The 72,089-nt window shown below is 33.3% G+C and overlaps 1 protein-coding gene across 2 annotated transcripts; it reads right to left on the reverse strand.

The window, feature by feature from the left end:
- Positions 1-22,924: 22,924 nt before the first annotated feature.
- LOC139891423 (cyclin-dependent kinase F-4-like) lies at positions 22,925-30,071 on the reverse strand. 2 transcript variants are annotated; one of them, XM_071874394.1, is made up of 17 exons: positions 29,831-30,065; positions 28,806-29,202; positions 28,207-28,705; positions 28,040-28,118; positions 25,855-25,923; positions 25,530-25,758; positions 25,329-25,431; positions 25,170-25,222; positions 25,010-25,076; positions 24,800-24,908; positions 24,639-24,704; positions 24,471-24,539; positions 24,307-24,373; positions 24,099-24,224; positions 23,653-23,684; positions 23,479-23,560; positions 22,925-23,266 (listed from the first exon to the last, which is right to left on the reverse strand). In XM_071874394.1, the coding sequence occupies exons 3-17, from the start codon at positions 28,212-28,214 to the stop codon at positions 23,106-23,108; spliced, it is 1,320 nt and encodes a 439-aa protein (XP_071730495.1). In that variant the 5' UTR covers positions 28,215-28,705; positions 28,806-29,202; positions 29,831-30,065; the 3' UTR covers positions 22,925-23,105. The 2 variants fall into 2 exon arrangements, with proteins under 2 accessions (XP_071730495.1, XP_071730494.1); XM_071874393.1 differs by having other exon boundaries at positions 25,530-25,923; positions 29,831-30,071.
- Between the last annotated feature and the right edge of the window lie 42,018 nt (positions 30,072-72,089).

The raw sequence follows: 72,089 nt of genomic DNA on the forward strand, positions 1-72,089 counted from the left end.
GATCTTCCTGGTCTTCCACCTCCTCGATAAGTTGAATTTCAAATTGATTTAACTCCTGGTGCTGCTCCTATTGCTAAAGCGCCGTATCATTTAGCACCCTCCGAGATGAAGGAATTATCCAACCAGCTCCAAGAACTATTGGATAAAGGTTTCATTCGTCCAAGCTCGTCCCCATGGGGAGCTCCTATTCTATTTGTTAAAAAGAAGGATGGTACGTTAAGGATGTGCATTGATTACCGTGAACTTAACAAGCTTACTATCAAGAACCGTTATCCATTGCCACGTATTGATGATCTATTCGACCAACTTCAAGGGTCAATTGTTTATTCAAAGATTGATTTGAGGCCCGGATATCACCAACTTAGAGTCAAGGAATCCGATATTCCTAAGACTGCTTTTCGCACTCGTTATGGGCACTATGAATTATGTGTCATGCCTTTTGGTTTAACCAATGCTCCTGCCGTGTTCATGGATCTTATGAACCGTGTTTGCAAAACCTATCTCGATAAATTCGTCATTGTATTCATTGATGACGTCTTGATCTATTCCAAGAGTGAGAAAGAACATGAGAAACATTTGCGTATGATTCTTGAACTCTTACGAAAAGAACAACTTTATGCTAAATTCTCTAAGTGCGAATTTTGGCTCAAAACCGTACAATTCCTTGGACATGTTGTTGATAGAAGAGGAATACATGTTGATCCTGCTAAAATCACTGCTATGCAGAACTGGGAGATACCAAAGACTGCGAAGCATATTTGCCGATTTTTGGGACTTGCCGGTTACTATCGGAGATTTATAAAAGATTTTTCACTTCTTGCTAAACCTCTTACGAAGCTAACTCAAAAAGGAAAAAAATTTGAGTGGTCCGAAGAACAGGAATCTGCTTTCAAGATTCTGAAAGAGAAGTTGACCACAGCCCCGATTCTATCTTTACCTGAAGGTACTGACGATTTTGTTGTTTACTGCGATGCCTCAAAGAAAGGCTTTGGTTGTGTTTTAATGCAACGTGAAAAGGTTATTGCCTACGCATCTAGACAGTTGAAGAAACACGAGGAGAACTATACCACACATGACCTTGAGTTAGGTTCCGTGGTATTTGCATTAAAGATATGGAGACATTATCTATATGGTACCCAGTTTACGGTGTACACTGACCATAAAAGTCTTCGACACATCTTTGATCAAAAACAGCTGAATATGAGGCAAAGCCAATGGCTCGAGTTATTGAACGATTATGACTGTAAGATGGAATATCATCCTGGCAAGGCAAACGTAGTTGCTGATGCCCTTAGTCGAAAAGACGATGTTAAATGTGTTCGTGCCTTAAACCTGAAAATCAAATCAAATCTTATATCACGAATCTGTGAAGCTCAACTGGAAGCTATTAAACCAACACTTATCGAAGGTGAAGGACCTATTGGTTTCGAGAACCAACTCCAAGTGAAAGCTAATGGTACACGGTACTTTGGCAACAGAATTTGGGTTCCTCGCTTCGGTAATCTCCGTGAACTAGTCTTGGATGAAGCGCATAAGACTAGGTATTCTATTCATCCGGGTTCCAGTAAGATGTACCACGATGTAAAGGAATTCTACTGGTGGCCTAATATGAAAGCCGACATTGCTACTTATGTTAGTAAGTGTCTCACTTGTTTGAAAGTCAAGGCTGAACATCAAAAGCCTTCTGGTCTGTTGACACAACCCGATATTCCGCAGTGGAAGTGGGAATGTATCGCTATGGACTTTATTACTAAATTGCCCAAGACTTCTAGTGGCAATGATACTATATGGGTCATAGTAGATCATCTTACTAAATCTGCTCATTTCTTACCGATTAAGGAGACCGACAAGGTGGAGAGATTGTCACAACTGTATATCAAAGAAATTGTCTCTCGTCATGGTGTTCCTATATCAATCATATCCGATCGCGACAGTAGATTCACTTCCAGATTCTGGAAATCTTTACAAACTGCTCTTGGAACTCAACTCGACATGAGTACTGCTTATCATCCGCAAACCGATGGTTAAAGTGAACGAACCATTCAAACATTGGAAGATATGCTTCGCGCTTGTGTTATCGACTTCGGCAAAGGCTGGGATAGACATTTGCCTTTGGTTGAATTCTCTTACAATAATAGTTACCACTCAAGTATTAAGGCTGCACCTTTTGAGGCCTTATACGGACGAAAATGTAGATCCCCACTGTGCTGGGATGAATTAGAGGACAGACAGTTAACTGGTCCTGAAATCATACACGAGACAACCGAAAAGATAGTTCAGATTAAGAAACGAATAGAAACTGCCCACAGCCGATAGAAGAGCTATGCTAATAAAGGTCGGAAAGATTTGGAATTCCAAGTTGGTGATAAAGTCATGTTGAAAGTATCCCCTTGGAAAGGCGTCGTTCGTTTTGGTAAACGAAGCAAACTAAGTCCGCGTTTTGTTGGACCCTTCAAGATTACTGAAAGGATCGGACCCGTGGCTTATCGATTAGAATTACCTGCTGAACTTAGCAGCGTACACGACGTATTTCATGTCTCGAATCTTAAAAAGTGTCTCGCTGATGACACTCTCGTTATTCCTTTAGATGACATTCGCATTGATGATAAAATGCACTTCATAGAGGAACCCGTAGAAGTCATGGGTCGATCTGCTAAACGCTTAAAACAAAGCACCATACCTATTGTTAAGATCCGTTGGAATCACGACGTGGCCCCGAGTATACCTGGGAACGTGAAGACCAAATGAAACAGAAATATCCCCATCTCTTCTCAACCGCTGATGCATCCGAGAAGTCTACCTAAAACTTCAGGACGAAGTTTTTATTAACGGAGAGATACTGTAACAACCCTCACTTTTCGACTTCTAAATTACTGAATTAACCCTAGGGTTATATGTCTGACTATATGTATTAAGGGTTGTTATATACAATTAAATATTGACCGAATAGTAATTTTTTAGTCAACAATGTACGCTTAAATAAATAATATATTATTAATTTATATAATTTGACATAATTTAACTAAGTATATAAACTTTGTATCACTTTTATTATTTAGTTAATGTATTATATATTTAACTATATAATAAATTCAATTATATATAAATGTAATAATATTTACAAACTTACTAAAACTATAGTTTAATAATTAAAATCATAATTATTATTAAAAATACAAAATACCGAATTATTTATTATTTTTATGCAAAATTTGTATTTATTAATTAAATAAAAAAAATAAAAATAAAATAAAATATTATTGACAAATATTCTTGGAAAAGCATTAAATCAATTTGTTTATTTATATAAAAAAAATCCTTAAAATAAATGAAAATAAATAAATAAATTACTTTTTAATTAAAAATTGTAATGGAAAAACTACTTTTATTATTTTATTTTGTGCATTATCCCATGACCTAACATTTAATAATTTTTAATTTTAAAATCCCATTAAGAATTAAAATATTTCTTTTTCTTTTAATTATTTTATTCTTTTTACCTAATTTTTTCAAGTATAAATACCCCTCATTTCTCATTCAAACTCACACCAAAATTTCTCTCATTCTCTCTTTGAAGAATTACTACTAGTAAGTATTCTTTTCTTACTTTTTATTTTTTTTACTTTTTACTTTTTACTTAGGTTATTATTTTTACTGAAACATGTAAATAATGTTATAAATTATATGCAATTAAAAATAAAATAAATAACATGTATACACTATTACTATTACTAGCACCTATAACCTACTACTTATATTGTAACATAAAAACATTTTGGGATATGTATTAGAGATGTATAGATCTTCGAACTTTCTTGACGAATGGTTTCTATGAGATTCTAGGCAGAGGGTTTGGATTTCTGATTTAAAGGGTCCAATAGCTCAAGCCCCTAGATCTAAATTAGCCATTCGAAGGAAAAGGGGTGATTGGAAGCTTATCTAATACGGCAAGTATCCTAAAATGGAAAACACTGATAAAAGTAGAAACTCTCTAGTCATAGAAACTTAGTAAAATAAGAAACTTTATAAAAATAATAACTTACTAGGAATAGAAACTTAGTAAAACAAACTATACTTAAACACATACTTAAACTTAAACATGGGCAAAACACTTAACTACTCTTAAATGTCAATAGGTTGACTTTCCTGCTCACTCGTTCAACTCTTTATTCCGAGGAATAACTCTCTCTCTACTTACTAAGGTGAATTCATAGCCCCTCTTTATTGCTAGGAAACTTACTTACTTTTACTTGGGGTGAGACACATGCTGTTTTTACTTTTTACACTTTAGACACAAGTACCAAACTGTTAAACTATGCTATACCCGGCTATGTCCGACTAAGTCCCTACAGTGATATTTTTAATTGCTGCGGCATGCTTAATTATTGGGGGTAGGCCTATCGGGAGTAACGTCCCCGATACATTTGACCAAGTCATTGTATTACTTAATAATGAAATTAAACCGACAAGGACAGACACAACTTGTCATGGGGCAAAACTTGAACGTTTAGTCTAAATATCACGCATTGGCATAACTTTTTGATCCTGTGGGAGATCAACTTTACAAACTAAATCTTGTGGTCTAAAACAACGACAAACTTTTTGTTAAACCTATGAACTTCACTCAACCTTTTTGGTTGACACTTTAGCATGTTTTGTCTCAGGTGCTGTTTGATTCAAGCTCTTATACTTACCGCTTATGTGATGCTACTTGGACATAGGATCAAGAGATATCGCATTTATTACTTCTGCATGTGAAAATTTACGATATTGTTATTCCTGTCATTGTAACGACATTTCATTTTCCGCTGCGTACTCATTAAAGTTAAATTCATCATTTAGTATTGTTCTCGTTTATTATAATATGTTGGTATGTTTTGATATTAGTGACGTTCCTTCCAGACCCTATTGGGAGGACGTTACACTTTTGATGTTTTTGTCTCTTGTGCTATCCTTAGCACATTGTTTAAGAAATCGTTTTTAGAGAAATTGTGTGGAAATTCGAGGTTGATCGCGTGTCCTGACCTCATGTAGTGCTATTGGAATGGAACTATGAATTAGTGAAATATAATGGCGTCAGGCTAACGTGATTATATTACGTTAATTCATAAAGAAGTCCCAATATTGTGACATGAGGAATAGAAAGCGAGTCAAAGAAAAATTTTACACTACTCATTCAGAAGTTCTGATGTATTACATGGATAGGGAAAATATTCATTATCTTATTTGTTGATATACGAGAAGCTCGTTTTAACCAGATTATGTATCTCATGCTCTATCCTTCATAACTCGCTTGTTAGCAACAGCTTCGCTCGGGAACAGTTTTGGCCCAAGTACTTGTGTCCTGATAATAGTTAAAACAACATTTAACTCATTGGTTTTCATGACCTCGTAAAATTTGTTGGTCAAATGTCGCACGACGATTCAAGTCCTTTACTCGATCATCCACGATCTTACTTCAACTTGTAACCTCTGAAATACAGATACTCTGTTTATCATCGGGAGTTTTACACATTTGTCTAATTGGGAGGTTCTAACGGGATTATGGGCGAATAGAAGTAATGAAATATTTTGTCATGTATACAATTTATAAAATCATATATGTACGTATGGATTCAAATAAATAAATTTACCCTTACCTATTTTGGCTTGTATATATACTAAATCATACCTTCAAAATTATTTTAAAACCACTCATTTAAACAGCTATTTGACTAAGTCAATTTGCTTTATATAAAATGGTACACATTGTATATGCTTCTAAATTACTAAGAACTTTGTTCCGTTTATGTTGTCACGTCAAACGTTTAGAGCTTTTTCAAAACTCCTTTGATCGATTTTATCAAATTTTCGTGTTACTCTACTGAGTGTTTGGATCACAGTTCTTCTCATCCTCCATTTAAGGATGAAACTTACCATTAAGTTCATTGATAGAAACTCTTACACCACTTTGGATGCCGGTTTTTTAAAAATTGTTAGAAAGTATTTGCGCTCATAAAATTTTCCCTCTTATGGTTGGACATGGCCGAAACGCGGACCGATAAATCAATTTTCTGGGGTACACTCGGTGGTCACCTTATTTTAGAAAAGGCACTAGGTGGGTTTCTACCCCAACTGTTGTTATAGTGGATATCATGGATATATATTACACCAGACCATTTGAGGAGTTTCTACTCTCAATATTCGCTATTAACCGCAACACCCTCATAAACATCAATCCTAGGATTCAATACTTTGAGGTGCATGAAATTATTTTTGGAGATACATCTCACCTGGAGTCAGCCATTCTTTATAACCCATGATTCGCGTTCTTTTCATCCGCACATAAATTTAAGAATATGGATGAGTCCTAGATTTCCCCGCTCATTGTACAAGGAAGTTCACTCTCGTTGAAAGATCACACCTTTCGTACATCTTCCTTTCGAAAATGTAATGAAAACTTACTTTGAAGTCTATGATCCTCGTTATCTCCTTTGAGAGAATTGCCTTAAATATTTATGCCACCGATGTAACTACTCCATATATTTCTTCCTTCATTGTTGCAACTATATTTCATTCGTCCCAGTTCGTCCCCTTGGGGAGCTCCTATTTTGTTTGTTAAGAAGAAAGGTGGTTCGTTCCGATGGTTTAATGATTATCGCGAGTTGAACAAGTTTACAGTTAAGAACCGTTACCCTCTTCCGAGAATTGATGATCTGTTCGATCAACTTCAAGGTTCGTCTGTTTATTCTAAGATCGATCTTCGTTCTGGTTATCACCAATTGCGCGTTAAAGAAACTGATGTTCCGAAAACCGCATTTAGCACCCGTTATGGTCACTACGAATTCCTTGTTATGTCGTTCGGATTGACAAATGCACCTGCTGTGTTCATGGACCTCATGAACCGTGTGTGTAGACCCTATCTGGACAAATTCGTTATTGTTTTCATCGACGACATCCTTATTTACTCTAAGAGTGATGAAGAGCACGAAGAACATTTGAAGTTAGTGCTTGATCTGTTGAGGAAAGAAGAGTTGTACGCTAAATTCTCTAAGTGCGCTTTTTGGTTACGAGAGGTTCAATTCCTTGGACATATTGTTAGTAAACAGGGAATACAAGTTGATCCTGCAAAGATTGAGGCGATTGAAAAGTGGGAAATTCCAAAAACTCCTACTTAGATTCGTCAGTTTCTAAGGTTGGCAGGTTACTATAGAAGGTTCATTCAAGATTTCTCTTGTATAGCGAAACCTCTGACTGCTTTAACGCACAAGGGGAAAAAGTATGAGTGGAAGGATGAACCAGAGACTGCTTTTCAAACTCTGAGGAAGAAGTTGACTACCACTCCGATATTGTCGCTAGCTAAGGGTAATGATGATTTTGTCGTCTATCGTGATGCATCGCGTCAGGGCTTTGGTTGTGTTTTGATGCAACGAAAGAAAGTTATTGCGTACGCGTCACGCCAGTTGAAGATTCACGAGCAGAATTATATGACCCATGATTTAGAGTTAGGAGCTGTTGTGTTTGCGCTTAAGATTTGGAGACATTATCTTTATGGGGTCAAAAGTACAGTGTACACTGATCACAAAAGTCTTCAACATGTTCTTGATTAAAAACAGCTAATTAGAGACAGCAAAGATGGATTGAGTTATTGAACGATTATGATTGTGAACTCCTTTAACCATTACGGGGAAAGGCCAATGTTGTGGCCGTTGCGTTAAGTCGAAAAGAGAGAATTGAACCTCGCAGGTTTAGAGCCTCAAACATGACCATTCGAATAAACCTCGCCAGGCAGATTCTTGCAGCTCAGCAAGAAGCCTTGAAGGAGGAGAATTTCGTAACGGGAAGGTCAGAGGCTTAAGTAAACAGGTTGAGGTATGAACCGATGGCACTCGGTATTTTTGCGGGACGTCTTTGGGTTTTGAAGTTTGGTGATCTGCGACAACTTGTTTTAGACGAGGCTCATAAGTCGAGGCACTCTATTCATCCTGGTTCAGGAAAGATGTATCATGACCTTAAGGAGCTGTATTGGTAGCCTAATTTGAAAGGTGATGTGGCTACATATGTAGCTAAGTGTTCGACCTGTGCTAAGGTTAAAGCTGAACATCAGAAACCGTCTGGACTTTTGGTACAACCTGAGATTCCCGAGTGGAAGTGGGAAGGTATTACGATAGACTTTATTGCGAAGTTACCGAGAGTTGTGGGTGGTTATGATACCATTTGGGTGATTGTTGACCGACTCACTAAGTCATCTCATTTCTTGCCAATTAAGGAAATAGATTCGAAGGAGAAGCTTACTCGTTTGTATTTAAAGGAGATTGTTTCTAGACATGGTGTTCCCGTATCTATTATTTCGGACCGAGACAGTCGATTTACATCGAGGTTTTGGTAGTCCTTACAAGATGCTTTGGGAACTAAGTTAGATATGAACACTGCTTATCATCCACAATCAGATGGTCAGAGTGAAAGGACCATTCAAACGTTGGAAGACATGTTACGAGCATGCATCATTGATTTTGGTAATGGTTAGAATAAGTACTTGCCACTAGCTGAATTTTCTTATAATAACAGCTATCATGCAAGTATTAAGCCACACCTTTTGAAGCGCTGTATGGTAGAAAGTGTAGGCCTCCTGTCTGCTGGAATGAGATTGGGGATGCTTAACTCACAGGTCCAGGAATTATTCATGAGACTACCGAGAAGATCGTACAAATTAAGGAAAGTTTGAGAACAGCCAGAAGTCGGCAAAAGAGCTATGCCAATAAGAGAAGGAACGATATTGAATTTCAGGTTGGTGATCGTGTTATGTTGAAGGTATCACCTTGGAAAGGTTTGATACGGTTTGGTAAAAGGGGAAAGTTGAATCCTCGTTTTGTAGGACCTTTTGAGATTATTGAGAGAGTTGGACCCGTGGCTTATCATTTGAAATTGCCACAAGAACTCAGTGCTGTTCACGACATTTTTCATGTATCGAATTTGAAGAAGTGTTTGGCCGAGGCCGATGAAACTATTTCGCTGGAGGAACTTCATGTTGATAAGCAACTACATTTTATTGAGGAACCTGTTGAAATCATGGATCGAGAGGTTAAAACTCTTAAGAAGAGTAGAATTCCTATTGTCCGAGTTAGATGGAACGCCAGACCCGGTCTCGAGTTCACTTGGGAGCGTGAAGATCAGATAAAGTAGAAGTACCCGCATTTGTTCCCAGATGCTGAGTCAACCCCTGCACCTGCTTAAATTTCGGGACGAAATTTCCGTAACGGGAAGGTACTGTAACGACCCTACTTTTTCCGTTATCTTTTTCCGTTAATTATTTAACGAACGTTAATTGTTATTCGTGCCACGTCATTTCTATGACCTATATTATTATTTTTGTAATAATATATTAATTATTATGTGTTAAATGAATATTTGTATTCATATTTTAAATTGTACGTTTCTACGTGTCGTGGATTTCTATCCAGCGAATCTTATCGGTTTTCAAACCAACGGTCAGACTTTTGGGATTTTTAAATCCAAATTATTTTAAATATGATATTTTTATATCATATGGTTATATATAGTGTTTATATATTTTATTTGTCGCGTATATGTTATCTCTCCGAATATTTAATCGCGTAGCGGTGTTTTCGCGTTTCTGGCTTCGTTCGGGCATTCGGGCTAAAAGCTTTTAGTCTTATATCAAATGGCCCACTAAGGGGGCCCACCCTACTGTTTTTGGCCTAAAATGTCAAAGGGGAGGGGTTGGTTTTGCCATTCCTTGTAACTTGTGATTATTTTGATCAAAATCACAAAATTCATCCCATTTCTAACCTAGCAACCATTTTATTTTTTTTTTTCTTCTCCTCCTTGCTTCCTTGGCCATCACCTACCTTCACCAACACCATCATTATCTTCAACAATTTACACTTGGAGATTTAGGGCTTTCATTGTTTCCGGATTCACCGCATCGTGCTCTACATGTTCATACCATTTGATTCTTGATTAGGGTATAAACCCTAACCCTAGCTTTTCAAAATTTTCATTTATTTTACTGATTTTATATGTTATATTAGTAGTATGATGATTATATGTTATCGTATTGTTGATTGTATGCGTAGAAGTGCTCGTTAATTCATGTTTTCGGTTTGATTGTTTTGGGACAGCGGTTTGATTGTTGTTTTTTGTATATATAACTGATATAAAAGTGAAATTAAAGTATTTATATGAGTTTCTATCATCAAGACATTAATTATAGACTCCGGATTCATGTCATTTCGATTCTCGGAGCTCTAGATATGATTAAAATGGTGTTTTATTGAAATTAAATTGTGAAAACGAATTGGTACAGGTATGGTCCGACTTTTTTTATCATCTTTTGAGTCTTTAGGGTGTACTAGTGTGTTAGGATTGATTATGGGATGAACTTTCATGTTCGGGTCATCGAAATCCGAGCCACGGATCACCCGTTATGACTAAAACACGTTTTTGAGCGGATTAAAGATCCAAACTGATTAAGGGCTGTAAGTCACGACTTTGTGACTGTTCTTGGGATTTTATTAAGCATATTAAGGTGTCGGGTGAGTTGGTTAGGCGAAGATATATATAAGGCTAGCCGAAAACTGATTCCCGGGGCTCAAGTTATGACCCGACGAACTTTTAATTAAAACTTATGGTTATTAATTATGACTTATGATATAAATAATGAATTTCATTATTAATAAATTACTTATGATATAAAAATTAATCAATTTAATTTAAGACTTATGATATATATTTATTATATCATTTATTAATTAATTATGATTTAATTAAACAGTTAATTAAACTTGTGATTAATAATACTTTTATTATTAATGAAAAATACTTATGGTAAGTATTGAACTTATATTATGAGATTATTATAATAAGACTTATAATAAGGATTAATTAATTATTTAATTATTATAAGGCTTAGTTATTATTTAATTATAATTTAATTATTAAATACTGATGATTTAATAATTATAATTAGAAACTTATGATATGATTAATAATTCATTACTAATTAATAATACTTATGATATAATTTAAGTTTTATTATTAATTAATAATACTTATATTTTGACTAATATTTAATTAATTAATTAAATACTTATGTTATATTAAATATATCATTTAAACTTATGTTAACTTTAATAATTGATTTTAATTTAATTAAACTTATGTTATGACATAATTATACATATTTAACTTTAATTTACATTATAACTTATATTATTATTATAACTTATACTTTTAAAATTAATGTTGACTATGTTTGATCGAGGTTGACTTTTGAGTTGACTTTCGGTTGACTTTAACTTTCAGTTGACTTTTGTTGACTTTCTAAATAAGGAAACTTTCCTAACTTAAAACATTCTAAAAATAGAAACTTTCTAAATTTGGAAACTTTCCAAAAATAGAAACTTTCCTAAAATAGAAACTTTCCAAAAATAGAAACTTTCCAAAGATAGAAACTTTCCAAAAATGGAAACCTGCTAAAAATAGAAACTTTCTAAAAATAGAAAGTGTGTGTATGTACGTTGTTTCGATCAAACCGATGCATGTTGAGTATTGTTCTATGTCTACTTACAACATGTACAATAACTATCATACTAAGACTTGACCTAAGTTAGTTATTTATATTGACCTGCTTTATTTATAGGTCGGCGTTGTGATCATTCCTGATCACTTTACTTCGTTTGCTATTCGCATATTTGTGTGGTTACTTCGTTTGCTATTAAGGTGAGTTATAGTCTCATTTTCTATCTTTTGGGATGAGAATACATGCAATTTATTTTATATTGTGGACACATGTGGAAGTTGATTTAAATTATTTATTGTGAGTTGAACAAAAATATTCCCTAATCTGGTAACTGTAATCACTGGTTTCTACTGGTGAACGCGAATTCTATGGATAGATCTATCGGGTTTGATAACCCCATTTCGAGCTAATCGCGCTAGCAATTTATAATCGGAATGTTTAGTACTTCGTATTTAGTTGAAGATACACTTGTTCGGTGTATATTATTTATTGTGTTTGGCAAGGATAAATAAATGGTTAAGTGGTTACCAGGTGGCTCATGGAAAATGGAATAATGTTTTTATATGTTTTCTAGCATATAATTTTGTGGTCCAAAAAGGAGTTTTTATGTTTTCAAACATAAATTTTTATGGTTTAAATTAAATACTATTTGCAATATTAAACCTATAATTCACTCAACATTTTTGTTGACAGTTACTCGCATGTTTTATTCTCAGGTTCATGATTGATTGCTTTCGCTGTGCTTAGAGAGTCTGCATATTTATGATGGCAGCTTTTGTTAAACATTAACTTGCATTCTATTTTGATACATTTAATAGTGGATGTTGTTGACTTGTTTTGGTCAACTTTTGGTTAAGTAATAATGTATGGTTCTTCTAAACTTACACATTTTGGTAGGTTTCCTTTATAGGAAATCATTTTTAAATAAAGAATGCAAGGTTATTTATCAAATTCATATAGAGTTATGATCAAGCTGTGGGACCAAGATAACGATGGTCATCAAGTGTACTTTGACGGGTCGTTTCAACGACCTTTCGGACCAACTTACTACTTGCGTACTTTCATTATCGACTTTACCGCTCCTATCACTGTGAGTTATAGCTTCTCTTTTTACTTATACTATTTTTGAGACTGAGAATACATGCGCTTTTTATGTTTTACTTACTTGACACGAGTACTTAAACTTTACATATGTGTGGGTTATATAACGGCATAAAGATTCCCCTTAGCACGGTAACGTTTAATCATTGGTTTTTGAACCGGTGAACGCGAATATTAGATATGGATCCATAGGATTTGACATCCCCACTCGGGCTAGTCGCGCTAGCATTTAACGGGTGTTTAATACTTCGAGGACATACGCACTCGTTAGGTGTACTTTTAGGGGGTGATATTTATATTTACGTTAAGTCTAGTTACCATGTGCCCACGGTTATACATATACTTTTCATACTGTTTTGAAACATTGAAATCTCGTGGTCAATCTTATATTACTGTTACAATTTAAACTATACCTCACCAACATTATTGTTGACGTTTTTAAGCATGTTTTCTCAGGTGCTTAGAGGTATCTTGCTTCCACTGTTTAAACTTGCTGTCTTGGTGTTTAGACTTGCTGTTAAGGACCTGCTGTGCTAGAATTCCGCTGCATAATCTAAGAGATGTCTCAATCATGGAACTTTTCTTTTGCATTCGTAGTTTATGTTATTTTCAAATAATGACTTTGTAAATGACCTTTGTGTCACGTTATCTTTTGTAAACGCAATGTCTTTTATGAATGCAAAACTGGTTTTCAAACAGCATGTAGTACTTGACCGTGTAAAGATCCTGTTGTTGACGAATCGTACACGATGGTTTTGTACTGGGAGTCACATGAATTCAAATTAATGGGATATAAATTTGAGAAAAGATAAAATTGGAATAACTTAAGAGTGGATAAAACTTATCTAATTTACTAAAAAGGTGATAACATTATAAGATAACATCATAATATTATAAACTAGCATCTTAATTTAACTAAGTATAATTTATTATATAATACTTTACTAATTAGTAATATATTAAAAACAAATATAAACATTAAGTATTATAACACATATGATATATAATAGTAATCGTGTTGTATTCCTATACACACATAATAAGTGAAAACTATAATCGTACCGATAACGTATGGCTTATACAAGCTTCACCGCTACTTGCGATCACGGGATGATGTCTCAGCTACTTATGGGAATACGGTTTTAGATTAAACAAAAGGTTATAGACTAAGTCTAGCTGAAAGTTCCTGACCCCCGCATCTGGTCATCTTTTGACTTACTTGATAGCACCGATTATGAACACTTACTCGTTAGATTGGACAAACTAATGACCAAGCTTATATCTCTAGGTTAAGATCCCGGTCGTTTACTCCCGTTCATTCTTCTCTTTCGTGGAAACTTCATCTACTGTTAAGGTGAACTTCATAGCCCCGCTTTTTACTATTTCATAACTGTTTTACAACATTTGGGGTGAGACACATGCTTGCTTTTAAATTGTTTTACGCTTTAGACACAAGTACTCAAACTATAATTGTGCTGCCATGCTATGTTTCATGCTAAATCCCTGCCATGATATCGTTAGTTGCTACGTATAAATGCAAACTTAATTATTGTGAGTAGGCCTATTGAGAGCAACGTCTCTATCCAGGTGACCGTTGGTCAATGGATACATGATAATGATTTAACGACACGAAGCGGATAAAGTGTTATGGGGTAAATTTGTTTAGTCTCGATATCATATACTTCAGCACTAATTTCAACTGATATGCCTATATCAAAACGTTATAAACGAAATCTTGTGGTCTAAAACCTTGGTTACTATTGATAAACATATGAACTTCACCAACCTTTTAGTTGCCACTTTTAAGCATGTTTTATCTCAAGTACTTAGATATTTTGCTTCCGTTGTAGAACTTTGCTGTCAAGCCATGCACCGGGACCAGAGTTAACATCCGCGTCAATGGCGATTTTGGCGGGGTGTTATAAAGTGGAATTTTAAAGACTCGGTTGCTGAACTAAAGAATGAACCTGAGGGGCTGTTTTGAAACTTAGGTTATTATAAATAGTTTTTATTTAATTAATTTATTCATATCTGTATATGTTTTTCTCCTTCGGTTGTTCTCTCTAACCCTATTAGGGTTTCATCTTGTATTGATTCAATTACTGCTACTGTGAGTATAAACAAGTTCAAATCTGTTGAACTTGTTAGTGAGTGACTGTGTGAACTATTATTTAGTTACAATCTTTGATTGTAATTAGGGTTTTTTGATTTATTGTAATTTTTCAACTTCATGTGATTGAAAGATTTGCTTCCGGTGATTGGAAGGTTATTTCTCTGTGTATTTGTTCAATAATATAGTTTTGTTGAAAGAAATATGTTGTGAAAAATGTTCCAGGTTTGAGGCTATTGTACTTTGTGGTTTGATGTCTTGGTGTCAGAATGGTTGAATTGGGTCAAAATGATCTGGTTTTGGGCTGCATGGGTTAGATGTGCCGCATCTGACTAAAGGGATGTGATATATGTGATTGTTTTAATGCGCTTCTGGTTGTTGGATGCATCGTGTGTGTAGAATGTGCCACATCTATTTAAGATGTGCCGTATGCGTGTCTTTTTTTTTTTTCAAAAAAGCGAGCGGTTTTCGGTTGTTAGTTGTGAGGTTGTTTCATGAGCAGCCGTTTCCTTTCTTATTAGCAAAATTTAGCAGAGTTGTGGCAATGCAATGTACGTTTTGAGTGGTGTTTTTTTAGTTGTAAGCAAATAGTAATATAGTGATCCAATAATAAGTTGATGTCAATTTTAAGCATTTGAAAATATGTTACAGTTTTGCAAGATTTATGGCCCGAAATTTAGGGCATGACATTCGCTAACTGATATGGAGTATCAGTTACCATGCAACCGTAAATAGGTAGATAAGCATAACAGTCTTGTGAATCTTGCTACTCCGTAGACAATAACAAGATTGTTAACTTTATCAACTTTTGGTGTGAATTGTTAGTACACCACGAGTCCCTAAGCATTACAATATCAGTCCTAATTCTAACGAGAAGTAATGAATACTAAGACCACTCCCTATGGTTTCATTATCCGTCATTACCCGCTCATTACCCGTAGTTACCCATAATGAAGCATAGGCACGGCTTAGTTACCTGCGTTAGTTACCCGCACTCACCATGGATTCAATGGAAGTGTTTAGGTTAGTTATAGGAATTGTGAGTCCCAGTGACTTTTTATTGTTAGACTTGATGTTTTATTGCTTGTACGTTGTATATTAAGAGGAGTATTGTTTTAGCCATGATAAGGAGTGTTTAGTTATGAGTTAGTTATAGAATATTAGTGTTCATGTGGCGCTAATGTGAAAGGTTAAGAGGATGAATAGTTTAGTTACGATAAGGAGTGGCCTAACTAAAATGATCCTTTGTGCTCTCTTTCGTGGGGACAAAACAAATGGCCATGACATTATAATCTCAACCAATGAGATTCAGGTATGAAAAACTTTAGCCAATCAAATTACAACCTTCTTGTTTCATGAAAACATACATACATACAAACACAATCTTTTGTTTACTTACAAGCAGGAGGCAAAAATACACTTGACACAAAAACAATAATAATACCAAAACCTGTAACTTGAAAGCACCTTTGGTTCTTTTCTTCTTTTATCATCAAATTATTTGGCATCCAATGACACTAAAAAGACATTTTTTATAATTCTCTAAAACACACACCAAGAAACTTGTTGGTTTTATTTTTTGATAGAAAAGAATTGATATGGTTACTTTGTGAAGGATGTTATCCCACATATGTGGGAGGAGAAAGTTGGAGGTAGGTGACTTGGTTATAAAAGGAGGGCTAAGTCTTCATTTCAATTTGCACCAATCAATACACTTTAAGTATTGGATTATTTCTTTCTTACCTTTGTTTGAGAATTGTATTAGTTAAATATTTTGGAGAGTGTAGTTGGCTTAAGAGAGTCGTCTATATCATTGTAACAATTTGTGATATAGTGTATTTCTCTCTTTGGGGGCCGGTGGTTTTTCTCCTGTTTTGGAGTTTCCACGTTAAATCTTGTGTTGTGTATTGTTCTTATTTCTCTACTATTATTGTTGGGCTGGGTGGTGGGAATTAGTGAGACCGTAATTTCTCAACAACTGGTATCAGAGCGTCAGGTTTGACGGGGGTCTCGGTTATAGGAGTCGGAGTATGCTCTGTGGTTGCCACGGGAGTGGATCGTCCACATCAGAAACGAGTTCTATTGATTATATAGGGTATCTGGTTAGACAATATTTTTTCTGATTCGGAGTAAGTGGTGTCTAGAATTTGTAGTGGACCGGGTGTTGGATTTTCCAATTTAACGAATCCTGTGCGCCACTCCACTACATCCGTCGGCCAGTCGAAGCGTGAGCAAAATAAGAGAAAGTGTTGTTTATAGGATACGAATATGATGTCGAAGTTCAGTCCAACGAGGTTTGATGTTGAGAAATTTGATGGGAGGATCAATTTTGGCTTATGACAGGTTCAAGTCAAGGATGTGTTGATTCAGTCTGGTTTACACAAGGCTTTGAAGGGTAAACCCACCCTTGTTCCTAGCAATGATTTTAGCAGTAAGTTCGATGAAGAAGAATGGGATGATATGGATTTGAGGGCAGTAAGTGCGATTCGTTTGTGTCTTGCAAAGAAAGTGCTTGCAAATGTGCACGGGTTGTCAACGGCAAAAGAGCTTTGGGTTAAACTAGAGCAGTTATACCAGGGCAAGGGCATCTCAAATCGGTTGTGTCTTAAAGAAAAATTTCATACTTTGCGTATGGATGGGGGTTCAAAGATTTCAGATCATCTGAGCATTTTGAATGGTATTATTTCAGAACTTGAAGCTATTGGAGTTAAAGTGGATGATGAAGATAAAGCTTTGAGGTTGATATTATCTTTGTCATCGTCTTATGAACACATGAAACCTATTTTGATGTATGGGAAGAAAACTCTGAAGTTTGAAGATGTTACTAGCAAGCTTCTATCCGAAGAGAAAAGACTGGAAGGTAACGGGGTCTCGTCATCAGGAGATACGATAGTGTTGTGTTCGGATAGGCGAAAGAGAAACTCTGTGAAGAATCTGGTATGCTGGAGGTACGGGAAGACTGGGCATGTAAGGGTTAATTGTCCAGGTGGAGCTAATTCGGTAAATGGCTCTAAAGGCGCTAGTGATGTCTCCGTTGTTACGGAGAGTGACGAATTCCTCTGAAGTCACACCATCCTCATGGTGTGTCCGCGCCACCGTGGAAAGGGATGTTCGTTAGCGGTTCCACAATTACACATGGGCATTGGTTTGGCGTTGATGCAGGTTGTGTGGTGGAAACTGATGTTGTAGCTGATGGGACTTTCGGGAAAGCCAAACAGGGAAGTTGCACCATAAAGTTTCAGCTGGTTGTTCAACAATATGTGCCGAGGTGAAATGCTTGGAATGTGATATTCTAAGTGCTATACTCTTAATGGTGGAGTATGATAATTCTTGTTAAGAGTTATGATCGTCTGTGATGACAATGATTGTCGATTTAGACAATGTTCGGTAAAGATGCAAGTTTTGTCTCTTGGGAGATAATGTCATCGGCATGAAGATGAGGATCTTGAAGTTGTCGTCGAAGAAGCATCTATATCGGCTATCCTTCTAATGTTAAAGTATTGTTATCTTTTTCTATCAAAAAGGTGGAGATTTGTTGATTTTATTTTTTGATAGAAAAAAATTGACATGGTTACTTTGTGAAGGATGTTATCCCACATAGGTGGGAGGAGAAAGTTGGAGGTAGGTGACTTGGTTATAAAAGGAGGGCTAAGTCTTCATTCCACTTTGCACCAATCAATACACTTTAAGTATTTAATTATTTCTTTCTTACCTTTGTTTGAGAGTTGTATTAGTTAAATATTTTAGAGAGTTAGTTGGCTTAAGAGAGTCGTCTATATCATTGTAACAATTTGTGATATAGTGTATTTCTCTCTTTGGGGGCCGGTGGTTTTTCTCCTGTTTTTAAGTTTTCACGTTTTATCTTGTGTTGTGTATTGTTTTTATTTCTCTACTATTATTGTTGGGCTGGGTGGTAGGAATTAATGAGACCGTAATTTTCCAACAAGAAACACTAGCAAAAATTAGCAAAAATTAGCAAAAATTTCATATATTATGGATACAACTCAGCAAAGTTGTTGGTTGCAATCAATTCAATTTCTTTATCAGCAAAGTTGTTGGTTGCAATCAATTCAATTTCTTTATTGAATTGACTGCATCAACAATTGATGATGCTATATCCATACCATTTGATTTTTTTTTTTTTTTTTTTTTTTTGATAATGTTAACATTGAAGATTTAGAATTTGAATCATTAGAGGTTGATGAAATTGCCACTAAGTTCTAGTATTAAAATAAAAATTTTGCATTATTTGTACTAATGGGTTGTATTAAAGTAATTTTAGTGATGCATTATAAGTTTTTCTTTCTTTTGTATAAAGGAATATAAGAAAAATCATTGAAACTGTATTTGATATGATTGGGCTTCTGATTGCAACCAGAATTGGTGACATACAATGCTCCCGAATTGGTACATGCTTGTTTTTCACATCATGCTGCCTTTTCTTGCGTAAATCTTTTGGGAATCCATGTTAAAGGATTTAACTAGTATGAACACATTGAGAATGACAGAAATAACGTTTGCTATATTTTCTCTCTTGTTTCTTGATAGGATGGAGTTGATGTTTTCATAGATATTTGTTGAGATGTGAATTGACATTTGAGATTTAAGTTGGAGTTAGATGTTTTCGTAGATACTACGAAGTATATTACGTTGCTGAATTTGTTGTTTTTCACTGTATTTGTATACTTAATTAATTTCTATGCCTAAAATTTAATCTTGTGAGTTCGATTATAGAAATTATGTTTTTGTGTTTGATTAGTAGAAAAACAAGATAATAGAATTTAGTTTCTTCTATTTAAATAGAATTTCATTCCATTAATTATTAGTTTGAAAAGAATTAATCGGATTGAAGATATAGATTCATCATTCGCTGGAATTGAAATATCCGTAAGATCGGGGTCACAATTTGTATCCGTTAAACAAATTGATTGTTGAAATTCCCAACGTGATATTTCTTGATTCTAATGAGTGTATTTGAGTTTATTTGCAATGAATTTTGCACATATCAAAACCATTATCAAAGAACAATACCAACCTCAAATAGAATATATGAAGAACATCTTGTTGCATCACATGTGCGAGTTCTTGATTTATCATTTTTAAAATTTGCATCAACAAACTTTGTAGAAAGAGAAATACAAAAGCAACCTCTTGATACTACGATATGTAGACATCTTAATGTCGTTTAGTGAGAAGGATTGTATGGAAGGAAGTCACACCTCCTATTTGTAGCGAAGAAGTGTTATTAGAAGAATGTTAGTGAGTAATGTATATTTGTATGTTATGTTAATAGGTTGCTAGAGGAGTTGTTTAATTATATGCCTCAAAAGTCTTTAAAATTGCACCCTATGTCCCTCTTAAAAGTTACACAACTGGTCCCTAAAAATTGCACTTTAATCCTCGATCTTTTTTTAACAGCAAACTTTATGAAGGCCTCTAGCAAGAAACTAGAGGCAAAATGGAAATAACAATATTACAATGGCCTTGATGGTCAATCATTCCATAAAATTCCATCCTTGCTTCTACTAACTAACCAATCATAAGAAAAATTTCTAATTGAATCAAATATTTCATGTTTCTTCACCCGATGATCCGAAAAGATAACTCCACTTCTAAAACTCCAAACTACCCAAAACATTGATGCAACAATCATATATAACTGTATTTTGGAGCCCCCATTAGCGTTCACTGGTCGAGCCATGATAGCTAGGCCGACCATGATGTGAAACTAATGAAATCGATTCCTGTCCAAATTTTTAAATTTCCTCCATATTTCTCTAGCCAAAACGCATGAAAATAAAACATGATTTATATCGTCCAAACCATGATTGCAAATTGAACACCCAACATCCCAATATCTACACCCCCGATTGACGAGGTTGAACCTTGTCGGAAGCCTATCGACAGGCACTCGCCAAATGAAAATAGTTACTTTTCTCAAAAGAATATTGACCCATCTTGTTCACGGTTATAACGAAGGTAAAATGACATTGTCGATTGCTTTTCTTGTTTCCGCAATAGAATAAGTTCCATTTGAACAAATAATCCACAGTCTTGCATCAGCTTAATTTGAAAGCCTAACATGAGATAGCCTTTGATTTAGATCGGAGAACAGGGACTCACTTCGACCTCTCACATTTCGAAGCCACTACTACAACCAAGCACCATCATTTCACCTATCCGCTATGACACAAACTGGGTTTAATTCGAAGTAAAATAACCTATTAAATTGGGTGCATAATGGCCATCACCTATCCAAACATCTTTCCGTAGACGAATATTCTGCCCGTTTTCCACCTTGTAACGAATAGGATGTTTTGGAACCATACCTTTTTCTTGCGCAGTTTTAAACATTATCAACATAGTGGACCACACTCGTTGATTATGATTATTGAAATCATACATGCCACCAGAACTACCATATATTGACTCAATCACATTAACCTAAATACCCCTATGATGAGAAATAAACCTCCATATCCATTTTAAAATTAATGCATAGTTGAAGCCTTTAAGGCTCCCAATTCCCAATCCACCATTCGAGGACGATTTAAGCCCGGCATCGACCATTTCGTGAATGTGCTTCACGCATATGATGTCTCAACAAATGCATAAAAGACTGCAACATTCTTTAATTGAGCTGAAATGTTGGCAACCTTCAAGACCACTCCCACAAAACCTATTGCATTCTTGACGTTATCATACGAAGCATAAAGTGCTGGAATATCACGGACTTCAACCCAAGAATACCTCACGACTGAACTTGCCTTGTGTAGTTCTTCGCATCCGAACAAATAACCACACACGCAAACGTAATCAACATACACGAATTCAACACGAGAGCATGACATTCAAACAAAAACTTTTAACCTACCTTTATATAGTGGTTGAGAGTCGACCAACAAGATGCCGGTCCTTAGTCTCATTAACCATACGATTAACTACCGAGTTACAAGCAGCTTGAAACGCAATTCCCTACGGGCAAAAACCGAGCCCACTTCTGCGAAAGTGGCCAACCAACGAAGATAGGGAATCCGATATCTTTTGACCCATTCAAAGAACGAACCGCATCCAAAGCATTGGAATGCGATTTAAAGGTGACAAAAGCAAAGCGACAAAAGTGCCACGATTGAATTTTCTTGATCAGTCAACACTTCCCAAACAACTCCCCAATCGAGTCACGGGAGTTATTTATTAAGAATATATATAAATTAGCATATATGCTGGTAAATTGGTTCAAGGCGAAAAGTGAAATTGGTTCAAGGCGCCGAAATGAGAAAATTCGGAGTGTTCATAAAAGATATTTGAGTTCGTCTATTCGGGTTTATGAATTGTACCTTTATTTTGGTTTCGTCGCTCTTTGAATTTGTTTGTTTGTATTTGTAAGTGGGTTAGGTTTTGAATCAGTTTAGGTTAAATGAAGTTCGGTATACATAGTTCTTTTGTGTAGCCGCTATCTAGGCACGAGCGTCATCAGTGTTTCTTTCTTGTATCTCTCATTGAATTCATTTTCTGTTTGAAAATGTTTTTCGTTTCTTATAAAAGTTTTCGTTATTTTTGCTAAAAAAAAAAAAAAAAAAAAAATAATGTGCTGGTAAATTACAACTTGTGGCTTAGCTATATTCACCTTCTAGTGACATTTTAATAATAAACTTACAGAAAGAATGTTGAAGGCTTTATGTTGTGTAAGGGTGAATTATTTTTTTTTTTTTTTTTTTTTTTTTTTTTTGCCAAAAAAAATAAAAAGCAAACTAGTATTGAAACGAGAACGCTTTCCAAAAGGAAACGTTCTCCACCGAAACATACAGTACAAAAGCTTAGAGGATCGAAACTAAATAATGTGAAAACAAAAGAATCACTATCAACCACCGAGCCTCAAACTAAACAAAGACTAGACGGAGACTAAGCCGTGTAAAGAAAAAAACGATAACCTAGCCACATCTAAACAAATACCTAAAGCTTACAACTAAAAACAAACAATATTACGGCTCGAAACTAGTAAGGGTGAATTAAGTAGTAGGGAGGCAATGGCTGCCTTAAGGGAGGGAAAAGATCAAGAAGGTTTGGGTTTGAAAAACCATCAGACTCCTTTATGGTTATGTATTTATGAAATATTGTTGAGGGAAAGGAAATTTATAGTTCAAAGTGGGTGAATAAAATAACTTGAAAAGTCACAAAGATGCAGGCAATACTACTAAAATGGCAAATAACATTATTATTATGCTATCCATTAGTCACAAGCAACAGTTTTCCTAAAACAGACATTAAAGTTGACTTTTTCACACATGAAATGAAAAAGTATTTGAACAGCAAATACTCGAAACGGTGTTACGTATATGTTTAGAATACACAAGAGGAGGTATAATAATGATTTCATCCTGCCACCGTACTGCTATAGCCTTGAGACCTTCCAACAAACAGGTCTGACCTTCCAACACCGTACTGCTTGGGTGCACCTCTTCCACTAATGGACATATTTCCAAACTTTTCAGCTGTTTCACTCATGCCTCTTCCCTTACACATATACACACCTCCTGGTACATCAACAAATGTTTTTCAGCATTAGTGATCATTGATGGTCATACATACGCGATTATGAACAAGACGCACCGAATTCAACAAAAAATTAGGAAATTCATTTTATAAGGTTTAGAATAAATTATTAGAGTTTTTATGGCATTAGATAACTATAAGAAATATTGACCATATGTTTGTCACGGTACAAGCCAAATGAATGTAATCTTACTTGAATTGTTTTTAATTGGAGGTTGAGGTTGGTATTTTGGTTGTCTCACGGAGTTCTTAAGCACCTTTTCATTCACTCCGTCCTGAAAAACAACATAAGAAGATTAAAGATTAGAGAAATATAAGCATAAGGCCAATGAATGTAGTTCAAGAATTAATTATTAATCCCACACACCTGTCGATTCATTTCCAACCTGCGTTGCACACCTGTAACAAAATAAAAAGCAGAATATGAGAATAAACAAAGACAAACTATGCCCATTAAAATCTGAGGATATATAACAAGTAGAGATGACGACAGCAAAATTACGGGGCAATTTGATTGGAACACTTCGTACGCAGAAAAAAAAAAAAAAACAAAATTAGTCAAATAAAATTACGGCTACCTTCATAAAATTCTAAGTTATTACAGTAAAATTCTTTAATACTATTATAGGATGCTTTAAGCATTATAAATACACTCTAAACAATTTCAGTATAATTGCCCATTCCCTATTTTACTACTGTATAATTTTTATTAACCCGTGTGACCCATTAGAGTTAAACACAACCCAGATCAACATTCATAAGTTGATCATAAGTCATAACATGCATCAGTCACGCTTATCGTTGACACATTACCTGAGCTTATAGATGCATGCTTGTTGGCAGATAAACTAATATTGCTTGTTGGCTTCGAGTTTGGCAATGACCCGGGATGTTTCTTGACACACTTGGGCTCCACAACCCTTCTCCCACTTAATGCAGCTGCAAACACTTGAGCATTTAATACAAAGTTGAAATTTCAACAGAACACTAAATGACAAAAGTGTCAAAAAAATAAACAAACCCGATGGAGGAGACGTCCTAGGAATGAGAGATTTAGGGCGAAGTGATGGCGGAACATAGTAACAGCTCTGTCAATTTTATTAAACAACAAATTCAGTGATCTTTAATTATTACATTTTAAACATAATAATTCTAGAAAATGTTGCGTAATTTGGGGATTTCTACCTGAAAGAAAGGATGCTGAAGAACTTCTAAAGCTGTTGGCCTCTTACATGGATCCCAAGAACATAGTGACTACATAGAACAACAATTCAATTAACATTTTTTTTCAGATAACAACAGTTGTGCAATTATTTGAAAAATTATCATTTGCGTGTAGAAATTCGGGCTTACAGTAATCAGATTAACTGCCTCCTTGCTTGCAGATGGTACCAATGCAGATAGATTTACGCCAGCAAGCTGCAAAAAGAAATTACAAGACACATATATTTAAAAATTCCAGTTAAAAAATGAATTGTTTAGGTTTACATGATTGCAAGGTAGAAGAAACCAACCTTTGGAAACTGATAATTGATATTACTTGCAAGCTCAAGACCCTCAGCCCATGAGTCTTTTGTTGGACTACCTATCACACTGCAAATTTTATAAATTTCATCCGCCTCACTACAAATACAAATAAAGAAACAAAAATATTAGCATAAAATATGTTGGTCAAAATAGTTGTGTTCATAATGTAATACAGTGATGGAATAATTGATACACACCTTGAACCTGGAAACAGTGGTCGTAGACTAAACAATTCAGACATGATTGCTCCCATTGCCCACATATCTGTCATTAAAAAAAGGATTTATATAAATCAATTTCCAAATAATGTTGTTCTATACATCTTTAAAAACTAACATACATGATTCACACACTCACCAACTGCAGAACCATACGTTGGTGACTGGAGAAGAACCTCAGGGGCACGATACCTACAAAAATCACATTTCAGTTACAGGCATAAGGTGTGTTAGCCGATAATGAAGACATTTTTAAGTACTATATTTGTATAAACTACATTATACAAAGACCACTTACCAGCGTGTTGAAACATACTCAGTGTACGGTGGTTGGGAAACAATCTCACGAGCAAGACCAAAATCAGCTAACTTTATTACATCTTTGGTTACAAGAAAGTTCTCTGCCACATAATATACAAGAATTCAGAAAAATGAACATACATTATATAACCGAGCGCATGTCCATTAGAATTTTAAGTTGCACATGTAAGATAATCACCTGGCTTAAGGTCACGATGAAAGTAACCGCGCTGATGCATATATGCAAGACCTTGAAACACTTGAAAGCACCAGTTTCTAATTTCAGTTTCCAAGAAAAGCTTCAGTCTATCTTTCATTAGTTGGTAAAGACTGCATTCCATGTACTCGAACACAAAGTATAAGATATCATTTTCTCTAATGACTTCCTTCAGCTTCACAATATTTGGATGATTCATCTTACAAAGAGACTGCCAAGAAAAACAAATATAATATAAATAATATAATGAATTAAAAAAAAAAAGAATCTTTAATAAGCGAGTGAGTGAGAGAAAAGGTGATGTTACCTTGACTTCTCTTAAATTTATGCATTCTTCCCATGAATAATATTTCTTCTTAATTTTCTTAATCGCGACCTGCAAAGACAATAATTCACCTTTGAGGAACACATTCCCTGGTACATCTGACTTGTCTTATATGTTTAATGACTGATAATGCTAAAAACGAACACATATTTCATAGCATTATTCCTCAAGAAAGACAAGATTTTAGTTGCAATTGTTCTATTTACAAGTGATATTCGTTTAAATATTAAAAGGTGAAGACAAAAGACAGATTCGACAAATTGAAGACACAAAGGTCCAAAAAGCTAAAAAGTACAAGATACAATCAAAAAGGTTCAAATTAATGATGAGAAACGTCTAAAAATGACAAGAGTATAAGACGCAAAACGCAAAGTACACGATATAAAATAGTACGCAAGGACGTTCGAAAATCCGGAACCAGGACATGAGTCAACTCTCAACGCACGTAACGGACCAAAAATTATAAGTCTACTATGCACAAGAATATAATATAATATATAAATAATTATATTAATTATTTATATTTTATATTTTTATATATATTATGTCGGCAAAGCTAAGATCCAAATTGGAGTGAGCTGGAAATTCAAACTCCGCGACTCGCGGAGTTTGAAGGGGAAATTGACCGCGACTCGCGGAGCACTCAAATCCAAATCTGCCTATAAAAGGCAACGCATTTTGATCATTTTAAATATCAATCCATCTCTCTATCTATATCATACGATATATATATATATATATATATATATATATATATATATATATATATATATATATATATATATATATATATATATATATAATTTTAATTTTAATTTTAATTTTAATTCTAATAATAAGGGTATGTTAGAGCATATTGTAAGGGTGTAAGTCGAAATTCTGTCCGTGTAACGCTACGCTATTTTTAATCATTGTAAGTTATGTTCAGCCTTTTTAATTTAATGTCTCGTAGCTAAGTTATTATTATGCTTATTTAAAACGAAGTAATCATGATGTTGGGCTAAAAATACTAAAATTGGGTTTTGTACCATAATTAGGGTTTGGACAAAAGAACGACACTTGTGGAAATTAGACTATGGGCTATTAATGGGCTTTATATTTGTTTAACTAAATGATAGTTTGTTAATTTTAATATAAAGATTTACAATTGGACGTACCTATAAATAACCATATACACTCAATCGGACACGATGGGCGGGATATTTATATGTACGAATAATCGTTCATTTAACCGGACACGGGAATGGATTAATAGTCTATGGACTTATTAAAACAAGGGTGAAATTATGTACAAGGACACTTGGCATAATTGATAACAAAATATTAAAACTTTGGATTACACGCAGTCGATATCCTGGTGTAATTATTAAACAAAGTATTAAGACCTTGTTACAGTTTAAGTCCCCAATTAGTTGGAATATTTGACTTCGGGTATAAGGATAATTTGACGAGGACACTCGCACTTTATATTTATGACTGATGGACTGTTATGGACAAAAACTAGACGGACATATTAAATAATCCAGGACAAAGGACAATTAACCCATGGGCATAAAACTAAAATCAACACGTCAAACATCATGATTATGGAAGTTTAAATAAGCATAATTCATTTATTTTCATATTTAATTGCACTTTTAATTATCACATTTTTATTTATTGTCATTGTATTTAATTGCACTTTCAATTATCGCACTTTTTAATTATCGTAATTTTATTTCATCGCACTTTTATTTATCGCAATTTCATTATCGTTATTTACTTTACGCTTTAAATTAAGTCTTTTTATTTATTTAATATTTTACATTAGGTTTTAACTGCGACTAAAGTTTTAAAATCGACAAACCGGTCATTAAACGGTAAAAACTCCCCTTTTTAATAATAATATTACTTATATATATTTGTATTTTTTATAAATTAAAACTAATATAGCGTTTAGCTTTGTTTAAAAGATTTCCCTGTGGAACGAACCGGACTTACTAAAAACTACACTACTGTACGATTAGGTACACTGCCTATAAGTGTTGTAGCAAGGTTTAGGTATATCCATTCTATAAATAAATAAATATCTTGTGTAAAATTGTATCGTATTTAATAGTATTTCGTTGTAAAATTTAATAGTATTTTATACCCCTTAGCTTTAACATCAATGACATCAAAAGCTTACCACTTCACCATTCTCCTTATTTAATGCTCGCCAGACAACCCCAAAGCTTCCATTGCCAATTTCTTTAATTACCGTGTACCTAAAAAGACATAATTAATGGCTTGATTATGATCTCATATCATTTATATACTAAATCAGACATAAAAATGAAAAACAAGTCAACTCACCTTTCCATTTTTGTAATTGAAACCGTCTGTAACACACCTTATTTACGACGAAAAGACACACACATCAAAAAGAAAACGGACTAGATGTATAAAAACCTAAAGGAACTCTATAATATAAACTATCACTCAGGATGTTTTAGCTAGACCCAAACTCAAACTTCTTGATTGCCTGGGCAGAATAGAAGTATGCTTTTGATGCCCAGACATTTTATATGCATTATAAGCAAAGAGAACTGAGAATTGTAGGACATTTTGATGCTTATACGAGCGAAAAAACTGCATCCAGATAGAAAGCCTCCAGATACCAACTCAGACCAAGGATAATATCTCCTTTACTCTATGGATCGCGTTGCAAAATCTTCAGACAATATAATTTTTTATTTATTTTTTGTATATCTAACTGGTACCCATAAGAAAAGGGCAAGTTTTTGCTTAAAAAAAAATCATCTAATAATTAACGGTGTACGCAACATTCATCCTTAAAGTGCAAAGTTCATCCCTGCATTAAGAGAGCATAACTAAGTGTTAGAACTCTATGAGATAGTGCAAACGTATACAACGATAACTAAAAAAACATACAAGAAAATATAGAAACTCACCTGCGCAGATGGTCTTGAAAAATTGTATAGTGACTATTGTTTTGGCAAGGCATTGGTGTTATCGGTAAAAAACATCAGTAAAAACAAGATGGACACTTCTTAGTTACACAAGTATAATCCACCACAGATCTTGCTTATGCAGTAAATCAACTTGTTAATGTTCACTAAACGATCCAACACCTATCTCATAAAAACTTGCATTCCACCTACTTGATTACTTGTATAGAGGATACTCACTATGTGCAGTTAAAGTTATGAAAAGAAAAAAGAAGGAAACATCCGGGGATGAGAAAATGCCAATCGAGTACTTTTTGGAAGGCAAGAAACGGAGTCTCGAAACAATCTGACCAAGGGCACGCTTGCTCCATGTTTTAGAAGGATTCAAAACCTTTACAATCTGACAATAGATTATATTAGTTTAGCCAAAATTTACGATAACATACAGAAGCTTTATAACCTAACTAGGCGAGGACCAACAGGATGCAAACTAATAATTCATAAATGTGCACCTACATCATCTATTTAATTAGAAAATAGCATCAAAATTCTAATATACTTAACTACAAAATCATCATCATCATTCTATATATCAAACCTAAATGACAAAATCCTGATTTCTGTAATTATTTTAGAAAATATATCCATAAATAATCAGCACTTGATTACAAGATATAAATTACCATATATGTAAGTCAATCTCTCAATCATAAATTCATAATCATATCTCCAGTTACAAATGAATCCATATCGTCATAGATACAATATATTCAGTCAATCTCAATAACCCCTCAAAAACCTAATTATAAACCCAAATAAAAGAAGATTCAACGATATCTCAGCTGCAGAACACAATACACAAATTCCATACCAAATACATACAAATCACAAATTGAATAAACAATAGAAACCCTAGCAAACCAGACCTACACAATCGAATCACTGTCTGTAATCAATGGAAACAAATTCGATCGTATCCGATTGAAATCATGATGTTAAAAAAAAAAAGGTATTTAATCGAATGATACCTGTAGGGTAAACGGTATAACCTAAATCCAGAGCTGATGAAATTGGAGAAAGATGAGAAGAAACCTCTCACCTACAGATTAATTAACCTGTTGTTGTGTGAAATTGACGATTGTTTTGATTGTTTGATGATGAAAAAACCTAATTATAGTCGTCAAAGGTGGACAGCCATGTGAATATATATAGATACACGTGGTTGTACGTATATGTGACGTGGAGATGATTGGATGGGTACACGACCGAATTGTGATAAGACCTAATTTATTTATTTTCGTTTGGTTTTTGGTGGACGGCGCACACAATACATACAATATGCAGATTGTAAAACCTCATTTGTAGCCTGATTAATGCATTTTAAAGACAGTATTCATAGATTATTTTTCCGGAAAAATAAAAAAAAAACTTCAATAAAAAGAAACACTTTGTCCAATAAATGAAAACTTAACGAAATGAAAAATGGAATCAAAGAGAAAGGCAAAGCGAGGCCTGAAAACAACGAAAAAAAACTACACCATCCACCTTGAACGCTAAACAAAACAAAACAAAACTCAACAAACACCTATACAAAAACAAAGCTAGAACTAGACAACATACGGCAAAGAATGAAAAGAAAGCCGACAACAACTACTAAATAGTGTTCTCACCATCACCCACACAAAAAGAGAGAGAACTCGACAAAACTGAAATTATTTGACGTGACAGACTCGAAAACTAAAATTATTTGACGTAACTAAAACAAAAGTTGAAATTATTTGACGTGGCAACAAGTCTAACTAAAATTATTTGACGTGACAAAGAAGATAATAAAATTATGTGACGGACTAAGAAGCTAAAACTATTTGACGTCACTGAAGCAAAAGTTGAAATATTTACCATAACTAAAGCAAAAACTAAAACTATGACCGTTATATAAGAAGATTTTGTAGTTAATGGTTTATATAACATTCAAAGTTAATATCGATTCATACGTTTGTAAGTAAATTACAAGATATGTCAAGTGTGTCAGATTTTTCTATCGATCAAGTATAATATTTCATAATGTTGTTCTAAATCACATTATGTTATCATATTCACACTAAATAGCTTCTTAATTTCAATTGTTTAATAGCTGTGAAGAGTTGACTGAATTAGTGAAAATGAAGGCACATTCTCATTTTAAAGTTACGACATCAAAAAATCTAAAACAAAAAATGATTATTTAGTCAAGATTATATTTATGTGTGTGTGACGATGTATCCATAAGTGAATCGGCCCTCTAAAATGTACACAATCTATAGAAATTTGACTGTAAACTTGAAATGGTAGCACATTATTAAAAAAAAAATGATGTTTGGTTGATAGAGATGATAGATCTAGTAAGTAAGCATCAATGTATAATATATATGATATGTTATGCATATATATTGCAATTGACTAACGATGACTTTTGTTTAACGCAAATTTGTCAAGTAATTATATGCAACCTCGTGAAATCCTTGCGAAATTGAATGAGCATAATCTATAAAATGTTTCTTTAAACATAATTGCGTATGATGGAAAAGCAAAACTCTGCACAATCAGTCAAGCAAATATGACTTCTATACACGTGGTAATGTGTTTTTTAAAGGTAAAGGGATGTGAATTTTAATATCGTACAAATGATTATGCTAATCAATTTGAAGATTTATTTTGGATCCATCCAATTTTATATGAAATAACTCATGCATTACTGCATTTTTTTTTTTTATTGATTAATGTTATGTATAATACAAAAATCTCTAAGTTACCTTTTTGTTGAAATCGATGTTGTTACATACAGCTCCGGGTGTGACTTCCGGAAGTGTGTTGGCAGTCTAAGTCAGAGGTCTACGTAACTTCCCGGTGACAGATTTCTTTTTACATCATTTCGATTTTCGGTGGTTATGATTGTGTGTGTAAGTGGTGACTCTTAGGTAATTCCTTCGAGGGTTACTTGGTTGCAATTTTTGAAAGTTTCATAAGATGAGTTTTGCCTGTTTAAACAGGTTTAGGGATATGTCATTGTTGTTGGGTAGTGGTTAGGAGGGTTTGGTCTTTCAGTTGGTATTGGTATGATTATGGGTCCGCTAGTACTATGTTTCTTTGGCTATCTATCTCATGAGGCGCGAAAGTTTAAGTGTTAAGGCAATTCATTTGTTGTATCGGTTGTTGTAGTGACCCGAACTTTTCCATGTTTATATATATTAATTGAGATTGATATTTACATGATTAAATGTTTCCAACATGTTAAGCAATCAAACTTGTTAAGACTTGATTAATTGAAATATGTTTCATATAGACAATTGACCACCCAAGTTGACCGGTGATTCACGAACGTTAAAACTTGTAAAAACTATATGATGACATATATATGGATATATACATAGTTAACATGATACTATGATAAGTAAACATATCATTAAGTATATTAACAATGAACTACATATGTAAAAACAAGACTACTAACTTAATGATTTTTAAACGAGACATATATGTAACGATTATCGTTGTAAAGACATTTAATGTATATATATCATATTAAGAGATATTCATACATGATAATATCATGATAATATAATAATTTAAAATCTCATTTGATATTATAAACATTGGGTTAACAACATTTAACAAGATCGTTAACCTAAAGGTTTCAAAACAACACTTACATGTAACGACTAACGATGACTTAACGACTCAGTTAAAATGTATATACATGTAGTGTTTTAATATGTATTTATACACTTTTGAAAGACTTCAATACACTTATCGAAATACTTCTACTTAACAAAAATGCTTACAATTACATCCTCGTTCAGTTTCATCAACAATTTTACTCGTATGCACCCGTATTCGTACTCGCACAATACACGGCTTTTAGATGTATGTACTATTGGTATATACACTCCAATGATCAGCTCTTAGCAGCCCATGTGAGTCACCTAACACATGTGGGAACCATCATTTGGCAACTAGCATGAAATATCTCATAAAATTACAAAAATATGAGTAATCATTCATGACTTATTTACATGAAAACAAAATTACATATCCTTTATATCTAATCCATACACCAACGACCAAAAACACCTACAAACACTTTCATTCTTCAATTTTCTTCATCTAATTGATCTCTCTCAAGTTCTATCTTCAAGTTCTAAGTGTTCTTCATATATTCTACAAGTTCTAGTTACATAAAATCAAGAATACTTTCAAGTTTGCTAGCTCACTTCCAATCTTGTAAGGTGATCATCCAACCTCAAGAAATCTTTGTTTCTTACAGTAGGTTATCATTCTAATACAAGAACTTCGAGCCATCCAAGGATCCGTTGAAGCTAGATCCATTTTTCTCTTTTCCAGTAGGTTTATCCAAGGAACTTAAGGTTCGTGAATCAACAGTGGCCAAGTCTTACTTCTCGACGAAGTAAAAATCTGTGAAAGTGAGTTATAGTCCCACTTTTAAAATCTAATATTTTTGGGATGAGAATACATGCAGGTTTTATAAATGATTTACAAAATAGACACAAGTTCGTGAAACTACATTCTATCGTTGAATTATCGAAATCGAATATGCCCCTTTTTATTAAGTCTGGTAATCTAAGAATTAGGGAACAGACACCCTAATTGACGCGAATCCTAAAGATAGATCTATTGGGCCTAACAAACCCCATCCAAAGTACCAGATGCTTTAGTACTTCGAAATTTATATCATATCCGAAGGGTGTCCCGGAATAATGGGGATATTCTTATATATGCATCTTGTTAATGTCGGTTACCAGGTGTTCACCATATGAATGATTTTTATCTCTATGTATGGGATGTGTATTGAAATATGAAATCTTGTGGTCTATTGTTACGATTTGATATATATAGGTTAAACCTATAACTCACCAACATTTTTGTTGACGTTTAAAGCATGTTTATTCTCAGGTGAATATTAAGAGCTTCCGCTGTTGCATACTAAAATAAGGACAAGATTTGGAGTCCATGTTTGTATGATATTGTGTAAAAACTGCATTCAAGAAACTGATTTCGATGTAACATATTTGTATTGTAAACCATTATGTAATGGTCGTGTGTAAACAGGATATTTTAGATTATCATTATTTGATAATCTACGTAAAGCTTTTTAAACCTTTATTTATGAAATAAAGGTTATGGTTTGTTTTAAAAATGAATGCAGTCTTTGAAAAACGTCTCATATAGAGGTCAAAACCTCGCAACGAAATCAATTAATATGGAACGTTTTTAATCAATAAGAACGGTACATTTCAGTTGGTATCCGAGCGTTGGTCTTAGAGAACCAGAATTTTGCATTAGTGTGTCTTATCGAGTTTGTTAGGATGCATTAGTGAGTCTGGACTTCGACCGTGTTTACTTGAAAAATGATTGCTTAACAAATTTTGTTGGAAACTATATATTTTTAACATGTGAATATTATGTGATATATTAATCTCTTAACGCGTTTGATATTATGTGATAGATGTCTACCTCTAGAACAAGTCCCATTGACTCACCTAATAATAATGAAGAGTCAAATGTAAATTGGAATGATTCGTGGACTGATTCACAAGTTCCCGAAGAGGAACCGGAAGAAGAGTCGGAACCAGAAGAAGAATCGGAACCGGAAGAAGAATCGGAACCGGATGAAGAAATAGAACCGGTGGGGGAAATAATAAAACGGTTAAGTAAAAGAAAATCCTCAACCAACCGACCAAGGTTAATTATGGTCAATGGTGTTTCCGCCAAGGAAGCAAAATATTGGGAGGATTACCAATTCTCCGATGAATCGGATTTCGACGAGAATTCCGATGATGTTATAGAAATTACCCCAACTGAATTTAAAAAGGCAAAAGAAAATAATAAGGGAAAGGGCATAAAAATAGAGAAATCTAATTCCAACCCCGATGAACTTTATATGTATCGTCAACCCCCGAAGTCCTTAAGTTGTAACAATGACCCGGGAACCTCTAAACCACCAGGTTTTTCTAAACCAATGTGGAAAATTACGGCTCGTATTAGGGGAACATCATATATCCCTAGAAACTTGGCAAAACGAACCAAAACCGAAGAAGAAGAAACAAGCGAGTCGGAATAAGATAGTTGTATTCGTGTGGTGTAATATATGTAATATAGTGTGCTTATGCTTTATGATATATGTAAAAATTGCTTGTATTAATAAGTATTTTTTTTATGAATCTAACTCTTGTCTATTTTACAGTATAAAAACACAAAATGGATAGACAACCCAATATTTTAAGAGACCTACCTGGAGACATGATTGATGAAATCTTGTCTAGAGTCGGTCAGAATTCTTCGGCACAACTATTTAAGGCGAGATCAGTTTGTAAGACATTCGAAGAACGTTCCAAGAATGCCTTGGTTTATAAAAGGCTTTCGTTCGAAAGATGGGGGATATCACATTGGGAAATCCATAAGTTACGATGTGTTTACTTTGACGCATATATTGCGGGGAACCCAAATGCTATTTTACGCAATGGGTTAAGAAATTATTTTGACTCAATATATCCGAATATTGGACTTCGTGATTTAGAAAAAGCGGCTAACATGCAACATAAAGAAGCATGTTATGCTTACGGATTAGCAATGTTCGCTTCTCACCAAAGTGAGAACAAGAACATCGGGCTACAACTATTAAACAAAACGTTTCCACAAGTGACGGAGTCGGTAATTGGGGTAAGAAATGAGGTTTTTAGATTGTTACGGGACTGTTGGACATTACGTAACCCTCGTCCCTTTGACGACGTTACAACATGCTGTCTTATCAACGGCCATAACGGTTATGTTCCACAAGACCAAGGATAGGAAGTAATCCTAGTAAAACCAGAATGCATGACTTGTTTCTGGACGTATGAATTACGTGTCTTTATTGCCTTTGCTGAACGACTTGTGTACTAGCTAGAATTATCTTCACAACCATCTTGTATCAAATTTATTGTGTGCTATATTTCATGCTATATGTAAAATAAGCGGTATTGTAAGTTTGTAAAATATTGTGTAAAAGTTTGAACGCGAAATATTATTATAATCAGTTTTTCATATAGAATTGTAGTAGTTGAATTGTATATTAGCTACTAAGTATGAACTTAACGGGTAGGTACTACCCGAATTTAAACTTATAAAACGCTAATATGAAGAAAAAGCTTTTATAAATGAGTTCATATTATGCTACGAAATACTATTAACTACTCTTAATATTCTGTATGATTAACTTGTTCCATTTGACTATTTTGAAGGAAATGGCACCGACTACTCGACACACCGTGAATATGAATGAAGAGGAATTCCGTACTTTTCTAGCTTCAAACATAGCGGCAGTACAGGCTGCGCTACATACCAACAATAACCTTGGATCTAGCAGTACAGGAAATCGTGTAGGATGCACCTACAAAGAATTCACTGCCTGTAAACCTTTGGAATTTGATGGAACCGAAGGACCGATCGGATTGAAACGGTGGACCGAGAAGGTCGAATCGGTGTTTGCCATAAGTAAGTGTACTGAAGAGGACAAAGTGAAGTACGCTACGCATACCTTCACAGGTTCTGCGTTAACATGGTGGAATACCTATCTAGAGCAAGTGGGACAAGACGATGCGTACGCATTACCGTGGTCAGCATTCAAGCACTTGATGAACGAGAAGTACCGTCCCAGAACCGAGGTCAATAAGCTCAAGACAAAACTTAGAGGGTTACGAACCCAAGGATTTGATATTACCACGTACGAAAGACGATTCACAGAATTGTGCCTATTGTGTCCGGGAGCATTCGAAGATGAGGAAGAGAAGATCGACGCGTTTGTGAAAGGATTATCGGAAAGAATCCAAGAAGATATAAGTTCACACGAGCCCGCCTCCATACAACAGGCATGTAGAATGGCTCACAAACTAGTGAACCAGATTGAAGAAAGAATTAAAGAACAGACTGCTGAAGAGACCAATGTGAAGCAAGTCAAAAGAAAGTGGGAGGAAAACGGTGATAAGAATCACCAATACAACAACAACAGCAATTATAACAATAATCGCAACAATTATCCCAGCAATCGCAACATCAATCGCAACTACAACAAACGGCCCAACAACAACAACAACAACAACAACAACAATAACAACTACAACAATCATCCCAACAACAATAATAACCGCAACAACAACAACAATCAGAAGCAGCTATGCCAAAGGTGTGAAAAGTATCACTCGGGGTTCTGCACCAAATTTTGCAACAAGTGTAAAAGAAATGGTCATAGCGCGGCGAAGTGTGAGGTCTACGGACCAGGGGTTAATAGAACGAAAGGAACAAATGGTGTCGGAACGAGTAATGGCGGAGCAAGTAGTGTCGGAGCAAGTTATGCCAATGTAGTTTGTTATAAATGTGGAAAACCGGGCCACATCATTAGAAATTGCCCGAACCAGGAGAACACGAATGGACAAGGCCGCGGAAGAGTTTTCAATATTAATGCGGCAGAGGCACAGGAAGACCCGGAGCTTATTACGGGTACGTTTCTTATTGATAATAAATCTGCTTACGTTTTATTTGATTCGGGTGCGGATAGAAGCTATATGAGTAGAGATTTTTGTGCTAAATTAAGTTGTCCATTGACGCCTTTGAATAGTAAATTTTTACTCGAATTAGCAAATGGTAAATTAATTTCAGCAGATAATATATGTCGGAATCGAGAAATTAAACTGGTTAGCGAAACATTTAAGATTGATTTGATACCAGTAGAGTTAGGGAGTTTTGATGTGATAATCGGTATGGACTGGTTGAAAGAAGTGAAAGCAGAGATCATTTGTTACAAAAATGCAATTCGCATTATACGAGAAAAAGGAAAACCCTTAATGGTGTACGGAGAAAAGGTCAACACGAAGTTAAATCTTATTAGTAATTTGAAGGCACAAAAACTAATAAGAAAAGGTTGCTATGCTGTTCTAACACACGTCGAGAAAGTACAAACTGAAGAAAAGAGCATCAATGATGTTCCCATTGCAAAAGAATTTCCCGATGTATTTCTGAAAGAATTACCGGGATTACCCCCACATCGATCCGTTGAATTTCAAATAGATCTTGTACCAGGAGCTGCACCAATAGCTCGTGCTCCTTACAGACTCGCACCCAGCGAGATGAAAGAACTGCAAAGCCAATTACAAGAACTTTTAGAGCGTGGTTTCATTCGACCAAGCACATCACCGTGGGGAGCTCCTGTTTTGTTTGTCAAGAAGAAAGATGGTACATTCAGGTTGTGTATCGACTACCGAGAGTTGAACAAACTTACCATCAAGAACCGCTACCCACTACCGAGAATCGACGACTTATTTGATCAACTACAAGGCTCGTCTGTTTATTCAAAGATTGACTTACGTTCCGGGTATCATCAAATGCGGGTGAAAGAAGATGATATTCCAAAGACTGCTTTCAGAACACGTTACGGTCATTACGAGTTTATGGTCATGCCATTTGGTTTAACTAATGCACCAGCTGTGTTCATGGACCTTATGAACCGAGTGTGTGGACCATACCTTGACAAGTTTGTCATTGTTTTCATTGATGACATACTTATTTACTCAAAGAATGACCAAGAACACGGTGAACATTTGAGAAAGGTGTTAGAAGTATTGAGGAAGGAAGAATTGTACGCTAAGTTTTCAAAGTGTGCATTTTGGTTGGAAGAAGTTCAATTCCTCGGTCACATAGTGAACAATGAAGGTATTAAGGTGGATCCGGCAAAGATAGAAACTGTTGAAAAGTGGGAAACCCCGAAAACTCCGAAACACATACGCCAATTTTTAGGACTAGCTGGTTACTACAGAAGGTTCATCCAAGACTTTTCCAGAATAGCAAAACCCTTGACTGCATTAACGCATAAAGGGAAGAAATTTGAATGGAATGATGAACAAGAGAAAGCGTTTCAGTTATTGAAGAAAAAGCTAACTACGGCACCTATCTTGTCATTGCCTGAAGGGAATGATGATTTTGTGATTTATTGTGACGCATCAAAGCAAGGTCTCGGTTGTGTATTAATGCAACGAACGAAGGTGATTGCTTATGCGTCTAGACAATTGAAGATTCACGAACAAAATTATACGACGCATGATTTGGAATTAGGCGCGGTTGTTTTTGCATTAAAGACTTGGAGGCACTACTTATATGGGGTCAAAAGTATTATATATACCGACCACAAAAGTCTTCAACACATATTTAATCAGAAACAACTGAATATGAGGCAGCGTAGGTGGATTGAATTATTGAATGATTACGACTTTGAGATTCGTTACCACCCGGGGAAGGCAAATGTGGTAGCCGATGCCTTGAGCAGGAAGGACAGAGAACCCATTCGAGTAAAATCTATGAATATAATGATTCATAATAACCTTACTACTCAAATAAAGGAGGCGCAACAAGGAGTTTTAAAAGAGGGAAATTTAAAGGATGAAATACCCAAAGGATCAGAGAAGCATCTTAATATTCGGGAAGACGGAACCCGGTATAGGGCTGAAAGGATTTGGGTACCAAAATTTGGAGATATGAGAGAAATGGTACTTAGAGAAGCTCATAAAACCAGATACTCAATACATCCTGGAACGGGGAAGATGTACAAGGATCTCAAGAAACATTTTTGGTGGCCGGGTATGAAAGCCGATGTTGCTAAATACGTAGGAGAATGTTTGACGTGTTCTAAGGTCAAAGCTGAGCATCAGAAACCATCAGGTCTACTTCAACAACCCGAAATCCCAGAATGGAAATGGGAAAACATTACCATGGATTTCATCACTAAATTGCCAAGGACTGCAAGTGGTTTTGATACTATTTGGGTAATAGTTGATCGTCTCACCAAATCAGCACACTTCCTGCCAATAAGAGAAGATGACAAGATGGAGAAGTTAGCACGACTGTATTTGAAGGAAGTCGTCTCCAGACATGGAATACCAATCTCTATTATCTCTGATAGGGATGGCAGATTTATTTCAAGATTCTGGCAGACATTACAGCAAGCATTAGGAACTCGTCTAGACACGAGTACTGCCTATCATCCACAAACTGATGGGCAGAGTGAAAGGACGATACAAACGCTTGAAGACATGCTACGAGCATGTGTTATTGATTTCGGAAACAGTTGGGATCGACATCTACCGTTAGCAGAATTTTCCTACAACAACAGCTACCATTCAAGCATTGAGATGGCGCCGTTTGAAGCACTTTATGGTAGAAAGTGCAGGTCTCCGATTTGTTGGAGTGAAGTGGGGGATAGACAGATTACGGGTCCGGAGATTATACAAGAAACTACCGAGAAGATCATCCAAATTCAACAACGGTTGAAAACCGCCCAAAGTCGACAAAAGAGCTACGCTGACATTAAAAGAAAAGATATAGAATTTGAAATTGGAGAGATGGTCATGCTTAAAGTTGCACCTTGGAAAGGCGTTGTTCGATTTGGTAAATGAGGGAAATTAAATCCAAGGTATATTGGACCATTCAAGATTATTGATCGTGTCGGACCAGTAGCTTACCGACTTGAGTTACCTCAACAACTCGCGGCTGTACATAACACTTTCTACGTCTCGAATTTGAAGAAATTTTTTGCTAAAGAAGATCTCACTATTCCGTTAGATGAAATCCAAATCAACGAAAAACTTCAATTCATCGAAGAACCCGTCGAAATAATGGATCGTGAGGTTAAAAGACTTAAGCAAAACAAGATACCAATTGTTAAGGTTCGATGGAATGCTCGTAGAGGACCTGAGTTCACCTGGGAGCATGAATATCAGATGAAGAAGAAATACCCGCATCTATTTCCAGAAGATTCGTCAACACCTTCAACAGCTTAAAATTTCGGGACGAAATTTATTTAACGGGTAGGTACTGTAGTGACCCGAACTTTTCCATGTTTATATATATTAATTGAGATTGATATTTACATGATTAAATGTTTCCAACATGTTAAGCAATCAAACTTGTTAAGACTTGATTAATTGAAATATGTTTCATATAGACAATTGACCACCCAAGTTGACCGGTGATTCACGAACGTTAAAACTTGTAAAAACTATATGATGACATAGATATGGATATATACATAGTTAACATGATACTATGATAAGTAAACATATCATTAAGTATATTAACAATGAACTACATATGTAAAAACAAGACTACTAACTTAATGATTTTTAAACGAGACATATATGTAACGATTATCGTTGTAAAGACATTTAATATATATATATCATATTAAGAGATATTCATACATGATAATATCATGATAATATAATAATTTAAAATCTCATTTGATATTATAAACATTGGGTTAACAACATTTAACAAGATCGTTAACCTAAAGGTTTCAAAACAACACTTACATGTAACGACTAACGATGACTTAACGACTCAGTTAAAATGTATATACATGTAGTGTTTTAATATGTATTTATACACTTTCGAAAGACTTCAATACACTTATAAAAATACTTCTACTTAACAAAAATGCTTACAATTACATCCTCGTTCAGTTTCATCAACAATTTTACTCGTATGCACCCGTATTCGTACTCGTACAATACACAGCTTTTAGATGTATGTACTATTGGTATATACACTCCAATGATCAGCTCTTAGCAGCCTATGTGAGTCACCTAACACATGTGGGAACCATCATTTGGCAACTAGCATGAAATATCTCATAAAATTACAAAAATATGAGTAATCATTCATGACTTATTTACATGAAAACAAAATTACATATCCTTTATATCTAATCCATACACCAACGACCAAAAACACCTACAAACACTTTCATTCTTCAATTTTCTTCATCTAATTGATCTCTCTCAAGTTCTATCTTCAAGTTCTAAGTGTTCTTCATATATTCTACAAGTTCTAGTTACATAAAATCAAGAATACTTTCAAGTTTGCTAGCTCACTTCCAATCTTGTAAGGTGATCATCCAACCTCAAGAAATCTTTGTTTCTTACAGTAGGTTATCATTCTAATACAAGAACTTCGAGCCATCCAAGGATCCGTTGAAGCTAGATCCATTTTTCTCTTTTCCAGTAGGTTTATCCAAGGAACTTAAGGTTCGTGAATCAACAGTGGCCAAGTCTTACTTCTCGACGAAGTAAAAATCTGTGAAAGTGAGTTATAGTCCCACTTTTAAAATCTAATATTTTTGGGATGAGAATACATGCAGGTTTTATAAATGATTTACAAAATAGACACAAGTTCGTGAAACTACATTCTATGGTTGAATTATCGAAATCGAATATGCCCCTTTTTATTAAGTCTGGTAATCTAAGAATTAGGGAACAGACACCCTAATTGACGCGAATCCTAAAGATAGATCTATTGGGTCTAACAAACCCCATCCAAAGTACCGGATGCTTTAGTACTTCGAAATTTATATCATATCCGAAGGGTGTCCCGGAATAATGGGGATATTCTTATATATGCATCTTGTTAATGTCGGTTACCAGGTGTTCACCATATGAATGATTTTTATCTCTATGTATGGGATGTGTATTGAAATATGAAATCTTGTGGTCTATTGTTACGATTTGATATATATAGGTTAAACCTATAACTCACCAACATTTTTGTTGACGTTTAAAGCATGTTTATTCTCAGGTGAATATTAAGAGCTTCCGCTGTTGCATACTAAAATAAGGACAAGATTTGGAGTCCATGTTTGTATGATATTGTGTAAAAACTGCATTCAAGAAACTGATTTCAATGTAACATATTTGTATTGTAAACCATTATGTAATGGTCGTGTGTAAACAGGATATTTTAGATTATTATTATTTGATAATCTACGTAAAGCTTTTTAAACCTTTATTTATGAAATAAAGGTTATGGTTTGTTTTAAAAATGAATGCAGTCTTTGAAAAACGTCTCATATAGAGGTCAAAACCTCGCAACGAAATCAATTAATATGGAACGTTTTTAATCAATAAGAACGGGACATTTCAGTTGTATGGTATGTTTGATTTTGCAATGTTTTAATGTTCCAATGGTGTTAGGGCTAGTGTCCATTACAGCATCCTACATGTACGTATCTCTTATGTTTGTCGCGCATCCACCATGAGTTTTTCCTTATTCGTGGTGGCTCGTGTACCCATCAACGGGTACTCTTTTCACCCAATGTCAGTGGCCCACAAGTACCCACAACCCGCTGCTAGCACCGATGACCCGTGAGCAAACCTGCATGTTATAAGAATATATTATTGGACTAATCACAAAAGCTAACAGAACAAAAACTAACTTCAAGGTATCAGGGACCTAAGTAAAAAAAAAATCTTTTGGTTAAGCCCACACCAAATAGGCCAGGTCCATTAGGCCCTGCTTTTGATGTAGAGATCCCTAATAATCCTTCTTTTTTCTTTTTCATTCGGCCCATTTTTCACATGAGAAACAGAAAATACACTACTGTCCAACGTTAGACTGTAGGTCTGTTGGTTCTTTTTATAAGAAAAACGCACAAAAGGCCGAGATCAAAAATTGTAAAGAAAATGGTTCGGTGCATAGGAGTCCTTCAAAGGGTCATAAGAGAAAGAAAAATAAGTCTTGTGACTTAGATGAAGATGTGGAATTGGAAATGGAAAATCGTGGTGAAGCAGGGGTTGTAAATCAGAGAATCGAGGTCAATAGCTTGCCTCGCGAACCCATTAAAATAGAAGGTAAACTCTTAATTTTAAGAGGAACAAGTTTTAGTGATATTCATCTAACAATTTTTTAATTTCTTTCTCCTTTCAACCCCATAATACTCTAATTCTCAATCATATATATAAATTTCTTATCCATTCTTTGAGTTGTCTAGCATCTTAGAATTTATTAATTTATAAGTTTTATGTTTTATATTAATATATATTCCTTAATTATCGATCTTCGGTTGTAAACTTTGTTTGTACAACGTATATATGTATATACAATTCATTCATTAGTAGTATAATATAAATAAATGCAATCCACAATTAATATATATGTAAAAAGAAGATATCATTCCTAGAAAGGACCTTCAAATGAAAATATTCTAGCAATTTTTAAGACAACAACTCAACTTTAATGCCAAAAATAAAATAAAAAATTGTAACTGACATTCGTGTTAAAAAAAACTCGTAAATGACTTTTGTGTTAATAGACTGTAGGTCTGCTTGTTCTTTTTACAAGAAAAACGCACAGAAGGCCAAGATAAAAAATTGTAAAGAACATGGTTCAGTGCATAGGATTCCTTCAAAGGGTCATAAGAGAAAGAAAAATAAGTCTTGTGACTTAGATGAAGATGTGGAATTGGAAATGGAAAATCGTGGTGAAGCAGGGGTTGTGAATCAGAGAATCAAGGTCAAGAGCTTGCCTCGTGAACCCATTAAAGTAGAAGGTAAACTCTTAAATTCTAAAAATCTCAATAAATATGGAAAAAAGATGATGATGTCTTTAGCAATTTTTTAGAAAGCCATGTTTGATAGTAATGAAAAAGCTAGCATACAATGAGAATTGCTACATGGAATACAAGGGGCCTAGGTACTACAGATGAAGTCCGTAAAGTAAATAATTTGATAACGAAATTTCAAGTGCAATTTGTAGCAATTCAAAAAACGAAAGTTGAAAATGTTTAACCTAGAGTTCTTAATGAGATATGGAAAGGAATGGTATATGAAGGTGTAATGACCCGGATTTTTCCGACTACTTGATTATACTATTTACATGATTTAATAATCTCCACTTGATAAGCAATGAATTTTAATAAGTCTTGAACCTCCGGAAAGAGTTTTATATAAGCATTTGACCACCCTTTTATTCCTACGATTCACGAACGTCATAACTTGTATTAATTATATATATATATATATATATATATATATATATATATATATATATATATATATATATATATATTTAAAAATATTATAATTAAATATCTCATTAAGTATATTAACAAGGTATTATATATACATTTTCATACTAGTAATTTAGAGAGTTTTCGAACAATATATATGTTACTATTTAAATGACGTAATTAACTTATGTTAAAATGTATTTACATACAATGTATTATGAGTATAAATACAACCTTATAAGTATTAAATACACTTAATAATATACAAAAATATATAAAGGATAGCTATACTCGTATTTCCATTCATTTTTCTCAAGAATCCTACTCGTATTCATACAGTTTATATACACGTATTATACGAAGCTTCTAGAAGTATTTACTATTGATATATACTAATAAAAATCTGTATTAGTAGAGTATTATGTCATGCATGACCTCATGGTATTTAACTTATTCTAGATATTTGTCATAAAACAACAAATTACAAGTAGTATATAAAGGCCTTACATGGTATATTTTTTTACACACATTTACATCCATTCTACTTTCAATTCTCTTCTAAGTTTTCTCTTATTATTTCTCTCTAAAAACACTCTTTAATATCCTCTCTTCAAGTTCTAATAAACCTTCATCATCCACAACAAAAACTAGTTACAAAAACAATCCATAAACATCATATAAGAAGTGATCAACAACACTTTCAGTTGGTTCAAGTTTTGCTTCCAAGTTTGATATTCTTTAAGCAACCTTTCAAGGAGTCTTTCAAGTCCAAGAAACTCTTTTAATATTCAGTAACTTCCCTTCTTAATTCAAGGTATTAACCTTACTCAAATCTTTGTTCAATTCATATAATTATAGCTATCTATATAAGAGATCATAGTTAATAACAACTAGAACATAGTTTGGATAATTCTAAACTTGTTTGAAAACTAATCTAATCTAACCTAACCTAAAAACACTTATTTATATGTATTATGATGTTATATTAAGTTATTATAAGAACTTATAACTTGTACATATGAAGAACACCTTAAAAACTTAACATACATCAACTAGTCTCCATTCGGTAAAAGCGGACTGTTTTGGGTTGGGAATTAAAAACCTATCTTAGACTTTGAGTTCGAGGCTAAGACTTTGGAAATATGTTAATATATGTAAATAAGACTTCTATTAATTTTTTCATGATTTTAGACAAAGTGGAAGTATTTTATCAAAAATCATATATTGGGTGGATGCCGGGATTCTTTCAAATCTGTCCACCGGCACAAAAAGAGGGTAAAACTATAAAAATAAATATATGGGCTGAACTTTTTGAATTTGTTTTGAAAAATTAACTTCTTAAGAAATCCATAGCAATTTGATTCACTTTAAACGGAGTTGTAATGAGTTTTTGGCGAGCAAAACAAAATCTGCTAAAATTAATGTTGTATGGACGAAATTTATCTTATAAACACTATATTAACCATATCCTTGCTAACTTTTCCTATATCCTATATATATTTGGACATTTTATCATTTTTATAACAAAATTTTATAATTTTGGTTAAGTTCGAGATTGTATATATATGATAATCTTGGTACGTTCCATGGCAATACGTGCACAATACGTTTTGTTAAATCCTAAGTCAACACGTCTCTGGATTGGTGCAAGACAATACGTACACAATACGCCGTGGGGTAATTCTAAGATTATATATATATATATATATATATATATATATTATACACCGATTATTAGACTTTTCGGACTACTGATAAAGGACTACTAACAATGGACTACTAACATAAAATGTTAAAAATTATTATATAAGTATTATATGAACTTGCTATATTAATTTTGTTCACATGTATTATTATCTGAATCGTTATTATTGTTATAGGTTCATGAATTCAAGGACTTCGGCTATATTTTAATAAGTTGAAAACTTGTTGAAACTATACTTTTACGACAGTGAGTATATAGTCCCATTTTTAAACTCTAAAAATATTTTGGGATGAGAATACATGCATTTTATGTTTTACGCCATGGACACAAGTACTTAAAATATATTCTACGTTGAGTTGTACCACCTTTCATATCTTCCCTAATAGCTTGGTAACTAATATTTGCATGTTATAAGAACATGTAAGTGCGAATCCTATTGATAGATCTATCAGGTTTGACAACCCCAATCGGGCTAGTCGCCCTAGTATCGTAAACGGTTGCATAGTACTTCGCTTTTACTACTCTTGGTACAGTGTAGGGAGATTTCATAATAAAGGAAATATGTCACATTAATGGTTAAGTATGGTTACCGAAGGGCTCAACAACTTGCAGAATATCTTTATTGAAATATTTATAACTATGAAATCTTGTGGTCTATATTTATATCGATGATAGCTTTAAACCTATATATCTCACCAACCTTTGTGTTGACTGTTTAAGCATGTTTATTATCAGGTCCTTAAGAAAGTCTTCCGCTGTTGCATTATCTGAGCAAGCTGTGCATGGAGTCTCATACTTTTATTTAAATAAAGTGTTGCATTCAATAAAACCTTTGTCATGTATTATATTCGACTGTTATGTTGTCAAGGCCTGTCCTAATCCACCTGGATTAAGACTTCAACAGCTGGTCCCATAGCGAGGTACAGACCTCTATATGCCATGAACGACTCCATGTAATATCTTTAAAATGAACAAATGCACAGCGGAAGACTTCTTTTAGACCTGAGAATAAACATGTTTTAAAAGTGTCAACCAAAAGGTTGGTGAGTTCATAGGTGTATCGTAAACAATAAAATTCAATGATATTGATAGACCACAAGATTAGATAAAGTACACCTATCGCATGTATGAAATCATTTTTCATAAATGCTTGGCAGAGTAGGTTCGTATCTTTTTCTCCCCCGTAGGTTGCCTTGCGATTTTTAATAACCGTGCACATATCTTGTGTATAAAATAACATACACATAACCTATGTATAAAATCATAAGGAGGAATACTCATAGGAACACTCATCTGCTAAAATCATTCTCTCTATAACTTTGCTTGGTAACCGACCTTAACATATAAAGCGCATCATGAATATCCCCAAAATAAACAGAACTTTCAGTCTGTAATATACAAGTATCATCTGTATATATATATAAACCTCGAAGTACTAAAGCAGTTCAAATTCTCTGACTGGGGCTGGTCAGTGCCCGTAGATCTATCTTTAGGATTCGCGTCAATTAGGGGCCATTTCCCTAATTCTTAGTCTACCAAGCTAAAATAAACTGGGGTGATATTTGATATAACAATTTCATTCGAGGAATGTTTTACTTGTGTCTATCACGTAAAACATTTATAAAAGCATTTTATGTATTCTCAGTCCCAAAAATATATATTTCAAAAGTAAGTAAAAAGGGATCAAATGAAACTCACGATATGATATTTTGTAGTAAAAATATGCATACGACGATACTGAACAATGTAGGGTTGGCCCCGAATTCACGAACCTTAAAGAAATAGCTTCCAAAAATAATGTTTCAGCCCGGGCTCTAACCCGACACCTCTTGCTCCACGTAAACACCTCTAACCAGCTGAGCTAATATGCTTTTCTTATTTAGTTAAGATTCTATTTTTCTTTTAACCTATTTTCTATTTTCATCTTCTCCTTCGTAACATCATAACACAATTACCACTATCATCATAATACTAGATTATCATCATTTTTCTTCAAAACCGTCCTCATCATCATATGTATCATCATATTAATAATCATATCCTAATCATAATCATAACCTTGATCATCTCAATCATATTTGTTTTCACCATCATTATTAATAAACTCGATTCATCATCATCAATTTACTTAAAATCACGACTCATAATCATCTCCATAACACTTCATCATCATCATTCCTTCAGTATTCTTCACCCTTTCATTATCTCATCACTAAGCATCGGCATCATCAATAATGTAAAAGAAATCATCATCATTATTATGCTAGTCATAAATCTCTTTATGAAAAAAATAACCAAGCTCCATTACCCTATTGTACGTGGTCGGCCATTTAGGTAGTACTAGTCCCACTTGCTAAACTAATTTACGATGAATATGAATATACAATACACTCATAATGATAAGGCTTTAAACTGTGACCCTCCTCAATTATTAAATTAGTTATTATCATAAAAAAAATTGTATTCCAGCGTTACATGCAATATGGGTCGGCCACTTACTTTGTATTTAATTCCACTTGCAATTGACCCACTAGTACTTATCCACTATAAATGTATCCTTTCTCTCTTAATCATCTTATTGTTTTATTGTTTGAAGACAGGAGGAAAACGCAGTAGTGACAGACGGTTACATACACGTAACCTGTGAGTGAAGTCTAACAGAAAAATGGTAGCAGCCGTAATGATGGGTTATAGTTCAAAAGAAAGAACAGAAAGAAGAAGTAGCAACAAAACGTAGTGGTGAGTTCGGTGATTATAGGGTAGTGGTGGTCTATTGGTGGTAATTCTTGGCCAAAAACAAAGCTGTAGCAGCTGACTTCGATGGTGTGGTTTATGATTAAAGAGGGTGATGGTCAAGGTGGTGTCGGTTCTAGGGGTGTTGGTTGTTTTGGTTTTAATTAAAGTTAATGGCAACAGAAAAAAAATCATGCAGCAACAACAGTGATTTAAAGGTGTTTGCTTTAATAGGTTTTGTTTGAATAGTTGAAACAGAAAACTAGAAGTAGAACGCGAGAAGCAGTAGCGATAACAAGTGGATTCGAAGTGGTTTGCGATGTTTAAACAGAAGAATAGAAACAGGCGAGTAACATGAAATAATAGAAAAATGGGTTTTGATGTTGGTGACGGTTGTAGGGTGATTATGAGGGTTCGCATGGTGATCGAACGGTGATTATTGTAAAGGTGATGAAATTTAATAGGATTCCTGAATAGAAAATTTTGAATAATATGAATGTTGGTTTCTGTTTTCTCTTGTCTTTTTCTCTCTTCTCATTCAATTTTGCAGTCAGTAACATATATAGAGGGATTGAAGACTTGAGGTAACAATTATAATTGATCCCAAATGATTTGTGAAGTGGACGTGTAACAGAACGCAGACAGGGTTCTTCAAACAAGAAGAAGAAAACAAGAAAAGTAAGTCCGATTATGACCTGTAACAAATTCGTACATTTTTCTGTTACTGATTTCAATCCAAATTTGTTTTGTTCTTGTGATTGAATCTTGATTTGTACTAGATTAGAGCCAGAAAAACAAATTACATACAGTAGGATTGTAACGTGAAACAGATTCGTACACTTTAACTGATATTGACAGCTAACAAATTTTGTATCTGTCTGTTTGATTTTTCTCATTGAATTGCAGAAGGATTTTATATGGAATGGTTGTTGTTGACTTCTGAATTCTTGTAGTAGGAGTCAATGGACAATTGAATCAATTTATATAGTTGTTATGGTCGACAGAGATATTCGGTTCAGGAAGAAGAGTTTAACAAAAATAAAAGTAGAAAATGATGTACAACTGAATTTGGATTTTAATGGAACTCTGATTTAATTAGAGACAGAACGAGTATTTGGATTGTGATGTTAAATTGATTCCATTTTTTAAAGTGATTTAGTATTAATAATAAAAAAATTATAAATATATTAATAATAATACTATTAATATTAATAATAATAATAAATAATAATACTGATAATAATAGTTATAAAGTTGATAATAATAATATTATTTATGGTAATAATAATATATTGTTCTATTTATAATAATTATGATAACTATAATAATAATAATGATTTTTAATGAATATGGTAATGATAATTATAATAATATAATAATAATAATAATAATAATAATAATAATAATAATAATAATAATAATAATACTAATTATAATAATGACTAATATCATAATTTTATTACTAATGATATTAATAATGATAACAATAATATTAGTAATATTAATAATAATATAACAAATTAAATGTTTCAATTTATCATATATATATATATATATATATATATATATATATATATATATATATATATATATATATATATATATATATATATATATATATATATATATATATTTATTTTTAAATATATATGCATCTATTTACAAATAGTTGTTCATGAATCGTCGGGAATGGTCGAAGGTCAATTGAATATATGAAACAGTTCAAAATTTTTGAGACTCAACCTAACAGACTTTTCTTATCGTGTCAAAAATATTAAATCGTATCGAGAGTTTGGTTTAAAATTGGTCGAAATTTCCCGGGTCGTCACAGTACCTACCCGTTAAAGAAATTTCGTCCCGAAATTTGAGTGGTGACAGCTGGAATTGAAATCGAGAATGTTTTAGTACCAGATTTGAACTCAGATTCTTAATAGAAAGATTTTAGTCGTCTAAGAATGTTTCATCGAAGAAGAAAATGATAAGATTAGAGATTTTCTTCGAGGTTGATACGCATATGGTTTTATGAATGCCCTTCTCGGGTTAAGTTCAGTTTCATGATGAATTCGAATCAAGTAACATGGTTTGTGGCGACTATTAGTTAAGTAACATAGTTCATGATGAATACAAGTCAAGTAACACGGTTCGTGGTGACAGTAAGGTTGATCAAGCATTACCACCATCACGTTCCATTAGAACTTTCGCATGACGTACTGTAAAATAATCACGTTGATCGGACGTCATTATATTACATTAACTCATGCTTTCATTCCAATATTACTCTAAAATATCGAGGATTTAAACTTCAGTGTTTCACTGAAATTTAGAATTTAAAACAGTTTTCGGTATGATATACTAAGGATAGAACGAATGCGAAGATAATTATGAATGAGAATGATATAAGGATATCTTCATAATGTTGAGGATATTTATAATGAAGGAAAATATAACGATATCATGGAATATTGAAGATATTAATAATGAGGAAAGAGGATTTTGATCTTTTTCCGAGCTTCTCCAACGTACCATTCTTTAATTATTAAACTCCTGTCTTCTAAGACTTTCAGTCGTTTATACTGCTTCATCAGTATTCTCATATCTAAATCATCGGTTATCAATCCGAGGTGTTTTCAAGAATTTTGAAGGGTTTGAATGCAGATGGTAATCGTCAAGATACAAATGATGTTTAAGATGAAATCAAGTGGCAAACTTGAGGAAATATTTAACTGTAGTAGATGTAACGTATTAACGATATTTTTAAATCAAAAATGTGTTATAATTAATATTTCCTACTCTTTTAATACTTTTTAATTGTCCAAGGTTAGTAGTCCAATGTTAGTAGTCCAATAGTTCAATATAAAATCTAGTTAATTGGTTATATTATATTATCTCGAGATTAACCAAGACTAGTATATTATGACAGTATTTAAATGACGATATTTAAAGTGCGTAAAATAAATAACATTATTTAGATGACGATAAATAAAATTGCGAGTATTAAAATTGTGATAATTAAAATGATAATAAATAAAATGTAATAAGGAAATAGTCATAACGGGTATAGGAACAGTTAGCTAGGATTTGGTTAGTATAGATTTATAATTTTACGTAGTTAATTAATTGGTCACTAATAAATTTTATTTTGTCCATTATTTTCTTCATTATGTCACTTTTCAAATTTTGACTTAGATTTTGATTTGTCAAAATCAGAATATGTAATTGAATGAAAATGATTGTTCTTCGGTGAACGGACACATATACTTGCGGATGCAAATAGGATAGTTAAAGACTGTTGAATCAAAATTGAAGAATGTACAATGTAATATATTAATGTGACATCTAAATTATTATCGGGTATTACCTACCCGTTGAAACATTCTCATCATTAATAGTTTGTACAAAAGATATGTTGATGTAGAACGATATGTAGAATGAAGATAATCAAGGTAGAGCTATATGTAGAACGATGGTCATGCTTGAAGTATAGATCGTGATATTGAGGCGTGTGATGTTGGGGCCGGTGTTGTTGATGGTACTGTTGGTGCTGGTGATGCTGCTGGTGCTTGTAAATTCTGCACCATATTCTCCAAAGCCAATACTCAAGCACGAAGTTTCATTGACTTCTTCCATTACCTCGGGATGATTGGCAATTCTTCCATTACCTCGGGATGATTGGCAATTGGAATGAGGGGATGAATAAGGTTTTGAATTTGAGATAGTATAAAATCATGGCGAGATATTCGAGAAATGAGGGTGAAAATGGTGTTTCGGACTGGTTCGCCGGTAAGTGCTTCAATTTCTTCGCCAAGAGGGAAATTTGGTTGGTGGAAAGGATTACCTTCTTCTCCTCTCCATTGATTCAGTCGACTACGAACTCATCCCCAATTTATCCAGAATTGATGATGGCTAATTGGTTGATTCATTCTGGTTACACTACTTTCGGAGCTCGAGTGGAAATTCATATCGGAATAGCTGTCGGAATCTGAGGAATTTGAACTAGTTGCGTGTTCCATCTTGTACAGTCAGATAAAGGATTTTCGATATGAAATGATTTTCGGATATCGGATGATATTTTAATTACAAAGAATACCTAATACCTATATATAGTACAGAGTATCCCGTAGATTACGGAGGGAATTAAGGAAACGTGTCAGACAAGGTCTAATGTGATGGGATATGAATTTGTCTATACACCATCTATGCAATAATTGCAATAAGACGTGTCGAGACTGAAAAAGATAGGTAGATATTTTTCGACAAGGAATGGTAAGCAAAACTTTTGACATGAAGACAAGGTTAAAGTCCAGACTCATTAATGTATCCTAACAACTACTAGGTTGAAGTCCAGACTCACTAATGCATCATAACGACTATCAGTTAGACACACTAATACAAGACCTGGTTCGCTAAGACCACCGCTCTGATACCACCTGTCGAGGCCCGTCCTAATCCACCTGGACGAAGTCTTCAACAGCTGATCCCATTGCGAGGTACAGACCTCTATATGCCATGAACAAATCCATGTAATATCTTTAAAATGAGCAAATGCACAGTGGAAGATTTCTTTCAGACCTGAGAATAAACATGTTTTAAAAGTGTTAACCAAAAGGTTGGTGAGTTCATAGGTTTATCGTAAACAATAAAATTCAGTGATTTTGATAGACCACAAGATTAGATACAGTACACCTATCATGTGTACGAAATCATTTTTCATAAATATTTGGCAGAGTAGGTTCGTATCCTTTTCTCCACCGTAGGTTGCCTTGCGATTTTTAATAACCGTACACATATCTCGTGTACAAAATAACATACACATAACCTGTGTATAAAATCATAAGCAGGAACACTCATCTGCTAAAATCATTCTCTCTATAACTTTGCTTGGTAAGTGACCTTAACATATAAAGCGCATCATGAATATCCCCAAAATAAACAGAACTTTCAGTCTGTAATATACAAGTATCATATGTATATGTATATGTATATATATATATATATATATATATATATATATATATATATATATATATATATATATATATATATATATATATATATATATATATATATATATAAACCTCGAAGTACTAAAGCAGTTCAAATTCTCTGACTGGGGCTGGTCAGTGCCCGTAGATCTATCTTTAGGATTCGCGTCAATTAGGGGCCGTTTCCCTAATTCTTAGGCTACCAAGCTAAAATAAACTGGGATGATATTCGATATAACAATTTCATTCGAGGAATGTTTTACTTGTGTCTATCGCGTAAAACATTTATAAAAGCATTTCATGTATTCTCAGTCCCAAAAATATATATTTCAAAAGTAAGTAAAAAGGGATTAAATGAAACTCACGATACGATATTTTGTAGTAAAAATATGCATACGACGATACTGAACAATGTAGGGTTGGCCTCGAATTCACGAACCTTAAAGAAATAGCTTCCAAAAACAATGTCTCAGCCCGCGCTCCAACCCAAGACCTCTTGCTCCACGCAAACACCTCTAACCAGCTGAGCTAATATGCTTTTCTTATTTAGTTAAGATTCTATTTTCTTTTAACCTATTTCCTATTTTCATCTTCTCCTTCATAACATCATAACACAATTACCACTATCATCATAATACTAGATTATCATCATTTTTCTTCCAAACCGTCCTCATCATCATATGTATCATCATATTAATAACCATATCTTAATCATAATCATAACCTTGATCATCTCAATCGGATTTATTTTCACCATCATTATTAACAAACTCGATTCATCATCATCAACTTACGTAAAATCATGACTCATAATCATCTCCATAACACTCCATCATCATTCATTCGGTATTCTTCACCCTTTGATTATCTCATCACTAAGCATCGCCATCATCAATAATGTAAAAGAAATCATCATCATTATTATGCTAGTCGTAAATCTCTTTATCAAAAAAAAAATAACCAAGCTCCATTACCCTATTGTACGTGGTCGGCCATTTAGGTAGTACTAGTCCCACTTGCTAAACTAATTTACGATGAATATTAATATACAATACACTCATAATGATAAGGATTTAAACTGTGACCCTCCACAATTATTAAATTAGTTATTATCATAAAAAAAAAATTGTATTCCAGCGTTACATGCAATATGGGTCGGCCACTTACTTTGTATTTAATTCCACTTGCAATTGACCCACTAGTACTTATCCACTATAAATGTATCCTTTCTCTCTTAATCATCTCATTGTTTTATTGTTTGAAGACGGGAGGAAAACGCAGTAGTGACAGACGGTTACATACACGTAACCTGTGAGTGAAGTCTAATAGAAAAATGGTAGCAGCCGTAATGATGGGTTATGGTTCAAAAGAAAGAACATAAAGAAGAAGTAGCAAGAAAATGTAGTGGTGAGTTCGGTGATTATAGGGTAGTGGTGGTCTATTGGTGGTGATTCTCGGCCAAAAACAAAGCTGTAGTAGCTAACTTCGATGGTGTGGTTTATGATTAAAGAGGGTGATGGTCAAGGTGGTGTCGGTTCTAGGGGTGTTGGGTGTTTTGGTTTTAATTAAAGTTAACGGCAACAAAAAACAAATCATGCAGCAACAACAGTGATTTAAAGGTGTTTGCTTTAATAGGTTTTGTTTGAATAGTTGAAACAGAAAACTAGAAGTAGAACGCAAGAAGCAGTAGCGAATAACAAGTGGATTCGAGGTGGTTTGCGATGTTTAAACAGAAGAATAGAAACAGACGAGTAACATGATATAATAGAAATAAATGGGTTTTGATGTTGGTGACGGTTGTAGGGTGATTATGAGGGTTCACATGGTGATCGAATGGTGATTATTGTAAAGGTGATGAAATTTAATAGGATTCCCGAATAGAAAATTTTGAATAATATGAATGTTAGTTTCTATCTTCTCTTTTCTTTTTCTCTCTTCCATTCAATTTTGCAGTCAGTAACATATATAAAGGGATTGAAGACTTGAGGTAAAAATAATAATTGATCCCAAATGATTTGTGAAGTGGACCTGTAACAGAACGCAGACAGGGTTCTTCAAACAAGAAGAAGAAAACAAGAAAAGTAAGTCAGATTATGACCTGTAACAAATTCGTACATTTTTCTGTTACTGATTTCTATCTAAATTTGTTTTGTTCTTGTGATTGAATCTTGATTTGTACTAGATTAGAGCCAGGAAAAAAAAAATTACATACAGTAGGACTGTAACGTGAAACAGATTCGTACGCTTTAACTGATATTGACAGCTAACAAATTTTGTATCCATCTGTTTGATTTTTCTCATTGAATTGCAGAAGGATTTTATATGGAATGGTTGTTGTTGACTTCTAAATTCTTGTAGTAGGAGTCAAAGGACAATTGAATCGATTTATACAGCTGTTATGGTCGACAGAGATATTCGGTTCAGGAAGAAGAGTTTAACAAAAATAAAAGTAGAAAATGATGTACAACTGAATTTGGATTGTAATGGAACTCTTATTTAATTAGAGACATAAAGAGTATTTGGATTGTGATGTTAAACTGATTCCATTTTTTTTTACAGTGTTTTAGTATTAATAATAAAAAAATTATAAATATATTAATAATAATACTATTAATATTAATAATAAATAATAAATAATAATACTGATAATAATAGTTATAAAGATGATAATAATAATATTATTTATGGTAATAATAATATATTGTTCTATTTATAATAATAATAATTATAACTATAATAATAATAATGATTTTCAATGAATATGGTAATGATAATTATAATAATTAATAATAATATAATAATACTAATTATAATAATGACTAATATCATAACTTTATTACTAATGATATTAATAATGATAACAATAATATTAGTAATATTAATAATAATATAACAAATTAAATGTTTCAATTTATCATATATATATATATATATATATATATATATATATATGTATATATATATATATGTATATATATATATGTATATATATATATATATATATGTATATATATGTATATATATATATATATGTATATCTATATATATGTATATATATTTATATATATATATATATATATATTTTAAATATATATGCATCTATTTACAAATAGTTGTTCGTGAATACTCGGGAATGGTCGAAGGTCAATTGAATATATGAAACAGTTCAAAATTTTTGAGACTCAACCTAACAGACTTTTCTTATCGTGTCAAAAATATTAAATCGTATCGAGAGTTTAGTTTAAAATTGGTCGAAATTTTCCGGGTCGTCACATATGTCACGTGTGTAGTATTTGAAAACCGATGTATTATGGGGATTATTCCTTAAATAATTGCCCAATTGTTTAAAACATGCATTATGTATAATAATGGTGTGCTTTTTATGAAACGAATGCAATATTTTCTAAAACGTATCATATAGAGGTCAAATATCTCGCTATGGGACCAATGAATAACGTACTGCGTTTATAGTAATATGGACAGGTCGTTTCAGTTGGTATCCGAGCTTGAGGTCATAGGGAACCAGAATTTGCATTAGTGTGTTTAACTGGTAATTGTTAGGATGCATTAGTGATTCTGGACTATGACCGTATCTGTTTTTACCGATTTTTGCTTATCATTTTTGTCAAAAACACTATATGTGATATATTTATATGCTAACGTATTTGTTGTTTCAGTTATGTGATAGATGACTTCTTCTAATCCCATCATTTTGTACGACTCTGAATCGGACACTGAGTCTATTCTCTCTACAACTAGAAAGGGCGTTCCAATACCTATTAAAGAAGAAATTGTGTTAGCCGGGGAATCTCAACTCCCGGTAAACCCAGAGGAGGTCCCAGCTCCACCCAGCCCTAGTTTCCTGGAGCCACAGTATCGTTTCGATGATACCGTGATCCCTGGGATAAATGGGGCCTGTCCATTTCTTAACGAACGTGGACACTGGGTCAGATACACCGCCGATTTCATGACCCGTCCTAATCCATCCGGACGAAGTCCATATGGATTATAAACGATTCACAACAGTTGATTACATCGCGAGGTACTTGACCACTATATGATACATTTTACAAACATTGCATTCGTTTTTGAAAGACAAACATCGAAAGTTGACAAGCATGCATCACATTTCATAATATATCAGACTATCAACGACTTAATAATAATCTTGATGAATTCAACGACTCGAATGCAACGTCTTTTGAAATATACTATGAATGACTCCAAGTAATATCTTTAAAATGAGCAAATGCACTGCGGAAGATCTCTTTCATACCTGAGAATAAACATGCTTTAAAGTGTCAACCAAAAGGTTGGTGAGTTCATTAGTTTAACATAAATAATCATTTCATAATTTCAATAGACCACAAGATTTCATATTTCCATTTCTCATAAACATACGTCCCATGCATAGAGACAAAATATCATTCATATGGATTGAACACCTGGTAACCGACATTCACAATATGCATATAAGAATATCCCCATCATTCCGGGATCCTCCTTCGGACATGATATAAATTTCGAAGTACTAAAGCATCCGGTACTTTGGATGGGGCTTTTTGGGCCCGATAGATCTATCTTTAGAGTTCGCGTCAATTAGGGTGTCTGTTCCCTAATTCTTAGATTACCAGACTTAATAAAAAGGGGCATATTCGATTTCGATCATTCAACCATATAATGTAGTTTTGATTACTTGTGTCTATTTCGTAAAAACATTTATAAAAATTTTCGCATGTATTCTCAGCCCAAAAATATAAAGGGAAAAAAAGTAAATGAAACTCACCTAATGTATTTTGTAGTAAAAATACATATGACGACATTAAACAGCTGAACAATGCAGGGTTGGCCTCGGATTCACGAACCTATATCATTTGTATAATCATTAATACCTATAATTGTAATCAAACCATTTCATATATTATAACTTTTATATACTAGTTACATGATTTGTATATATATATATATATATATATATATATATTTAAAAACGGTTATTATTTATATAGATATATATATATATATATTAAAATACGTAATTTGTTATATATGAATATTTATATAAAGATTGTTAATATAATTATTTCATACTTATAGGTAATGTTACTTTTAAGTATATTTTTATATACATGATAATGTATAATATTAATAATAGTGAATAAAAGTTATATTTGATTATAATTATAATAATTTTCAATGTTAATAATAATTCCAATATTGGTAATAACCATGATAATAATAATAATACTTGTAATAATTAATTTTACCGTAAATGATGGTTATGATAATGATTTTAGTAACTACCTAATAATATTGATAACAATGAAAATAATAGTTTTAGTGATACCAAGATGATAATTTTATTAATTATAATACTTATTATCATTTTAAGAACTTAAGGGTGTTATATCTATATTTACATATGTATAGCTATTTTGTTTACAATGCGCACGATCATAGTTATATCCTAATCAATGTCAATCTTATATTTATCTAAATACTTATCTTATTTCAAATCACAAGAGTTTAAATATTTTCTAAGTTTAGTTCATAAACGTATAATACTTATTAATAATCCTAATCATAATTGTACGATATATAAAAATAACAATCTTAATACTAATGATAATATCAACAATAATATTACTTAATAATAATGCTATTAATGGTAATGATATTAATATTAATATAATACAATAATAATAACAATCATAATTGAAAATTTAATTTTTATAATAATAATAAGTAGCAACTAATACTTATATTTGTATTACTATACTAATAATAATTATAATAATAACAATAATAACCCTAATAACAATAATAATAATAATAATAATAATAATAATAATAATAATAATAATAATAATAATAATAATAATAATAATGGAAATGGAATTGAAAGTGTATACCCTCAAAAAAATGCTCCAGGTGAGACTCGAACCCGTGACCACCCGTGTACACACTAATACCCTTAACCATTGGGCTAACGCCCATTTATCTGATTCATAACCTCCCTTAAATTTTATAACCCGTAAAATCTGTGCTCTTCCCTTTCCTTCTTCTATGAATCAATCGGTACCCAAAAAAAATGCAAATCATCATGGCAAAGATTTAGACACTTCAAAATACTGATAAATAATCCAAACCCAAAGTTTATACTTCTCGAAAAGAAAAAAAAAATAAAAAAAAAAATAAAACCTCCTGCTGTACGACGAGGTGTTCAACAAAAAAAAAAAATTTAATTCGAAAATTGATAGTGTTTTAGCCAAAGATCAAAATACGAAATATACTTCAAATCTGTCCTAGAAACTTTATAAATCATCAATTGGGCTTAAAACATTCAAACGATTTTGAATTTGAGGGATTACAATTTGATTGACTTTTGAACTCCAAGTTTGACTCTTCAAATTTGAAGATAATTTGATGAATTGCAATCTGAAACTTTGAGGAAATGTTCATGACATGATTTAAGACACCTCTGCACTTTTAGATTTAAAAAAAAAAGAAATTAAATTTTGGCTATAAAGATGATGGTACAGGGTATCGAAAGGAAGAAAAAAAAATAAAAAAAAATCGCATTTGGTATATATGATGAGAGGATTGAACGACTCCAATGATTTTCTCCAACACTCTCAACTAATCCATTGTTTTGTAGTACTCGACAAATGAAAAAAAATATCACGGGATGGAGAAGAAAAAAGAAAATAATAGAGATGGTGGATATCACATGTATATATCTATAATTCTATGCTTTATATTATTTTTACTTATTTATTTATTTAATATAAATAATTAATAATTAATAATATATAGTAATAAATAATAAACTGTTACTGTTTACATTAATAAAAATAATAATAATAAATTTAAATTTTAATGATATTAATTGAAATAATAATAATAATAATAATATTAATAGAGATAATAATAACAATACCATACTATTTATGATATTATTTATATTATTAACGATAATGATAATATTAGTGATAATAATATATTATGTATATCCAAATTTCATCTTTAAATGTTATATATTTAAAATAATTATATTATTAATACAAATGTTGATATTTGACAGTAATAACAATATTAGTGTTAATACAAGAACTATAATTTAACTTGTGAATCCATGTTTTAATATTAAAATTATGTATCATTTAATAATTATATAGCATATATATATATTATCATATATTGAATATTTAATATTTATACATTTTCTATATTACCATATACATTTAATAATAATTATACCTAGAAATCATATTTGCTTATTTATAGATTCGAATTTTATTATTTTTTATTTTATTTTACATACTTAGTTTATATTATATTTTATTGTTTCCAATTTTTATATATCTTTACATTTATATATGATATATACATATTTATTTACAAACAATTGTTCGTGAATCGTCGGGCATTGTCAAAGGTTAAATATGTACTTGAATACAGTTCAAAGATTTTGAGACTTTAACATTACAGACTTCGCTTATCGTGTCGAACTTATGCAAAGATTAAGTTTTAAATTTGGTCGGAAGTTTCCTGGTCATCACAGCCGACGAGCGGGTTGTGTCAATTCCGCCTGGCAGACATCGGATCATGACCACCAGCCGGATATATTCTCCCACACATGATGCACCTGCACCACTCTCAGATGACTCAGACAGTTCATCATCAGACGAGATCAGTGAGGAGGAGGAGGAAGTCAAAGAAATTTCTAAACAGGAATGGATTAACGCAACAAGAAGACCCGGTGTTAAACTTCCTATTGTAGTAGGGCTTGAAAACCGACACCTTTTACCACCAAACCACCCTTACCGTATAAATCTCCATTATAATCCCACCGATATACCAAGTACCTCCAACCCCCGACCAACAACAAAAGACACTGTGCGTCTATCCCGTATTCCACCTAAACAAATTGATTCACCAACAACTAAAAGGCCCTGTCATTTTTGAATCACCTCCCGCTATGATAACATTTCACGCCATGTATAATATTATGTAGTGTGATTTATTGTATCCTACATATGTATTATGTAAAATAAACCTATGTGAAATACTGGTATTGTATTTCTATATCATGAATAAGCGTGAAATGATTATATGATTTTACTTTAAATTTTTCATAATAGAATATTCTATGTGATTAATTATCTTATATGTTTATTAAAGAAACATGGCTCGACTAAATCGAATGACGGAACAAGAAATTGAGGAGCTTATCAAACGCTTAAACGACCGAATGCTTTGGGTCGAAGCGGCAAGAGCAGTAGCAAACAACACAAACCCTCGTGTTAGATGCTCATATAAAGCATTTCAAGGCTGCAAACCTTCATCATTCAGCGGAACAGAAGGACCAGTCGGTTTAACCCGATGGTTCGAAAAGGTTGATTCCGTATTTAAAATAAGTGGTTGTGCGAAAGGGGATAGAAGAAAGTATGCTTCATGCACATTACAGGATGGTGCACTTACATGGTGGAAAAACTATGTAAAAGCTGTAGGGGGCGATGAAGCATATGATACTCCTTGGGAGGAGTTGAAAAATATGTTAATCAACGAATACTGCCCAAGGAATGAGGTTAGGAAGATGGGAAATCTGAAAGTTGTTGGCACGGAATTTACCAACTATAACAGGCGATTAATGGAATTAGCCTTGTTATGTCCTGAATTGGTACCAACAGAAGAGCGAAAGATTAAAATTGTACAAAGATGGTCTACCAAAAAACATCAAGGCCAATGTTACAGCATCCAAACCCAAGACAATTCATGAAGCTATCACCATGGCAAACGAGCTAATGGATCAGATCATCCTGGATAAGAATGCATCAAATACCGATGCCAAGGTATCGGATAACAAAAGAAAGTGGGATGAAAACCGTGATCGAGGTCACCAACAACAATCTCTCAAGAAATAAGAAACCACGTAAGGTGCGGGTAGTGGTTCAAGTTCAGGTTACAAAGGACGAAATCCCTTATGTAACATATTCCACAAACATCACACTGGTTTTTATAATGTGGTGCGCAACAAATGTAATCGAAGGGGTCATCTTGCTGAAGATTGTAGGGTTCCTGTTACAAATACAAATGGCACCAAGACTCCTGCCACTAATGCAAATAGAACTGCCCTGGCAACTGTTACTTGCTATGGGTGTGGGAAACAGGGTCACATTAATAGCCAGTGCCCGAATCCAGAGAAGAACAACGGACCTGCACGTGGAAGAGCGTTTAATATTAATGCTAGAGAGGCGTGTGAAGACCCGGAGCTTGTTACAGGTACGTTTACCATTAATGACTTATCAACATCTATTATATTTGATACTGGTGCCGATAGAAGTTACATGTGTAGAGACTTTTACGCTAAATTGAATTGTTCATCATTACCTCTAGATGCTAAGTACATGATGGAGTTAGCTAATGGTAAACTAATTAAAGCCGATAAAATTTGCCGTGATTGTAAAATAAATTTAGCCGGAGAAACATTTAAAATTGATTTGATACCCGTAGAATTAAGAAGTTTTGATGTAATAGTCGGCATGGACTGGATGTCCAAAATAGGAGCTGAAGTTGTAGGTGCCATGAAGGCAATTCACATTCCTCTTAAGGATAAAACGTCAGTAATGATTTATGGAGAGAAGGGTAACTCAAAGCTAAAACTCATTAGCTACTTGAAAGCCCAAAAGTGTTTAAAGAAAAGGTGTTATGCTATCTTAGCACATGTTAATAAAGTCAAAACAAAGGAGAAAGAAAATAGCATCAACGATGTGCCTGTGGCAATAGAATTCCCCGAAGTGTTTCCAGAAATATTACCGGGATTACCTCCGCATAGATCTGTAGAATTTCAAATAGATCTAGTACCAGGAGCTGCACCGGTGGCTCTTGCTCTGTATAGACTCGCACCGTTTGAAATGAAAGAACTACAAAGTCAGTTACAAGAACTACTCGACCGTGGATTCATTCGACCGAGTACTTCACCATGGGGAGCTCCGATCCTATTCATTAAGAAGAAAGATGGATCCTTCCGAATGTGTATAGACTACCGCGAGTTAAACAAGCTAACTATCAAGAATCGGTACCCATTGTCGAGAATTTATGACTTGTTTGATCAGCTGCAAGGATCGCGTGTTTACTCCAAAATTGACCTAAGATCGGGTTACCATCAGCTGCGAGTAAAAGAAGAAGATATTCCGAAGACCGCATTTAGAACACGCTACGATCACTACGAATTTCTGTTCATGCCGTTCGGGTTGACAAACGCACCCGCTGTATTCATGGACCTCATGAATTGAGTGTGTAGTCCGTATTTAGATAAATTTGTTATCATCTTTATTGATGACATCCTTATCTACTACAAGAATGAGCAAGAACACGAGTAACATTTAAGTTTGGTGCTAGAACTGTTAAGAAAAGAACAGTTATACGCCAAATTTTCTAAGTGCGCATTTTGGTTAATGGAAGTATAATTCCTTGGTCACATCGTTAGCAGTCAAGGAATTCAGGTCGATCCCGCGAAGGTCGAAGCCATTGAAAAATGGAAAACCCCAAAGACTCCAACACAGATACGCCAATTTTCAGGTTTAGCTGGTTATTATAGAAGGTTTATTCAAGATTTTTCCCGAGTAGCCAAACCATTAACCTCATTAACACACAAAGGGAAGAAGTATGAATGGACCTCCGAGCAGGAAACTGCATTCCAGCTGTTGAAAAAGAAACTAACTTCGGTGCCTATTTATCATTACCTGAAGGAAACGAAGACTTCGTGATTTATTGTGACACGTCGCGACAAGGTTTTGGTTGTGTCCTCATGCAACGAAAGAAGGTTATTGCATATGCATTCCGACAACTGAAGATTCATGAACAAAATTATACGACTCATGATCTTGAATTGGGAGCAGTAGTGTTTGCATTAAAGATTTAGAGACACTACTTGTACGGGGTTAAATGTACTTTGTATACCAATCATAAAAGCCTTCAACATATCTTCAACCAAAAATAACTGAACATGAGGCAACGTATGTGGGTCGAGCTGTTAAACGACTATGATTGTGAAATTCACTATCATCCCGGAAAGGAAAATGTAGTAGCAGATACTTTAAGCAGGAAGGAAAGAGAGCCGATTCGAGTACGAGCAATGAATATGAAGATTCGTACGAACCTCACTACCCAAATTAAGGAGGCTCAACAAGGAGCTCTTTCTGAAGAAAACTTTAGAAATGAGATGCTTAAAGGGTTAGATAAACAGCTTGTTACACGGGAAGATGGAACCCGATACTTCGCTGGATGCATTTGGGTACCGAAGTTTAAAGGGTTAAGAAAATTGGTTTTGGATGAGGCATATAAGATGAGATACTCGATACATCCAGGAGCTAGAAAGTTGTATTAAGATCTAAAAGCACACTTTTGGTGGTCGAATTTGAAGGCTGACATTGCAACATACATTGGAGAATGTTTGACTTGCTCCAAAGTCAAGGCAGAACATCATAAACTACCAGGTTGCTTCAACAACCAGAAATCCCGGAATGGAAATGGGAATGTATTACTATGGATTTTATCACGAAGCTACCAAAGACTGCATGGGGTTATGACATCATTTGGGTAATTGTCGATCGTCTCACCAAATCTGCACATTTCCTACCTATGAAGGAAATGGATAAGATGGAGAAATTGGTACGATTATACATGAAGGAAGTTGTTTCAAGACATGGAGTACCTATCTCCATTATATCCGATCGCGACAGTAGGTTTACATCAAGGTTTTGGCAATCACTACATGAAGCTCTAGGGACTCGTCTGGATATGAGCACTGCATATCATCCTCAAACCGATGGGCAAAGTTAAAGGACCATTTAGACTCTTGAAGACATGCTTAGAGCATGTGTGATCGATTTCGAAAACGGATGGGATAAATATTTACCATTGGCAGAATTCTCGTATAACAACGGTTATCATACGAGTATTAATGCTGCACCATTCGAAGCACTTTATGGAATAAAGTGTAGATCCCCTATCTGTTGGAATGAAGTAGGTGACAGACAACTGACTGGTCCAGAGATCGTACAGGAGACTACCGAAAAGATTGTGCAAATCAAGGAAAGATTGAGAACCGCCCAAAGTCGTCAAAAGAGCTACGCTGATGTTCAAAGAAAGTCATTGGAATTTCAGGTTGGCGACATGGTTATGTTAAAGGTGTCACCTTGGAAAGGTGTGATACGCTTTGGTAAGAGGGGTAAACTTAACCCAAGGTACGTAGGCTCGTTTAAAATCATTGAACGCATTGGACCGGTGGCCTATTGACTTGAGTTACCTCAACAAATTGCTGGGGTACATAACACCTTTCATGTTTCAAACTTGAAGAAATTCCTTGCAAAAGAAGACCTCACTATTGCGCTCGAAGAAGTCCAAATCGATGAAAAGTTACATTTTATCGAAGAACCCGTCGAAATTATGGACCGGGAAGTTAAGCGACTCAAGCAAAGCAAGATACCGATTGTTAGAGTCCGATGGAATGCTCAGAGAGGACCCGAGTTCACTTGGAAACTAGAAGATCAGATGAAGCAGAAGTACCCACATCTCTTTACTGATATCATGCGTTGAATAGGTACTACTCTAAATTTCGGGACGAAATTTCTTTAACGGGCAGGTACTGTAATGACCCGAATTTTTCCGACTACTTGATTATACTACTTACATGATTTAATAATCTCGACTTGATAAGCAATGAATTTTAATAAGTCTTGAACCTCCGGAAAGAGTTTTATATAAGCATTTGACCACCCTTTTATTCTTACGATTCACGAACGTCATAACTTGTATTAATTATATATATGTATATGTATATGTATATATATATATATATATATATATATATATATATATATATATATATATATATATATATTTAATTTAAAAATATGATAATTAAATATCTCATTAAGTATATTAACAAGGTATTATATATACATTTTCATACTACTAATTTAGAGAGTTTTCGAACAATATATATGTTACTATTTAAACGACGTAATTAACTTATGTTAAAATATATTTACATACAATGTATTATGAGTATAAATACAACCTTAAAAGTATTAAATACACTTAATAATATACAAAAACATATAAAGGATAGCTATACTCGTATTTCCGTTCATTTTTCTCAAGAATCCTACTCGTATTCATACAGTTTATATACACGTATTATACGAAGCTTCTAGAAGTATTTACTATTGATATATACTAATAAAAATCTGTATTAGTGGAGTGTTATTTCGTGCATGACCTCATGGTATTTAACTTATCCTAGATATTTGTCATAAAATGACAAATTACAAGTAGTATATAAAGGCCTTACATGGTATATTTTTTTACACATTTACATCCATTCTACTTTCAATTCTCTTCCAAGTATTCTGTTATTCTTTCTCTCTAATAACACTCTCTAATATCTTCTCTTCAAGTTCTAATAAACCTTCATCATCCACAACAAAAACTAGTTACAAAAACAATCCATAAACATCATATAAGAAGTGATCACGAACACTTTCATTTGGTTTAAGTTTTGCTTCCAAGTTTGATATTCTTTAAGCAACCTTTCAAGGAGTCTTTCAAGTCCAAGAAACTCTTTTAATATTCAGTAACTTCCCTTCTTAATTCAAGGTATTAACCTTACTCAAAGCTTTGTTCAATTCATATAATTATAGCTATCTATATAAGAGATCATAGTTAATAACAACTAGAACATAGTTTGGATAATTCTAAACTTGTTTAAAAACTAATCTAATCTGTAAAGACCCGTCCTAATCCATAAGGATGAATACAATAATATATGGTTACATTGCGAGGTTTTGACCACTATATGATACGTTTTACAAACATTGCATTCGTTTTTAAAAGACGAACTTTCATTTCAATGAAAGTTGACAGGTATGCATACCATTTCATAATATATTCAAACCATAAATGACTTAATCTGTCATCTACTTAATAATAATCTTGTTGAACTCAATGACTCGAATGCAACGTCTTTTGAAATATGCCATGAATGACTCCAAGTAATATCTATAAATTGAGCAAATGCATAGCGGAAGATTTCTTTAATACCTGAGAATAAACATGCTTAAAAGTGTCAACCAAAAGGTTGGTGAGTTCATTAGTTTATCATGAATATTCATTTCCCTCATTTTAATAGACCACAAGATTTTCATTTCCATTTCTCATAAATATACATCTCATACATAGAGATAAAAATCATTCATATGGATTGAACACCTGATAATCGACATTAACAAGATGCATATAGAATATCCCCATCATTTCGGGACTCCCTTCGGACATGATAAATTTCGAAGTACTAAAGCATCCGGTACTTTAGATGAGGCTTGTTGGGCCCAATAGATCTATCTTTAGGATTCACGTCAATTAGGGAGCAGTTCCCTAATTCTTAGATTACCAGGCTAAAAGGGGCATATTCGGCTTCGATCCATTCAACCATATAATGTAGTTTCAATTACTTGTGTCTATTTCGTCAAACATTTATAAAAGCGCATGTATTCTCAGTCCCAAAAATATATATTACAAAAGCATTTAAAATGGGAGTAATGAAACTCACTATACGATATTTTGTAGTAAAAATATGCATACGACGGAACTGAACAATGCATGGTTTGCCTCGGATTCACAAACCTATATCAGTTATATATATTAAAACATATAATAATAACTAACAAGTTGATATATTAATAATTTACATATCATATTACTAATTAAGTTATATTTATCCTATGTATTTTAGGTAGTTAATATTTATTTTTATATTACATTTATTAATATTAGTATAGTAAATACTTATTAAAGTAGTTTAATAATGTAATATTTATCATTTATCATAATATATTACAAATAGAAATTTATTTCAAGGTTTATATATGATAAAAGTATATATTTATATTAATTAATATATTTTATATATAGCTTACTTAATGTCATAAAAATTTAGTAATATATAATATTAACATATTTGTAATGTATTTTTGAAAAAATAATATTTATTTGTAATAATAACATTAATAGTGATAATAAAAATGAAACTTTTGAAAATAATAATTTTTAATATCAACAGTATTAATAATAATTTCAATAATGATACTAATAATAATAACCTAAATGATAATAATAATGTTAATTCTAATATCAATGTTAGTAATAATAATAACAATAATTTTATTAATCATTTTAATACTAAGGATAATAATTTTTAATAGAAATGATAATAATAATAATAATAGTAATAATAATAATAATAATAATGATATTACTAATATTAACAATAATGAAAATAATATTAATTGTATTAACAATACTAATAATTATGTTCTTCATATTAGTAATAACCTAATAACAATAATAACTAATAATAACTAATAATAACAATAATAATAATAAAAATGAGTATTAAGTAAACTACCTCAATGAAGTAGTCCTTAAAAAAAATGCCCGAGTCCGGGTTTGAACCCGCGACGTCCCGCTAACCCGATAACATCCTAAACATTCCATCGCCATTTCATTTCTGATTGAACAGTACCCTAAATCATTTAAACTCAAATGAATCTGCTCCGTTCTTCTTCATAGTTCACATGAAATCGTCATCATCATTTTATGTTCATAATATCATCATCATCGTGACCAATATTATTATCATTGATCATGAATCATTATTATCTCCATTTCCTAACCCGTTACCATAATTATCTACATATCATCTTTATCATAACATCGTAACATCATACGATTATGTATTCATCATCATACACAATCATCATCATGTCCTAATCATCATCATTATAATCATCATCATAATCATAATACTCGTATCATACCATGTTTCATTATCATCACCATAATGATTCACATATCATCATTATTTTCACATAACCTCATCATCATTATAATTACTAGCATCATAACCATCATCATCGTTAACTAACTATTATCACCATCTAACGCACGGCATCATCATCATCAATTAATCGTCATCATCATACTTGTTATCCTAATTAATTTAATTATCATCATCATTTTAACTATTACGTTTATCATTCTGATCATCACTATATATCATTTCATAATCATCATAACATCATTCTAAATCTCGTCATTTTATCTTAATATCACTATCCCATTGTCACTTTCATTAATTATTTACGTAAACATCTTCATTATTTAACATCATCTTATCATTATCATACCTTCGTGATTTATCATCGTCTTCCTACTTCACTGTTATTATACTTCCTCGACCCAACAACCAAAAAGAATCCCGGCCCATCAATTATACGACCCAATATAGATACAGGAATAAGATGGCCCAACAAACACTTGGATCTCAGCCCAACAATAAAATAAAAATCTCGGTCCATTTAGAGATGGAATATATGGCGGCCTAAAAAGTATTAAATCCGTTCAATACCAGTTTGAATTCTAATAAAATTTCAATTGTGTGTTGGTGGAAAAAGCAAGTGGATAAAAAGAAAGAATAAAAGCTGTTTAACTCTTTATCAACTATCAATCTATTCTCTTATCATCTCTACCATTTACTTTCTTCATCCTTTATTTATTCGAATAGTAACAAAAAGGATAACAGCATCTGGTATCGCGACCAACCATAGTAGTAGCAGTTGGCGGTCTTCGATGGTGGTTACGATGGTGGGTTTGCAGTGGTGTTGGATCACGGAAGTAGCAGTAACACAATCGAAAAATGAGGAGACTTCAAAGTGATGATAATAATTGGGTTTTGAGGACAACGGTTTAATCACAAGAAAACTAAAAAAAAATACTTACAGCAGTTTGATGGTAAGTTATGGTGGTGTTTTGTGATGGCTATAACCAAAACCCAAACAACATTAACAGTAAGATCGTAGCAAGATGAGTTCTGTGCAGGTGTTGGAAAGTGATGGTGATCGACAATTTTTAAATGGGTTTCATCGTGTAGTAACAAGTGTTTTGTTGTTGAATGGTGATCGAACAAAAAGTAATACCATAACTTGTTGGTGGTGTCATGAAGGTAGTGTTTGTGTTGGAAGGTCGATGGTATTGGGGACAATTGGAGTAGTAAAAGGTGACGATTGTTTCGAGGTTGGTGGATGATGATGGAAGCTTGATGGTGGTGGCGGATAGGATGGTGAAACAATTGTGATTCAAGGTTGCGTTTGATCGAGAAAACAGAAACATGTCTGATATGAGTTCACGAAGGAAGGACAAAAAATATTGAAGAAGGGTGGTGGCGGTTTCGTGGTTTTGGCAATCGTAGAGTCAGAAGTAGAAACATATGAATCATCACAGATGGTGGGTTGGTTTGGTCTTTGATGGTTGCAAAATGAAAGGGTATAGTAGTAGCAAATGGCTCGAGTAATTAAGTAGGTTCGGTTGTGGTGATTGTAGAAAAAGAAGAAGGTGGATTGATTGATGATGTTAGAGAAGAAGTGTTGGTTTTGGTTCTTGGTTTGTTAAACGAAAACATACCGAAAGTTGGAAAGATGTGTCTATGCATATGTTTATATATACTATATAGAGTAAGTGGTAGATATATAATAATAAAAAGGAAACAGTAATATGTTACATAATTCAAGTGGGATTGACAATTAAACATAGTATCAATAATGTTAGATTCAAGAATTCATGAATGAATTATAAAGGTTTGTTACTTGTTGCTTTCATAAAGTAATTCATAAATCACGGATGAGTTATCAAAACTTTCATAAAGTAAAGCAATAGACAGGAAGTACATGAACTGATAATCAATTGGAAAAAGAATATAAAGTAAATAGGTACATTCAACTGAATGTATCTGTATGAAATTTTTATATGTAAATTATATTAAGGAATAATAATAATAATAATATCATTAATAATAATACTGAAAATATAAAGAAAAATCCTAATAATAATAATAACAAAAATAATAATCTTAATACATTTAATAAAGATAATAGTAATAAAAA

This window comes from Rutidosis leptorrhynchoides, chromosome 2, assembly GCF_046630445.1.
Source record: "Rutidosis leptorrhynchoides isolate AG116_Rl617_1_P2 chromosome 2, CSIRO_AGI_Rlap_v1, whole genome shotgun sequence".
Taxonomy (NCBI): Eukaryota; Viridiplantae; Streptophyta; class Magnoliopsida; order Asterales; family Asteraceae; genus Rutidosis; species Rutidosis leptorrhynchoides.

Coding starts and splice junctions, on each gene's coding strand:
- LOC139891423 (XM_071874393.1), bottom strand. Junction 24,374..24,470: donor TTCAGCATCCTTTCTTTCAG/GTAGAAATCCCC, acceptor TAAAATTGACAG/AGCTGTTACTATGTTCCGCC. Junction 24,225..24,306: donor TAGGACGTCTCCTCCATCGG/GTTTGTTTATTT, acceptor AAGTGTTTGCAG/CTGCATTAAGTGGGAGAAGG.